The sequence below is a fragment of the Nicotiana sylvestris genome, chromosome 4, assembly GCF_000393655.2.
Source record: "Nicotiana sylvestris chromosome 4, ASM39365v2, whole genome shotgun sequence".
Lineage (NCBI taxonomy): Eukaryota > Viridiplantae > Streptophyta > Magnoliopsida > Solanales > Solanaceae > Nicotiana > Nicotiana sylvestris.
In genome coordinates, this window is record NC_091060.1 from 162,878,189 (window position 1) to 162,950,277 (window position 72,089).

The 72,089-nt window shown below is 36.2% G+C and overlaps 3 protein-coding genes and 1 pseudogene across 3 annotated transcripts; 1 reads left to right on the plus strand and 3 right to left on the minus strand.

The window, feature by feature from the left end:
- Nucleotides 1-8,347: 8,347 nt before the first annotated feature.
- LOC104226798 (probable disease resistance protein At4g33300) lies at nt 8,348-12,244 on the plus strand. Its single transcript, XM_009778875.2, has 6 exons — nt 8,348-8,686; nt 9,044-9,450; nt 9,679-10,088; nt 10,183-10,538; nt 10,649-10,854; nt 11,135-12,244. Exons 1-6 carry the CDS (start codon nt 8,412-8,414, stop codon nt 11,965-11,967), a joined length of 2,487 nt encoding a protein of 828 aa, XP_009777177.1. The 5' UTR covers nt 8,348-8,411; the 3' UTR covers nt 11,968-12,244.
- Nucleotides 12,245-13,734: 1,490 nt separating this feature from the next.
- Nucleotides 13,735-19,583, minus strand: LOC104226799 (nucleobase-ascorbate transporter 3). The gene is made up of 14 exons (XM_009778876.2): nt 19,273-19,583; nt 17,344-17,441; nt 17,079-17,255; nt 16,637-16,737; nt 16,399-16,474; nt 16,252-16,311; nt 15,981-16,165; nt 15,808-15,904; nt 15,587-15,673; nt 15,398-15,456; nt 15,021-15,112; nt 14,839-14,916; nt 14,599-14,759; nt 13,735-14,141 (listed from the first exon to the last, which is right to left on the minus strand). The coding sequence occupies exons 1-14, from the start codon at nt 19,448-19,450 to the stop codon at nt 13,923-13,925; spliced, it is 1,668 nt and encodes a 555-aa protein (XP_009777178.1). The 5' UTR covers nt 19,451-19,583; the 3' UTR covers nt 13,735-13,922.
- A 7,633-nt stretch (nt 19,584-27,216) lies between these two features.
- On the minus strand, nt 27,217-30,199 carry LOC104226800 (serpin-ZX). The gene is made up of 2 exons (XM_009778877.2): nt 29,694-30,199; nt 27,217-28,280 (listed from the first exon to the last, which is right to left on the minus strand). The coding sequence occupies exons 1-2, from the start codon at nt 30,084-30,086 to the stop codon at nt 27,501-27,503; spliced, it is 1,173 nt and encodes a 390-aa protein (XP_009777179.1). The 5' UTR covers nt 30,087-30,199; the 3' UTR covers nt 27,217-27,500.
- Nucleotides 30,200-35,397: 5,198 nt separating this feature from the next.
- Nucleotides 35,398-51,919, minus strand: LOC104226380 (serpin-ZX-like; annotated as a pseudogene).
- Nucleotides 51,920-72,089: the final 20,170 nt, after the last annotated feature.

The window sequence follows — 72,089 nt, forward strand, 5'->3', positions numbered from 1 at the left end:
CTCACCAATGCAATCAAGTAATGAAAATGTGCACGGCATCACCCTTCGTGCTTTATCTCTCTTCATCACCATGTAAATGTTAGAAATGTGCACGGCATCACCCTCCGTGCTTTATCTCTCTTCCTCACCATATGCATCAATATCAATAAAAATGTACACGGCATCACCCTTCGTGCTTTATCACTCTTTCCTCACCAAATGCATAAATATGAATGTGCATGACATCACCCTTAGTGCTTTATCTCTCTTTCCTCACACAAAAATATCAACAACAATATCCCGGCAAGGGAATCAACAACAAGAATAATCATATCCTGGCAAGGGAATCAACAATAAGAAATAAATACTTCACGGCAAGGGAATCAGCTATAACCAAACTTGTACCAATAATTAACTTCACAAATGAAAACTTAACTGGAGTCAATGCTCAACAATAAGCAAATACCACGAAGATAATCATAAGTCTTGCCCAATACGGAGAATCAACAATTTAGGCATTTGTAGTACTTATTAAGAAACACAACAATTACAATTTAAGACTCACGGGCATGATTGACACCGACGTATAGATACTCGTCACCATAACTATACGTCGTACACTACACTAGCATATAGCAAATAAAGCACAATACCTATTCCCTCAAGCTAAGGTTAGACCAAACACTTACCTCGAACTTCCACGGCCAACTCAAGCCTCAAACACCGCTTTTCCTTTAGAATTCGCCTCTAATTTACTTGTATCTAGCCCAAATTAATTTAACAACATCAATAAATGCTAAAGAATTCATACCCAAAGCTTAATTATAGATTTTCTATCATTTCTCCCAAAAAGTCAAAAATCGACCTCGGGCCCGCTTGGTCAAAACTCGAGGTTCGGACCAAAATCCGATTACCGATTCACCCACGAGCCCGAATATGCAATTAGTTTCGAAATACGACCCCAAAACGAGGTCTAAATTCCAATTATTCAAAAAGCCCTAACTCTACCCAAATTCCCAATTTCTACCATTAAGAACAATATTTAAGCCTAGAAATCTAATGGGTGTTGATGAAAAATAAAGGAGATGGGTTTAGGAACACATACCTATGATTTGGTATTGAATTTGCTCTTCAAAAATCGCCTAGGGTCTGATTTTTGGGAAGAAGATATGAAAATATGGCTAAATTTACGTTCTGGTTATGTTTTAAATCGCTGGACAGACCTTCTTCGCGTTCGCGAAGGGTCTGTCACATTCGCGAAGCTTTGGCTAGAAGAGCCTTCGCGTTTGCGAGTTACTGTACACGTTCGCGAAGGTTCAACCCCCTGACCTGCGCGTTCGCGAGCCAATTGCCGCGTTCGCGTAGAGCATTTTCCCTTCTCCCAATTCCCTGCCAAATGGCCTTCGCGTTCGCGATAGCAGGTCCGCGTTCGTGAAGGGTAACACCCCCAAGGCTTCGTGTTCGCAACCTTTGTCTCACGTTCACGTAGAAGGAATTTTCCTTCAGTCCCACTTTGCTCTTCGCGTTCGCGGGAGTTCCTTCGCGAACGCGAAGAAGGAATTACCTGAGCACCTCCAACAGCTATGACAATAGGATTCCTAAGAGTAAAAACATCCTGTGGCCTATCCGAAACATACCCGAGCCCTCGGAGCTCCAAACCAAACATGCACACAACTTTAAAAACATCATACGGACTTAATCATGCGATCAAATCGCCAAAATAACTCCTAGAACTTCATGTTTAGCCTCAAAATCAAAGAAAAATCTCAAGAACTCTTAAGTTTCAAATTTCATAACCGAGGGTCCGATTCACATCATATGAAATCTTTTTCTTACCAAATTTTACAGGCATAACTTAAATACCATATAAGATATATACCGGGCTCTGGAACCAAAATACGGGCCTAATACTATCAAATTCAAACACATTTAAATTTCCAAATACTCTTAAAATTTTAGTTAAACAATTTTCTTCAAAAATTCATTTCTTGGATTGGGACCTCGGAATTCAATTCCGGGCATACGCCCAAGTCTCATATTTTTCTACAGACCCTCTGGGATCGTCAAATTATGGGTCCGTTTACCCAAAACGTTGACCGAAGTCAACTTAAATTCAATTTTTAAAGGCAAATTAGCATTTTTACCAAATTTTCACATAAAAGCGTTCCAGATATACGCCCGGACCGCGCACGCAAATTGAGACAGGATAAAAGGAGGTTTTTAAAGCCTCGAAACGCAGAATTGACTTGTAAATCAAGTGATGATCTTTTGGGTCATCACAATTGTATTTGGAAAAAATAAGAAAAAGAGTGTAAAAATTTATAAGTATTCATACATCCCATAATAATTATTCTGATATTGATAATTTATTAAAAAATTTAATAAAATTATCTTTCTCTTTATATGAAAGAATTTACTTTTCTACTAAAAGTATTTTATTTTTTAAAAAAAATAAATAAATCTATTATTTATACTATATTAAAAGCACGAAGGCCATTAACGAAATGTCGTTTACTTTTTTACCTTTTTAACCTCTAAAAATAGAGTCCGTACTAGAAAAAATAGTCATTTAATTATTTCCCTAAAAATGTGGACTTTGAAATCAACTAAAAATTTATTTATTAAATACTTCCTTATTTTAACTATGTACAAGATCCTAAATATTAGGACTCTTCTTACATCCTTCAAAATTTCCTAGTTTTTCTTCTTAACCATGTTAGGAACCGTTAGGCAACTTTTTTTCCAAGTCTTTGGCCTTTTTATTTTGATAAAAAATAATTTAACCATATTTAGTATCAAACTTAGATAGTTAAATATAATAAAATTCTATCTTTGTCCAAATCCCCGTCAGGCATATTTATTTTTCAAGTCTTTACCTTTTTTGTTTTGTTAAATAATATAAATTATACTTGAACTTAAATAGTTAAATACAATAAAATTTTATCTTTGGTCAAATCTAAATTATACGTAGCTTTTACACCCTTTTAGTCTATTTCTGTTACTCATCGGCTAATTTGGTAACTAAAAGCGAAAAAACAGGCAAAATAAGTTTTTTTTAACAAATTATTCTTTTGAATTTTGGTTTCTACTCTCTCCGTTTATTGAAATATTACGTTAACATTTTGACAGATTTAGTTAGAACCGTCCCGAAATATCATAACTATTTGGTGTAGTTGGAGCAATTGTACATCTTATTAGAGCATTAAAATTTTTATATGTATCAACATAAAAGTCCTTAGCAAAATATCATTCGCCAATTTTTCTCTTTAAAATAGATTTTATACTAGATAAAATAGTTGTTTAATTATTTTTCTAATTTTAGGACTTTAAAATTAGCTAAAATTTTATTATTAAAATTTTCATCATTTAAAGCCCATTAATATTAGAGTTGTATTGAACTATTCCTATAAGATTCTTTATTATGCAAAACGTGAGTTAGCAAAATTCTGTAGGAGTCAAGCACGCGATGAATTTTGAAAACATAAAGATTTAAAACATATGTTTTTTTTACTATTTGTAAATCGAATTCTTATTGGAAAAATTATAATTATTCTTAAATATTTAAAAATTAGAATGAGCAAATATTCAAAATTTGAAATAATAAAAATTAAGTTATTTATTTTAACGTTGAGAACAAATAATTAAGTCGTTGAATTAACTAATTAGTAAACGAATCCAACTCAATTATTTTATAAATTTATCATATAAGAAAATTTTTTCTGTTAAATTGACAAAACACTTAAAGTACATAAATTTATTTTTGTAAGAAGAATATCGACAGTGAAAGAAATCATAAAATATAGCAAAATTAATTATAGTAAAAAAATAAAGATTCAAATCGGTGAAAAAATAAATTTTAAGCAATAAGGTAAAATTGTAGAAGGTAGCTAGATTATAAATGAGTTGTCATTTGTTTCTTTCTTGCATTTAGTCTAACAAATGAAAACGTCTCGCTACAATTTTTATACTAAGTTTTTTCTTGTAAAATATTAGTTCAATATTACTCATTCTTCAAACTTTACATTGTCACTATCAAATTCTTAGAAGGTATAATACCAACTTTTTTCATTCGCACAGTTTTAAGAGACAGAGAGATTTAATTTTTAATTTGTGTTATTTGATAAATCTTTAAAGAATTGTAAATATTAACAATTTTCATAAGTTTCAACATAAGTTCGGACAAAATAACAATAAGGCATCTAAATAAAATTCCTTCATTTGTTAAGCTAACCAAATGAGAATAATATTTATTATTTTTAAAAAATATTAAATTATATTTTATAATTCAAACAAATTATCTAATAACATATATGTAATTTTTAAAATTTGTGTATTCATTAATATAACGCGTACCCTAAGACTAGTTGCTAAAAAAAAATGGGGCCCCAAATTTGGAGGGCCAAAGCAAGTGGCGAAAAAGCCGGCAGTGCTTCCTTTGTTCTATTTTTAGTACATTGACAGGAGTAAAAGAAAAAGTTTCATTGTATTACATTCACCTACAAACAGGGGCGCCTAAAGCCAACTTTAATGTGAGGTCCTTTTTAAAAAATCATATATATTTTTAGTTGAAATAGATTTTTCTAACTTTTTGTGAATGAAATTATTTAAAAAATTTCGCATAATTCATTTAATCTCTCATGTGCGGTATGATCTTAAGTAATACACCATGATTCAAGAAGTTGATACCTTTGTATTAAAAGAATTTGTTGATGTTTCAATATACTTATTGCAATGATGAAAACCTGAGGAAAAAAATAGAGTTTAAAAGTGTATTACATATTTTCTAATGATTAATGTAATCCTTTTTTATATAAAATATTTTACTTTTCTACTTTGAAATACTTAATATTTTCTTTAAAAGATTTGGGGCCTCGCGAGAAGAGTTGCGGTGGGATGGATAGCATATCTCCTTCTTTATTGAGAAGTATTCGATTTCAGTATTTGGAATGAAAACAAAATCCTTATAAGGAACGGTTTCCATTTTAATGGATTTTACACGGTATGAATTTGAATTAATCAATACCCTAAATTAAATATGGGACATCAAATAAAAATTAAGAAACAAAAATTGGGGCCCCCAAAATTTTGTGGCCTAAAGCTGTCGTTTTAGTGGCTTTACCCTCTGGCCGTCCTTGCTGAGAAGCTTTCTTAAGGAAGTTATTTTATTATTGTTTTGCGCTATGCCTATGAACAATAATCAACGTAAGTTCAAAGTTGATTACTTAAGTAGGAGTACTTTTTTTTTCCCGTCAAGAAAGGGACTTACTTAGAAATAAATAACAATGTAAACACAGCTTTTGTTTAAGAAAATAGAAAAAAGTAGAAGAATGTTAGAAGTAATAATAATTTATCGATCCTTCTAATTACAAAAAACAATAATAAATAAGACCTATAAATAGTACCACTATTCCAAATAAAAACAGAACCCATCAAGGTTATACAAATTTCTTTTGGTAATCTACAGTTTATTAAATCTCATCGATATATTTGCTTACACATAAACTCTACGTTTCAACTGTATAGTACAGCTACAGCCAGCTTCATTTCTACACATAGTTTTTCTTGTCGAGGACTGTCATTTAGTTGAAACATGGGTACATGCGAGGCCGGGCTAGAAAGAGAATCGGTTTTTTTCGGGCGAAAAATTATATTATGTAAGAAAAAATTAGTAACAGAAGGAGTTTTCATTTTTTTAATAATAATAATCACCTTACATTAATGAATTGGACGCACCTATGAAAATGGATTTTCAGTTTTTTAATTTTTGCGGATTGGGTAATCACGCCAATATCTTACAGTGTTGGACGTAATAATTAGCGATAGACTTATAGTTGGTGATATGATTACGCTTTTTGCGTCTCAAAATTAGTAAAACTGTCTGATATAAGTATCTCCTCAATATCGAGTTTATTGTGTTGGATTGGAGATTAAAAAGGAGAATCATCCGAAATAATTCAAAATTAGCAGAATTATTGATGAAAAAATTACTGAAAAATATATGGCCTCAGCAATTATCCTATAGTCAGGTTGAAAATTTAATCGCAGGACGACAAAGAGCGCTGTCCTAAATCACTTGGAAAAGTCCCATATATGTGGGACAGGACAAATGCCCTTTACTTGGCCATCGACAATTCGACATTGTTAACCTCAACTAACATGGGACCAAATCAGCGTGTTGTTCGGGTTGCTTCTACTTACAAAGCACTTCTATTAAATTAGCTGAAGATGGTGTAACAAAGTCATTTTTGTTTATTTTGTAATAGAAAAGTTATTAGAATTATTGAAAATGGTACGTTTTGGGGTATATACACAGAGAACAAAAAGAATTTCATTTAAGGGTGTGAACACCACTTTTGGGACTGATTAAGAAAAGATAATAGGATTATTGTTTACTACACCAGAAGTACTTTCCAACGTGATGTCAATGTTGGGTGTAAACTAAGTCTCATATTTAGTTGAAAAAATAGGAATTCTACGGCAAAGGTCTAGGATTTTTTTAATGGTATGAAGCCTTTTGGGAGAAAATCATACAGGTTTGGTCCTAAGCGACAATATCACACTATGTTACCGGGCTGAGATTGTCGTGGAACTTAAAAGTCTCACATTGATCGCTAAATAGATAAGGAGTTCTACATATAAGTTATAGAGATTCCTTAGTAGTGTAAGGCATTTTTTGGGCAATATCACATCATATTAAGAGTATATGCGAGCCTTTTTAGCGCAACAATCACAAGTTTTAATAAATATCATGGTATATGCAAGTTTTTTCACAATGGAAATAAAATTTACATATCACTTAACTATGTAAGCAAAATACAATTTTTTTTTCCAAAGGGAAATAAATGTGTGTGTGTATATATATATATATATTGAAAAAAGAGAGAAAATAGCTTAATATATTTAGTTTTTCATGGGAGAAATTCAAAAATAGTCAGATTTACAAGTGGTTATTCAAAAATAGTCACAGTTTTAAAGTAATCGAAATTTAGCCACTTTTCATGTAAAAATAAATCTGAATGAATATGCTATTCAAAATTCGGAAAATACTCCAGCATAATATACTGGAGTTCCAGCATAATATACTGGAGTTCCAGCATATCATAATGGAGTTCATGCATAAGTATAATATACTGGAGTTCCAGTATAATATACCAGTCCAGTATAATATGCTGGAAATTCATACACATGTGCTCCAATCTCCAGTATATTATGCTGGAACTTTCCGCGTGTTGGAGTACAAGTCATACACAGGGGCACCGATCTCCAGTATATTATGCTGGACCGGTCTCTGTTGCAACAAAATAGTGGCTATTTTTCAATGATTTTACAAATACTGACTATTTTTGAATGATCAGTCCGAAAACTGGTTAGCCCGTGCTATTTTTACATTTTTCACGTGCAGTGAGAATGCAATACTGTTCTTTCGAATAAAAATGGCACCTATCAAGTTTATCAAGAAAATTGTTATTAGTATCTCTCAATATAAGTCTATAGGAACCTTGCCTTCTATTTCTAATGTTTCAACTTTATCTACAAACATCTTCTTTAACAAACATAGTGTCTTTTTTTCTTCTCGTGGACTCCATTTTGTTGAAATATAGGCATATGGAACTATAGAAGAGACAAAAATTGGATATTAACTTTTCAATTTTGCATTTTGACTGTGGACTTAAAAAAATTTCAAGCTCAACCATGGCAATTTACTCTAATCTTGGATGTGATTTTATTTTCCCATAGACTTGCAGTTGTGGTAATCGTGTGACAATAAGTCAGTTAAATATCTCAAGTTCAAATATGATCATAAATGAGCTTATTGTTTTGTTCTAACACATTTTTATAAGTAGCAATCAACAGTTATTTTAATATATCTTTCAAACACATTTTATATCGAGATATAAAGTATAAAATATAATTTCTCAGTTACTTTCTAATTTGTTGAAAGAAAAAATGACACGTCATTCTTTAATAACTTTAAACTTGTTATTTTAACTAAAATATCATGACATAGTTAAGATCACAAGTTTTAAAGGTACTTTTGTTATGTATTAAATTTGTTTTTCTTTCTCAAACTCCAATCAATCAGACGTGACCTTCAAAAATAAAGTGAAAGAAATATAATTTTGAGTTCCATTTGGTATACCCATCTTTATTTCTCATAAGTTGTTTAACTATATTCCTCATATTACCTATTCTTTTTTCCCAAAAATTAACAAAGTAATATTGATTTTTAATTTTTTTGAAAAAGCAACACAACACAATTTTACACTTTTAGTTAACTAAAAATAAAGTTTGAGAGGGTTAAATTTGTCATTTAATAAAACCCCACGAGGTAGTATAGTTAATTACTACTATAACAATCACTCAAATTTCAAGCTCTTCAAAAGAAAATGTGAAAAGATCAAAATAACCACCAGCTCCCAAAGTTCCCAAACATGGCGGTAACGGACTTTTTCGCCGGCGAAATCGCCACCGAACTCCTAAAACACCTCATAGCCATAGTCCGAAAATCCACCTTCTGCCGTTCAACCGCCGAGCAGCTCATCGTCGACATTAACGGTCTCCTTCCAATCATCCAAGAAATTAAACAAACTGGCGTTGAACTTTCACAGACACGTCAGCGTCAGCTCGATGACTTCTCAAAGATTCTCCAAGATGGGTATGAACTCGCCGGAAAAGTTCTCAACTCTGGCCGTTGGAACGTCTACAGGTGTGATTGTCTCGTCTAAAAGTTTAAGCGGTTAAAAGATTACATTTTTAACTATTTAATTTTATTATTTCTCAACACCTTCCCTCTTATATGTATGTGATTCTTGTTTATGAGCCAAATACTGATACCTTTTACATTTTGTGATAATTTTATTTAAAAGTTTAAACTGTTAAAAAAAATACATTTTTAATTACTTAATTATATTACACTCAACACGTCCCTTAATATGTGTTTGATTTTTTTCTCATGAGCCAAATACTAATACCTGCAGAATTGTGTGATCGTCAAGTCTAAAAGTTTAAAGTGTTAAAAATAATGAATTTTTAATTATTTAATTATATTATGTCTCAATAACAGGAACTTGCAGCTGGCAAGGAAGATGGAGAGGCTGGAGAAAAGAGTAGGGAGGTTCATGCAAGTTACAATGCAAGCTCATGTACTAGCTGATGTTCATCATGTTAGGTTTAATATGGAACATAGATTTGATGTTCTTGAACATAGGCTTAAAGCTATAAAGATTGGAGTTGACGACGGTGGTGGAGGTGGAGGGTGTTTAGGGAAAGCTGTGAAAAGAATGGAAGAAGATGAGAAATGGTTTGAGGATAGTTTTGTAAATTTAGGTGCTGGAATTGAGTTGGGGAAGAGGAAAGTGAAGGAGATGTTAATGGGTAAAGAAGATAGGGGTGTGTTTGAAATTTGTGGAATTGGAGGCAGCGGCAAGACCACCTTGGCTAAAGAGATTTGTAAAGATGATCAAGTTAAAAGTAAGTAATTAATCCCAAAAAAAGTTATTCATTTCTATTTGTTTAGTCTTTTGTATTGCTGCTTAAACAGAGTGGAAAAAAAGAAGAAAACTTTATTGGCTATCAAATCTAATTTATCAGTTGAATTCTAATACAAATAAGACATTTTGATTTTGCATGTACATGACTCAATCCAAGAACAGAAGTTATTGATTAGACTATAGTCTAAATTTTGTCATGTTTTTCCAGGTTATTTCAAGGACAAGATTTTCTTTTTCACTGTTTCTCAATCTCCAAATGTGGAGCAATTGAGGAAAACGATTTGGGAAAAGATATCAGGGTGCAATCTTCACGGTTATGGACGTGAGGAGATTTTGCCCCAGTGGAACCTACAGTACCAATGGAACTCGAACTCTACAGTCCCTGTACTCTTGATTCTTGATGATGTTTGGTCCCTCTCTGTGCTAGAGCCGCTAATTCTCAAAATTCCCGGCTGCAAGATCCTAGTTGTGTCGCGCATTAAGTTCCCTCCATCGGTTATTGACTGTGTTTATGATTTAGAGCTATTAAGGGAAGATGAAGCTATATCCTTATTTTGCCATTTTGCTTTTGGACATAATTCCATTCCGCGTGGTTTCAATTATACGCTTGTCAAAAAGGTATTAGTAATATGTTTTTGTCAGCATATCCTCTTTCTTTGTGAAAACTTCGAGTTATACTTGAGCAAAGTAAACTAAATTTTTGGATTTTTAGGTTGTGGAGGAATGTGAAGGGCTTCCGTTGGCGCTTAAGGTCATTGGATCTTCATTAAAGGGAAAGCCTGAGATGTTCTGGACAAGTGCGAAAAACAGATTATCACAGAGCCAACCTGTCTGCGAGTCTCATGAACTGCAGTTGCTTGAGCGAATGAAATTGAGTATTGACTGTTTGCCTGATAAGGTGAGAGAGTGTTTCCTCGACTTGGGTGCTTTCCCAGAAGACAAAAGGATTCCTCTTGATGTTCTAATTAACATGTGGGTGGAGCTTCATGATATTGATGAGGAAGAGGCTTTTCACATTCTTGTTGAACTTTCAGACAAAAATCTTCTAAATCTAGTGAAAGATGCACGGTAAGAGGAAACTTAAATCTTATGAAACAATCATTTAATTTTGTTAGAAGGTGATTTGTTATGGAAAAATCAATATGTTGATAGACTTCAATGTGTTGTTCATGTGGTAGAGCTGGAGATATGTATACCAGTTACTATGAGATATCGGTGTCTCAACATGATGTTTTACGAGACCTAGCTATTCATGTGAGCAACCGTGGGGATGTAAATCAGAGAAGGCAATTGGTCATGCCGAGAAGAGATACAAGGTTGCCAAAAGAATGGGAAAGAAATATGGATGAACCTTTCAATGCACGAGTTATCTCTTTGCATACAGGTATTACTGAACCTCGGCCGCTACTGATAGCATAATAATGACAGTTAGTCCTTGTGTATCCAGATGCGGAGCTAGAAGCCCGTATATGAGTTTAGTTGAACCCAGTAGCTTTTGCTTAAATAATGTATTTGTGTTTAAAAAATTCATTAACTGTAAACTTAGAATCCAGTTATTAGCACGTGAAGTAGTCGTTTTGAAATTCAGAACCCATTAAAGTGAAATCCCGTCTCCTCCTCTGTGTGTAGCAGCAAAATTCTCTAATTCCTTCTCTTTACTGCAGATGAAATGAGAGAAATGGACTGGTTCAGAATGGATTGCCCGAAAGCTGAAGTACTGATTCTCAATTTTTCGTCATCTGAGTACTTTTTGCCTCCTTTCCTGGAAAACATGCCTAAGCTAAGGGCATTGATAGTCATAAACTATAGTGCCTCCAATGCAGTTCTTCATAACATGTCTGTCTTCGGTAATTTAACCAACTTGAGAAGCCTTTGGTTTGAGAAGATATCCATCACTCACTTGTCCGACTCCACAAGTCCTCTCAATAACTTGCGAAAAATATCACTAATACTTTGTGACATGAAAAACAGCCTAGATGAATCATTTGTAGACCTCCCTGGTTTGTTCCCACAGCTCTTGGAGTTCACAATGGATCATTGCATCAACTTCAATAAGCTGCCATCGAGTATTTGCCAGTTGCATAAGCTCAAAACCCTTGGTATCACTAATTGCGATAGTCTTTATGAACTTCCATCTGATTTAGGTGAATTACAAGCTCTACAAGTTTTAAGGATTTATGCATGCCCGCATCTAAAAAAGCTCCCTCCCGGAATTGGTCATCTGGTTAACTTGAAGTATCTTGACATTTCGCAATGTGTTGGTTTGAGATGTCTCCCTGAGGCTATCGGGTGCTGCAGAAACTTGGAGAAAATTGATATGCGGGAGTGCCCTCAAATCGAGAGTTTGCCAAGCTCTCTGGCATTTCTTGAATCGTTGCGTTGTGTAATTTGTGACAATGAAGTTTTTTGTCAGTGGAATGATGTTGAGAAGGCTATCCCAGGTCTCTGTGTACAGGTAGCTGAGGAGTGCTTTACTCTTGATTGGCTTTCTCAGTAGCCAGTTTCCTAATTCGATTTTTCCCCTTGTTGTTTCTTGAGTAAATTTAGTAAGTTTTTTTTTTTTTTTTTTTTGCTTCTTCTAGTAGAAGCACGATGAGGACTGTGTCGGGTGTGTATCTGCAGGTTGCTGAGAAGTGCTCTATTCTTGAGCGACTTCCTCAGTAGTCAGTTTTGCAGTTCATTTTCCAGTCCTGTAATTTTCCCCTTTAATTGGGGGTTCTCTTGTGTAAATACTATATATTGATATGCAAATAAATAGATGGACTACATCTCAATAGTTGATCTTTGCCTATATTATGCTATAACATTGGAAACAAGATAACTACATGTAACCGTCTATAAGAAGTTAGGTTATAAGGCAGGTTACTTTCTATAACAAGTTTTAATACGTGAAGAGTGTAATATCTTTTTTTTTGCTTTATTAGTGTATATAAGTCAAACTCGGTGTAGTAACTAGGTAAGTCCACATTTATGACAGTTATCTTTGTTCGATCCAAAAAGAAGATCTATATAATAGTGCCCTTTACAGTTTTACTACATGGTCATTTCCACTTTCCCGGAAAGCCATAAATTTACTGGTTTTTCTTCTGCCAAAGAAAATGAAATTTTGCTAAGCAGATAAAAGCAAGTGAGAAGCTCATCAACACACACACACATTACATAAGTACTTACATTTAGATAGAGTTAGATATATTAGAATTCACTCTCCCAACTTAGGGATAACGCATAGAGTCTAATTCTGAATAAACGGTCACAGTTTTGTTTATGAGGAAAGAGAGGACTGCAGCAATGAACAAACTGATGGCAAAAAGCTAAACATGAATCAATTGAGTGCTATCAGTGAAAAGTATAGCTAAAAAGATCATTGACGCCAATGAATTCTTGAGAGTCATAATCAACTCTGTACGGATTCATGAACCAAAAAAATGAAAAATGAAGTAAACGTGTGGACCCCTCTACTTATCATTATCACTGAAACTGTGAAAGTAAAAGACAATATTTAATATGAAGTTCGTGGAACCAAACACGGAATTAGTAAGTCACACTTTGCTAGTTTTTCTTCAGCTTCATCCTTCAGATGATTGGGAAAGAAGTGAGATTTGTTCAAAGTATTTGATAATTTTCCACCAAAATTTGGTAGTGTTTACATCCGACATATTGCTTTCAACAAATTTCTCGAATCTTGACCCATAAACATTGAACGCAAATGTCATTTTTGATGACCACTCTTTTGCGACATCCTTTTCTTAAATCGAATTCATAGATTTCCGAGATATTTTTTCACTAAGTTTGTTATAGCATTTATTATCGCTTTTGGTTTATGTGACAATTTGTCAAATATGGAATTAGCTTATCGAGTCTTTGATGGAAGAATTTTTTTAAAATCAATGTTTATTCATAAAATTTCCAATTTCACTTGAAGATACATTTTGGAAATTTTTTTCAAAATTTTCACTGATGTGTGTTAAAACCTTCAAAAACAACCCAAACTGAAATTTATGTCCAAACACAACTCTAAATTTCAAATATCATTTTCACTTGAAAATTTTACAATTCTTATGTCCAAACGCCTACTAAATTGTATTAAAAATGGACAACCTGGCAAGTATAGTAGTATGCATATATAAAAATTAGCTCATCGACTCCCCGAACAGTACTATGAAAATCGAGGTAGGTGATCTACTGCAACAAGTTAAAATACACTGACAGTGCATATATTTTTTAACAACGTTACTTATATAACTTGAGAAATATAAACAGAAGGTGGTGAATGCCATGCCATCCTATTGGCTATATGAATCATCAAAACTTGCAGGACCTCAAAATGTATGATGTTTACAGATTTCATGTGAGAAGAATTGAAACGAAAAGAAAAAGGGCAAAGTTGTGAACTAAAAAGAAAATTTGTCATACACCTTGATACAGTCATATACATGGATGTATAAGTTTATATCACAGAAACCTACTTGGGATGTACTCATTAATTCTAAGAGGGTAACTATAAAACTCATCATTTCTGCTATCTCCCTTTCTCCTCTGGAAAGGAACCAACCAAGGAACACCTCTATCATCAACCGAGTGTCTCGCTTCGAGCGTATTGTCTACGAACGTCCCGACAATTGTTGCGACAGTAGGAGGTGAAGAGAAGATCGTGTTCAATATGTCATTGAACTGCAAGAAACAAGGGAGAAGTTTAAGTTTCCGCCATCAATGAGTTAACGTTCTACACATCGACGGTGTAAGATGTCTATACAATTAGGTTGCTTATAAGGTAATTACAAGTACATCTTTTATAAGCATTAACTCCTAATCTAGTAAAGATAGCCCGGTGAATTAAGCTCCCGTTATGCGCGGGGTCCAGAAAAGAGCCGGACCCCAATGGTCTATTGTACGCTGCCTTACCCTGCATTGCTGCAAGATGCGGTTTCCACGGCTCGAACCCGTGGCCTCCTGGTCACATGGCAACAACTTTACCAGTTACGCCAAGGCTCTTCTTCTAATTCCTGATCTAGTAAAGATGATAATTGAACTGCTATTATAGGCTAAAATGAGTGAACATAACTAAATCCATTTTCAATAGCATATCAACGTATCATAACAAGGGATGGTGTGAAGTTATGTTTCTTACCCAACCAGCTGGAGTTCTAACAGGTCCATGACCAGCAATATCTGTGTTCATAACAAAGTATTGGGGTATAGATATACCAAGGAATAGAGAGATTCCGAGCACGTAAATATTTCGCATGGAGTTTTTGTTAGCGAATTGGATGAAGGAAACACCAATAGCAGCTGCAAAAAAATTTTACTTCTCAAGTTACTGTTAATAAGACTAAAATAGATTAAAAAGCTAAGGGGAAAAAACACTCACCAACTATACCATACAAAATGCAGTAGATAGCTGCAAATATGGGCAAAGGAATTGAAGCAAAGAATGCTCCAAATTTTCCTGGACGGTAATAACTTACGTTAGTATTGTTAGTTGGAAAACATACTTTGGGATGAAGAAAGCAAGGGGCAGGGTGGGGGAAAGAGGGAGAGAAAGAGCCAAACCAAATATAGAGAAGAAGATCATGAAAGCAGTAGAAATCTGAACAACTCTTCTACTCCCAACACGGGTTAGTCCAAGAAGGCCGACATTTTCGCTGCAGTATTGTATCATCCATAAATTAGGCATGAATGCCACAACATTAAACCGAAAAAAGTATCATTGAAGGAAATATCTATCCCTCAGATGGTACTTCTGGACAGATATTTTTACTTCTTTTAATCTTATTAGATCACTTTTTTTGGCTGAATTAATAACAACCACTCAAAATGGTTTTGCAAGGCCCAAGATTAAAATTAGCAAAGGCCAAGAATCTATGAAGAAAATCTATCAAGAACTAGAACGTGCTTTGTGTTAAATCAGGAGAGAAAATAACCCTTACACAGATGCAGTAGTGCCAACAACAGCACCAAAGAACCCATCGAAGAGCTGTCCCAGACCCTGGACAAGAAGCAGAGCACAATGAACCACTCTGATGCTAAAAATTTTATTTGAGGCCTAAAGCAGAAGAAAAACTGTACTAAATTAAATAGTAAAAAGGCATTGCTGAATCACTTAGTGGATGTAGCACCTGTAGGCCGATGCTTCTACTCACTACATGTGCCGGCGGGGGTGTCGCCCCTGCAAGTCTTGATGCAGCATAAAAAGTTCCTGTTGACTGAAAACAAACATCAGCGGTAAGTACCAAAGAATCATAATGACAACTCCTATACTAAAACTCATGCTTCTAAAAGAAAAATTTAATTCAAAGACTTGGCGGGGGATTAAATTTAATCAAAATGGCAAGTGAACCTCTGCTGCTGAGACAAGTGCAGCACCCATCATTCCAAAAACACTGCTAGCTCTGAATATGGGAGTCCCCCACTGGAAAGGGTAAGGGACTTTGATCCTACAGGCAACCAAATATACACGTCAGCAGAAGATAGAAGCTGAAGACATTGTCATTATTGTATCTAGCTGAGTACCATGGAGCCGATTGCAAGAGGAACGAACGGTCAATTCGGCAGCTAAGCTCAGTTCGCTCCTTCACATGGTTGTAAGCACCGGCAACAGTAAGAATAGCAGCAAAAGCCCAGATAAGCCCAATGCACAAGAGCAAAGCAAACCTTTCAAGTATAGATTGGGCAACTGGATGAACACGTTGCATATACTGCAAATGAATTGACAAACATTACAATCTTATAGTAAGTTGAAAGGATTGCCACTAGAAAAACTAGTCAATGAATAATATATTACCTGCTGGGAAATGACAAGTAGAATTAACATGGGTAGGCCAATCTCTATACAATCACCCACCTGATCAAATCATAGGATCACAAATAAAACTGGATGACGTTTATGCAGCTCTCAACCAACGAAGCTTTTAAGAATTCAGGATATTACCTGAGGAAAGCCCCTACCAAACAAACCAAGACCTACTACACAGACAAGTGGTGTAATGACAATAGGACTGAAAAACCTGTAGGCAAAAAGAAGGGCATGTGATTCCTCCATCACAGAAAGTAATAAAATGATGAAACACAACTAGAAGACAATCCAAAGACAGAAAGACAATTCCAAGAATCTAAGACAGAACTAATGGTATTTGTAATAAGCATTTAGAAGCAGAAACACAACTTACCTTGTAAGATTTCCCCAGGCTTGGCCGTATCCAAGTATTATGTTGATAAAGGAAGACACTATCAACGATCCTTGAATAGCTCTCATAGTGTGCTCGAATCTCTACAAGCAGCAATAAAAGGGTAATGCATCAGAAATATCATCAGCAATTGTACTAAACCTCTACAAGATCCAACATTCAATATCAAAGAATTAATATTAGCGTACTAAAGCTAAGGTGACTATGATGTAAATGAAACCTTGTTTCAAGAGTAATCAATGATCTTAAGAGAAATAAACAAGACCAGAGAAGATGAGCAATCACTCTTCTAAGCAAGTGTTTCTTTGTAATCAAGGAAAAGGGGGACAAGCCTACTAAGGGTTGTGAAAAAAAGGAAAAACAGATCCACAAAATATATTATACAAGTAATAGAGATAATACCTACACAGTAAACTTTATTTACCTGATGCTCACTCCTGAAATTACCGTCAGAGAGATCGTTAATGACCGACAGGGCTGATATGATGTAAGCAAATGACGGACCCATCACAGTGGGAAGTCTTGTGCCGAAAAGCGTTTGCAGAAGAGTATTCACTCCTGATGTGAAAAGCAAAGATTGGATAACTCGAGCTTTGTCACCCTACGCACGAAGTTAAAGAGCTCACGATGTCAATATTACATTAAAATGGGAGCTCCAATACTCAACAAGGGAAATGCTAGAGATATACCGGACCCCCACCCATCTGAGGTACCAGCACGGTGGCAATCATTACTGTAGTTCCAAGCATAACTATGTAGTGTTGAAAAGCCAGCAAAACAGTTTGTGCTGCAAAATGTGGAATCGTGCAAATGATTAGAGAAAAAGGACCAATGCTATAATTAGGTTACAGAATCTATAACTCATTTATCGGAGGCGGGAACTTCAAATACTCTACTAAAACCATTCTTTTCCTTTTGGAATTAGTCAGATCTTAAAATAGTTTGGCCACTATTTCCTTGAAATTCTTTTATTTCTTTGTTTATAGCAAAATAAAAAATACAACTTACAGGAACAAGAACTGCGTTCCAAATAATTAGAAGTGAATCAGTGATCCAATGCCACATCAAATTATCCATGCGAGTTTATAAATTCGATCATAAGTCGTCTAATTTCCGGTCAAGTGGGCCATATGCAGCATAAACAAGGAAACTGCAAACTAGATCTTATTTCTCAATACGAGACCTTTGTTCTATCAAAATTATATTACTGTAGATGGTAAAATACAAGAATTGTCCTAACAATCTTGCAATGGTTAGGAGGATTATTCGTCTTCAACATAACCCAATCCACCTAATTTCAGTTATCTCATGGAAACTCTCCAGCTCCTTTTGGTTGGAAATTATTTGTTGTACGAATGCAAAGTATATAGTTATCTTAAAAGGAAGTTCAACCTAACTCAGGTCCCCATTAAACAGTTTGATTCTTAGTCTTCAGATGATATACAGCTTCCCCGAGAAAAAAGAGAAGAACATGCTTCAACTCCATATCAGCAACAAAAGCATTTTTACTCGGAGCAATCTCAACTCCAAACTCTGGAGAAACATGAAGCTTCCTAAAGTAACCATGCTTGATATGATTTTGATTCCTTCACCTGATCGTTGTCATAAAAGCATAACCGTCAAGTACTTCAAATGAGGGGGTCATTGCATTGTCTCGGACACTTGAGAAGTTAGGATGAATATTAAGTGAATAAACTCTGAATTGGCTTTTCCTTTTTACAAGTGACTGAATTAGAATTCGGCTGAACTTATCTTTTTCTCCCCTCTCATCCTTTCAATTACTCACTTTAATCACCTTAGCTTTGATGAATGCACGCAGTATTGAGCTTGTGTCCATTTCGTTATTCTTTCTTTTTGAAAGGTGGTATTTCCGTCTATCTAATCTTTAGCCAATCTTAAGAGCTCTAATTAGACAAGTATTATTCGTTGTGCCACACTATAAACCGGCAACCTACTTGCATCAGCAAGCTTTGACCCAATCACACAATGTTCAATTCCATTCACAAAAACGATCACACATGAAAGAGACTCTTTGTTGAGAACATAGCATTGACTCAGTTAGCAACAATATTGCGCAGAGGAAACCTCCAAGTTATCAAGTACAAGCAACACCAATGAGCTTTTAATTTATATTCTCCAGCTTACTCCACAATCATTTTTGAAACTTCCCTTGGTATTCTATGACTATCTTGGCTAATATTCATTAGGTGATAGTCTAACTTTACCTCTCTTTTTCATAATTATCACTGAATAAGAGCAAACAGTGACTAAACTTGCAGAGAATTAGAATCTAATTTGTACCAATTAGACCCCAAAGAAAAAAGACTACTAAAAGAAAAGCTCAACTTGCTCAGAGAAAACAACACTTAAAACTCCAAAAGTCAGAAAACTAAAACACAGATATAAAAGATCAATACTTTTACAAAATAGATTCTCGTTCTCCAAAAACGTTCCTTTCAGTAGCAATACTTTCAGATTTTAAAATTCACCCCAACCAAAAAATTTACTTAAAAAAAAAAAAAGAAATTTACAAAACGAGTGTGTCAATTTTTCATCTTTATCTTTTTGCTAAGGCACTTTTACTATAAATAGTTAAAATAGAGAATCAGAATACTAACGCCAAGAAGGATTAGAGTGTATGCAGTAGTGAAGCTGAAGGAGTTGCTCCGCAGGGGGGAAAAGTGGTCCTCTAGCAGAACCAAGTGGCATTGCTGGTGGCGCCGCCGCCTGTGGCGGCGGTGGCTGGTGGTTGTGGTTGTGGTTGTGGTTGTGGTCATGATTGTGAGTCTCCCCCATAATTCTTTTTCCTCTTTCTGCTACTCTCTACTTTACAAAAGAAACTACAAAAATGGAGTTTAATTAAAGGACCACCTTTCTAACTTAGATTTCAAGAATCAGCACCGACATGTGACACTATAGAGTATAGACTAGGGAAAAAATAAAGGAAAGTACACTATATATATTATTATAGAACAACTAAAATTGAAAATGAAATCTGAATTTAGTGTGTGACACTTAAAAAATTGTGACTTTAACGAGCATTAATTACTACTACAGTTTAGTAAATGAAATCTGAATAGCCAGATCAGATTGGGATCAACTTCTACAACATGCTAGACACTCAGATTATAGTTATTTTTATTGGTATAATAATACTAATATACAGTACTGTATATATATATATATATATATATATATATTATTATTTTTTTGTGTGTGTGTTTTAATTTTTCTGACAAGGGTGAAAGTGAGAGAAGAGTGTAGAGATAAGAGAAAAAAACAGAGGGCGGAGATAATTTTCAGAAAGGGCCAAAAAGAGGAGGGAAAAAAGATCGTTACATTACGTAAAACGTAAAACGTAAAACTGGTTAAGGTTTTTTGATAGTTTCGAGGAACATAAAACATAGCATGGGAAGAGGGATGGGGGGACATCCCACGTGGGTCCACAAATATCAATGCGCTAATTCATAAATACCCTTTGACTCTTCTGTTAATTACAGCTTTGACATTCCTTTTCTTATTGTACTAGAGGGGTAGTGGTACTAAAGATATACTATAATATATCACCAATTAATTTTATTTATTTAGTACTTAACAAATGAAGGCAAGACATAAATTAGAAATGTTATTGAATAGTAGTAATTTACTATTCAATAACAATTCTAACAAAAGCGTTGCAAAATTTAAGTTAAATTATCTTTTATATGCTAACTTAGTTAAGTTTTCACTTTTTGCTTGTTAATATTGTAAAGAAAATAATGAGTATTTATTTTTTCAATAAAAAATAATTGATACCAAAATTTAAAAATTGACTTATTCAATTTTCAGCATAGAACTCAAGTATTAATTGTTTTAAAAATTTGTTAGAATATATTACAAATTAAAATTGAATAATACATACTATGGATTAAAACTTATACAGCTAAAAACTATTTTAAATGGCTGATAATATCATATTAATAGATATATATACTCTTAAAAAATAAGCGGGTCAAATAATTTAGGATAGTGAGAGTAAGATGAGCTTCTTCCTTTTTAACAAAAATAAATAAATGGGAAGGGAAAAAGAGGTGGGGGGGGGGGGAGGAAGTATGTTTGTTGGTATATAATACATTAATCTCCACTTCACTTTCTTAATAAAAGGATCACGGGTTGCATATTATTATTTTTAAAAAATATAGTTTGATTATGAGGGTGATGGTGTAAGGAGAATATAGGGGGGCAATAATTAAAGCCAAAGAAAATGAGAAGAAAACAAACTAACAGCTTGTTGGTTTCAACTTTTTTCCTATAAAGTGTCTGCCATTAGCAAATAAAGACAAGGCAAAAATGTCTAATTCATAACCTTATCATTTCCTTACCCAACTTTTCCATCAAATTCTCATAATACCAATCTTAACAAAATTAACCCTTCCTTCTCTCTACAACAACAACAACAACAACAACCTTTCTTCTCTCTATTCTCCAATATTTGATATGACACAATCATGATATAAAATGAACGGAGAAAAAAGAGAAATAAATCAAACATGTCTCTTCATGGAAGGGCATGAAAGGCAAAAAAAAATGAATTTTTCTTTTCTTATTATTATGTGACAGCTTACTACTTCATTTTAAAAGATCATCAATACTACAAGAGTAAATTTCATGTAATACCCTTGATATGATGAGTTTGGGAAACAATATCCCATTCATTAGCTTTTAAATAAAAAAATATTTTTAAATTGATAAAAAATGAAGTGGGTCATTCAATAGTAATTTAAGATTATTTATGAGAGACAACGGATCCATACTACATTACTATAGGGAGAGGATAATGTTAAAAAGCATAATTTTCATCAAGGAAATTTATCTTTTATTATATAACTAAAAAAAATTAAATACATATACATTGTAATTTTGCGTCCTAATTGAAGAGGGAGGTTAATTTTCAGTTACAAAACTGAAAAACGAAAAACTGATAACGGACCGTTGGATTTAATATTAATATTTGTTTTAATATTAATATTCATTTAATAAAATAAATATTTAATAATATTTCTGGCTTCTATGAAGAGTAAGGTGGTAAGTGACGGACCTAAAGCATTGAATATGAATTTTCGGGAACACAATAAATTTTGAGATAAACAATATATTTATATTAAAAAATCTATTAAATATATATAAATATTTAACCGTTCACTTAGCTATTATTTTATATTGATTTAAAAAATTACCGTAGGAACTTCACATTTTGAATCCGTAGTGATGGCATGAACCGGTAAATGTGCAACAAACGCAGCTCCAAATTGGGAAAATAGTACGGTTTGACTATTTGAAACTTTGCGTCAGCACGTGGAAGTCGCAGTGTGTATGTGAACATCTGCGGCGAACTGTTTCAAAATTATAGAACTCATTAAATGTTACTATTAGAATTCATTCATTGTACTCGGATCTCATTTTTTGTGTGTGTACATTATTCATATATAATTCATTCTTAATTAATATTGGAGTATATTATACTAGTACTAGTACTATGATTACCCTTTTACTACTTGCTATTTTTGCCAAAAAAGCAGCTTTTGACTCGATAAAGCTTTACGTTTTGTTCAAATATTGAATATTTCAGAGGCTTCTGAAATGGTAATTCATGTAAATAAAGGTTACAAAATCTGAGAGTTGATTATGTCCTGGTCGGCACTCGTGAATAAGGACCAATATTTCAGATGAAAATACAAGAACCTCATACTTGGATGAAAGAGTTTTCTTTAAGAAGGCCCTAATTCAAATATTAATCCAGAATTTAAATCTTAAATTTTTAAAGTTAATAGGTTCTAAATCGATAATTTATATATATCAAATAATTTTTACGGCAAATATAAATTTGTGTTAAAGCTACAGAGTTATTTTTGAATCTGCGTAAACTCTATATCTGCCCTTGGCGCATGTTGCAGATTTTAAAGAAGATTTATAGCTTGAAAATTTTGGTGTTGGGGTTTACATGGTTCACAAACACACTTGTAAATTGTTTTACAATTGTTCTTTTACTGAAACTAGAAAGTAAAAAGTATTACTATATTTCTTTTGTAGTTTAATTATTGAGATTAGGGGTATATAAATGAAACCGACAAACCGCATCAATCCGATAATCCGATTCAAACCGAGAAAAAAAATCCGACTATGATTTGGTTTGATGTTAGAAAAAAAACCCTATCATATTTGGTTTGGTTTGGTTTTAACTAAAAAAAGTCAAACCGAAACCAAACTAACCCGACATTATATGTATAGACGTTTTAAATATATTTAATACATAAAAATATTTACTATAAAGTAGTTTATAAATATTTCCTAAGCTTTTTTATAGTTTTATTTTTCCACGTATTATTTCAAGCTTGGACTTATAATTTTTGGATGATCCAATAAGTTTTATAGTTCGCAAATGTTAGTAACTCAAATAAATCCTAAATCAATATCAAATTAATACTAATGCTAATAAAAGATATTCAATTCAATTGTAATGAAAATAGTGTTGGATATTTATTTTTTAGTTTTTCCATGGTATAGATAAAATGCATAAATTATTTTTCTTTGAGAACGCGTATGACAAGGTTCCTAGAGAAGTTCTCTAGAGATGCTTGGAGGCGAAAGGTATGTCGGTTCCCTACATTATGGCAATTAAGGACATGCATGATGGGGCTAAGACTCGGGTTAGGACAGTAGGAGGCGACTCTAAGCATTTAATTTTCGGTTGTAATAGGGTTACACTAAGGTTCTGCGCTCAGTCTGTTCTTATTCTCCCCGATTATGGACGCGTTAACAGACCATGTTCAAAGGGAGGTGTCATGGCCTATGGTGCATGCTATTCGCCTAGGATATAGTTCTGATTGATGAGTCGCGGGCCAGTGTTAACGAGAGGCTGGAGGTTTGGAGACAGGCTCTTGAGTCTAAGGGTTTCAAGTTTAGCAGGACGAAGACGGAATACCTGGAGTGTAAGTTCATCACTGAGTTGGGGGAAATGGGCGTGGATGTGAGGCTTGAATCACAAGTCATCCCAAGTAGAGCCACTTCAAGTACCTTGGGTCGATTATCCAGGGGGGGGGGAGATCGACGAGGATGTCACACACTGTATTGGGGTAGGATGGATAGAGTGGAGGTTAGCATCTGGAATCCTGTGTGACAATAGAGTACCACCGATACTCAAAGGTAAGTTCTATAAAGCGGTGGTTAGACCGGTCATGATGTATGGGGCTGAGTGTTGGCTTGTTAAGAAACTCACATATCCAGAAGATGAAAGTAGCAGAAATGAGGATGTTGAGGTGGATGTGCAGGCACACTAGGATGGATAAGATTAGGAATAATGATATTCGGGAGAAGGTGCACGTGGCTCCCATTAATGACAAGATGTGGGAAGCGAGGCTCAGATCGTTCGGGCATATTAAGAGGAGAAGTCCAGATGCTCCGGTAAGGATGTGTGAGCAGCTGGTTGTAGAGGGCACGAGAAGAGGTAGAGGGGGACCTAAGAAGTATTGGGGAGAGGTGATCAGGCAGGATATAGCGAGACTTCAAATTTCCGAGGACATGACACTTGATAGGAAGATGTGGAGGTCGAGTATTAGGGTTGTAGGCTAGTAGGTAGTTGAGTCTTGCCTTACTTCGTACCTTTATGAGACTAGTTTGGTAGAGTTTTTGTCTAAGATAGCTAGTGGCAATGTTGTGTCTTACTATTTCGCTTTTCTGTGCAGGACCTATTTACTATCTATCGCTTTTGCTTTGCATCTTTCTTCTGGATTTCATATGGTTACTATTTTTCTTATGATTTTTGTGGTGATATTAATATTGTCTCCTTTTGTCTTTTAGTTTTCTTGAGTCGAGGGTCTTTCAGAAACAACCTCTCTACTCCTTCGGGGTAGGGGTAAGGTGTGTGTACACACTATCCTTCCCAGACCCCACTAGTGAAATTTTACCGGGTTATTCTTGTTGTTTAGCCATGTAAATAATATTACTTATTAGTCGTACTTATTTTAGCAACTTATTAGTAATTTTAAATTATGTTTGTTTTCATTCTGGCTTATTAACAATACTTATTTTATGCGATTCTATTATTTTTATTGTTAGAATATTTTAGTACAATGCCACGACTCATCTCATATTTATGTTATTCTATTGAAAAACACCCTATATAGTTCTATCTTACTAGGATTAAAGAAATATTTGGAGCACAAATTCTATATTTTGTACTATGAAGACTTTATGAAAGAAAACCTGAAAAATTCGAGAAAAGCCGAGATTGAAAAACCTGACTTTTACTGGATTGGTTTGGTCTTTAGATTTAATAACCCAATATAATTAATTTGGTTTGGTAATTATAAAATCCGAACCAACTCGACCCATGTACACCCCCAATTGAAACACATAAAATTCTTGATTACTGTAACATGTACATGGCGGATTTTTTTTTTCCTGAAAATGACTTCTATAGAAATATATGTATTGAAGTTAAGATGATAGTAGCAAAACGAATTGCATTCTGATAAATATTTTGAATATTAAAGATTGATAATAATTACTTAACCATTAGTTTAAGTAGTAGTATGAAGTTTGTGATAATTATAAAAGAAAATGACTTCCGCCCAGAAGTGAGAGAAGTCATTCTCCTTTTTTAGGTGGAAAATAATTTTCCTAAAATATATTTTCTGGCAATCTCGTATTTTTTGGAACAAATTTTCTAGAAATTCTTTTCTTTCAAACCACACGCACCTTATATAATCTTTTGTAACATTATAATTTTATTTTCAATTGGAGGACTTAAATAGTATTAGATGTACGTGTCCACTTTATAATTCATACTCTAATAGACTAATACTAATAGATAGATGTAGTTTTCACTTTGATTTTTGCAAGTTGTTTTACAAGACAAAGAAAGGGAATGAAACGGATACTTGGTAAAGGAATACAGGAATTTTCGAAAATCAATATTGTTTAGTTACTGTTAACTTCCTATAGCTACTATTTACATAATTATTTTCTATAGCTATTATTCAGTTGTTACGGTAGAGTATTCGCTGTATTCACATTGCTGTATTTATGAATACAGTAGCAAAAAGCGTCTAAAAATGAGAGCAACCTAACTGTATGCGCATGTATCCACATGTATTCGCGTCATATATTCATGAATACAGTAGCAAAAAGGGCCTAAAATTAGGACAGTCCAGCTGTACGCGCATGTATTCACATGTATTTGCGTCATGTATCCCTAAATACAGTAACGACAATCACCTTAAATATAGGTACGTCCAGTTGTCTAAGAGAGGGGAAAAACATAAATAGCATATTTCATGCCTCAATGGTAGTATATGCCATAAATACTTATTTTGCTATAAAATATAAAAGATAGCTATAAAAAATAATATTTTAAAATAATTTTAATTTATAATAAATAGGGTGAATAACTTTTGCTATAGGAGATAAAATTTCGATAGAATAGAAATACCCTTTAAAGAATTGGGGTTATAACAGAATATTTGGTTGGATAATAAAAAATTTGTTGAAAATCCAAAAACGAATGTCACTCCCAAAGTTCAAGTACTAGAAGGTCGGCACCGGCCTTGCTCACATACAAAGGCAGACAAATTATATCAATGGTATTTGATTTGCTTTAGAAGGTATTGAGATTAAAAATTTGAAAAAGTAGCCTCTTTGTCATTTAAAACTCGAAATGCAAATGCATAATCTAAAATTATCCCTAATAATTACAAGGAATGGAAAGTTTTTAAGCATAGGGCTTCATATGAAATTCATTACCATAAAGCTTAAGGAAGTGGCAAGCCCTGCAGTGACCTTTCAATAATGACCACATTTCTCCTCTTCGAAGTTATAGAGAAGATAACTTGGTATGTATGGTTTAAAGCAGTGATACATTCTTTTCAGTAAGATATACATAATCAATACGAAGAACTTAAATAAATAAAAAGAGGAAGAAAAATACCTAATTACCTCCTAAACTTGGCTCTTGAAGGTGGGGTAAGGTCGTAGTTACACTGGGCTTGTTGTTGTTGTATCTCCTAAACTTGGCACCGATTATTTGGTGCACAACTATTTGTAGTCCTAATTACCTCGGACTTGGCTAGTTGACAGCCTTTACACCTTGGACGATCTCATCCAACGAAGTGCAGAATCAACTCCAGTAAGGTCAAGGAGCAACAATGAATTGAGCTCTTTTGAATGGACATTTAAGACTGCAATATGTCAATCTGTTCCGTGCTTGGTTAAATTAAGGAATTTATTGATGATTAAATCAATTGCGTAAAGAAGAACAGGAGGCAAAAACCCAAGACTAACAAACAGTAATAATAAAACCCCCAATACTGGAAAGCAGCAATGCTATTCTTAAGAGTCTTTGTTAAAGCTCTTTCCATTTTCAAATGGCTTTTCTTGTAACAACTTTTAAATTGCTTTAGATGAGGCCAGTTTGAAATAAACCTACACATCTATTTCTCTATAGTTAGCATGTTCCTATGTATCCTCTTTTGGACCAGGCAAACAGACAAGAAAACACATGTAGCTACATCAACTATAACTAGAAATTGAAAGTAATAGACAGACCTTTGATGTCAATTATTTCAAAGTACAATGTAAGGCATACAAGCTCTCAATAGTACAAAGAGCAGTTACTAAAATTTTACCCGCAGTACCAGGAGGGAGTAGGATTCTTGAAGTGTACATGAAAAAAATTCTTCAGCAGAAAATATTTCAACCTCAAGATAGAAGGGCGTGAAAGCGGTTTGAACTAACTTTGGGCACCAAATAAGTCCAAGCAATACAAAGAAGATGCAAACACTTATCAACCTCCATATTGTGGGAACACGACTTAGTCTACTAGAGGATTTAGCACGCTACCAACAAACAGTACCACGCCTGTTGCATCTTCTCTAATCAGGAAGAGATATGGATGATCAGCAACAAAGTCTACTTTCTCTTCTACCATCAATGCCCTTAGTTTAATCACACCAGCGGTTGCAGCTGCAGCTTCTGTTCCCTCTTCATTTACCTCAATAAAGGACTTGTGGAAAATGCTAGAAACATAAAGGTTACTGCCAACAGGGGAGTCCACCATCTCAGTTAGGCCATCACCAGAGAAAGGCAATACCAGGCCAAGCCCTTTCAGAATGTTAGAAGCTTCAAATCCAAACGATATTTTAAATTTGGGGATACGAAATTCACCAACTCCAACCTTCTGATATGGGAGGTGACGCTCCAAGAATTGGGATTCAGAACTGACCTTATCTACCAAAGCTGGCAGTCCATCATTGGCATCAGGCAGAAAGAAGTACATGGTAAAACGACGCCTATCTTCACCGTGTTTATAAGGAAGCCCCAAAACCTTGAAACCATCAAAAGCTTTTATGTATTGCTTCTTCTTGCTAGTCATGAAGGGCACTTGAAGAGAGGTCCCATTGAGAAGGTGGAACTTATTGTCCTTAGTCACTGATGCATCGAACTTCTCATCCCAGGCTCCTTTAAAGTACAGTGCATTTGCAAACACAAGTCTTGTTGCACTGTCAACTGAGTCAGCTGGAAGAATTTCTTTGATAAGCCCGCTTGTTTCTTTTTCAGCCCATTGATTCACTTGATTGGCAACCTCAACAGCCTACAAATCATCAAAACTTAATAATAAAACATATGCAAAAGGATTCTTTTTAGTTTTCCTTTACTTTATTTTCTGACTCAGCTGCAGGTGCTGGTTGGTTAAAGTTCATAGGTTAGTAGAACTATCCATGCTAAGATTGCAGGGAAACAGAAATGTTAGAAGAGTATAGCCAGTTTCTTATGCAATGAATGTAGAATTAGAACTACTTCAATCTCCAGTGAAGGCAGCAATACATCAGTATTTGAGATCATAGTGAATGATAAGCATGATGAAAATGTATGAGAAACCATTCATTGGCCTACTGTTTATCAATCATTTAAATGCACAAATTCAACCCCATCTGTTCATCGTTCTATCCCCAGCTAAGAGAAAAAGGTACACACAGAGAAAGCCAAAGGCGCAAAAAAAAATTGTTTTACACCTTTGGCTTTATCGTTGTTTGTACCAGATCCCTAAGTTTTCAATGCCAAAAGATGAAGTGCACAAAGTTTTATGGAGCTAAAAGTAGAAATGCAAATCCCTCGAGCATAAACATTAAGCGCACTGAATTTCATGTGTACCAAAAAGTAAACAGGACAGCTTTGGCTGGTCCTACTCAACAAAAGATATTTGAAGGTCGAGAATTGACAGTAACCAAAACCCTAGCTCCATTGAAGTAGGAAGATTTTATCATCAAATTGTTACTTCCAATGTCCCAGCTCACAATCCATTCACCACATTACTTTACCAAGCTAACTTAACAGTTTACAAAGATCAAAATCGTGATACTGCTACTCAACTTTATAGTATTTCAATCTATATTGTATACAACTCCTAACCGGATATCAGCTGCTAAATAAATCCTAATCTTTGATATGTATGACCAATCCATAAGTTTAAGTATTTCGAAAAAAGAAAGGAAACAGAAAATGGAAAAAAAGAAGTGTTTGGAACTGAATGGCAACGAAATTTGCCTGCAAGAATTCACAAACGCAAATGATACAACAGATTTCCTCGTAGTATAATTATCCCATCAAGCATTTCATAACTGAACCGATCAATTACTCAAATTAGTTACCGTCGGCTTTATGAATCACCTATATCTAATCCTTTTTACTTAGGCTATTTCTATCTGTTACAAAAAAAATTGATTTTTAAGGCAAACTAGGGTTCTATAGAAGTAGAAGTTCTCAAAATGTAGCATTGATCCATAACCGGACCGGGGGGGGGGGGATGCATAGTATAAGCTGTGTGTTCAGTAGAACCCACTAGCTTTGGCCCCCGGTATATGTGTTAACATATCTACTAAATACATACAATATTAAATTTCGAACCCAATAGTAATCTCAGCTCCACAAAACAGGAAAAACTGAAATAATCCTACTCTACTGAAGTAGCTAAGCAATGGTTAAAATCGGGGCTTAAAAATCTTACCTTGTTCTGGAAATCAACAGAAACAGAAGCAGCTTTATAAAAATTGTCCACAATCTGTTTGAAAGAAGGCTTCAAAGGCAAAGTCTGCTCAACCCAGACCCCATTAGCAACGGACAAACGAGGCCCACCACTGGGGCTACCATCAGCAAAGACAACATCAACAAGCTGAGAAGAAAGAGAGTTGAGTTCATCAGTAGATTTGGATTTGAGGAAAGCGAGCAACTGGTCACGGGTCGGACCATTTGAACCCGCAGCGATTAGACCCAACACTACGTGGATCGACAAAGGGGAAAAGACCATGTTGTTGTTCCCTTTAACCTCGGTTGCAAAAACATGTTTCGCTAATGTTAAGGATACACCTGTTTGGTTGCTGATCGATTCTTGAAGGTCCATTGCAATGGAGATTATTTGGGTATTTCTGTGATTGTGTAAACACTTTTAAAGAGTCAAACAAGAAAGAGATGGTGAAGTAGAGACACGTTTAAGTTTGAACAGTGTTTAAAGTCAATACTTAGCATTGAAGTATGGAACTTGTACCTTTCTACGAATCCGGAACCAAAGTGCGGTTTTTTTTTTTTACTCAAAATATGCAAATGAGTGTTAAAAAAAGTTATCAAACTATATATAACGCCACAAATAGTGGCGCTATACGGTAACGTTAACTGCACCGTTACTGTATAGCGTCACTATTTGTGGCGCTATACTGACACACCTTACATAGCGTCATTAATAGTGGCGCTATACCCCTTATTACCTGACCCCACCAATAATTTTTGGGTTCAATAATTTAAAAGCGTATAAAGCCACTTTTTGTGGCGCTATATACAAAAAAAAAAACCCCGGCTAGCCATTTCCTATATAAACATCGTAGAATCGCCACAACTTCATTCAAATTTTTTTTAACTCTTGTTGGTTTCTATTGTTGTTAAATTCATAAGGTTCTTGCCAGGCAGGAAGGTTCTCCACAGAACTTAATATACCCCCGTGCCGATCAGATATTAGACAAATCTGAACGATGTTCAACGTGCTCTTTCAAGTGATTCAAAAACATTGTCCACGTCTCTGTGCTTTCATTTGCACAAATAGCAAAGGCTAGAGGAAATATCTGTCCATTAGCATCCACTGCCACGACTATCAATAGCTTGATATCGTACTTTCCATAGACATGAGTTCCGTCTATGGATATTACGGGCCGGCAATACGGAAAACCATCAATTGCTGGCTTAAACGCCCAAAACACGTAATTGAATATATATTCTGGTTTACCCGGACTCCGCTCAAGCTTCCATTCAATAACTGTTCCGGGGTTAAAGTGCTGCAGTGCAGCCATGTACCTAGGTAGATCTGCAAATGACTTATCCCAGTTACCATAGACTATTTCAAACGCTCTTTTGCGCCCAAGATATGCCTTTCTTTTAGTAATTGTGTGGCCATATTCCTGGTGGACTGCTGTAATGCACTCTTTGATTTTATACCTTATGGACGCTTCGATGTGCGGAATAAGTACAAGAGATATCAAGTCAATATCCAAGTTGAAGTGATTCCCGTTGAAAGTGTCAATTTCGCATGTGTGGGTGGAAATGTATTTACCCACTTTCCACATACCTGTCTTCTTCTTCGACGCACGCAACATCCAATTACATGGCCAAAACCACCTGCGGCAAATAGCCTTGTATACCGTCGGACTTGACTCCGATACCTGCATCTCACGACACTCTTTAACATTGTGCATTTTACAAGCCCTGCTTACGCGTGCTTTATCAGGAAAAAGCATCCCCTTTGCAAGCACCGTTGGTCTAGACTCATCCCACATTGCTGTCCGGATTTCATCAAAATCTCTTGTGAGAGCTTCCACATCCGGCACGGCTGGCAAGTTATCAATATAAGGAATCTCCCTTGAATGAAACGACACTTCAGACTCGTACACTTTTCGTCTATGGGGGCTCTCTTCAAATCGGGTCCTTCCTCCTCGTCCTCTTCATCACCATCCTCACGAGCAAATGCTGTCTCGTCTCCCGATTCATCGGCATTGTTATCGTAATCGCTGTTCTCTTCCTCACTCTGTGCATCTGCCAGATCCTGATGTAATACGTCGTTTTCGGGCAATTGAGTGAGTACGGGTATTTCAACTTGCTCGTTTTCACTGCACATTTCAACAAAAATATAAGCTACTAAATTAATAAATGCTTTATATATGGCTGTAGCTTTTCACTTACAAGTCGTAATGTGATGACATTCCATGATGGACGTTTTCAGTTAGGTGATGACTACCGGATGGGCCACTTGTAAAATTCATATCCGGCCGGTACCCCCTATTAAATAAATGAGCGTTAAAATTAATTCAATACGCAAAAATATACATAATTAACACAAATGAAAATTGAAGTTTACCACTCTTCTTGTGAATTATGGAAAGCAGGGTATAAATTATTTTCTCGCTGCTCATTCGCCGACGGTGATAAATTTAAATCAAGAAAAAATTCTTTCATCTGGAACATGTCCGGCAAAAACTGATCCAGAATAACCACCCGATGACTGGGGGTTATCTCTACTACGCACAACCTCATTTTTTGGAACGTCTTCGACCTTCACGTACATCTCCAACATTGTGATTACAAGAAATTCCCGGCATTCGTCCGGAGTCCTCAAGAAATCACTCAAAGTGTCATCATCGTCGATGTTAAACTCTGAGTAAAAAGCAACCCCTTGCGGCGTAACGGAATACGGATATCTTCCGGTTACTTTGAGTATCACTGAACGTTTTCTCACACTCATTTTTTTGCATAACAACGATATCAATGTTTCGTACTCCATTGAAAGTGGCAATTTAACATTACACTTAGCAGGTAAACTGTAGCCCACAGAGTTATTCTCCATCACAACCTCACCCCCCAATATAATGATACTCTTATTCTACGTTCTTCAGACATAATGAAAAAATGCTGGAGAATTTAACAACAATAGAAACCAACAAGAGTTAAAAAAATTTTTTGAATGAAGTTGTGGCGATTCTACGATGTTTATATAGGAAATGGCTAGCCGGGGTTTTTTTTTTTTTTTTGTATATAGCGCCGCAAAAAGTGGCTTTATACGCTTTTAAATTATTGAACCCAGAAATTATTGGTGGGGTCAGGTAATAAGGGGTATAGCGCCACTATTAATGGCGCTATGTAAGGTGTGTCAGTATAGCGCCACAAATAGTGGCGCTATACAGTAACGGTGCAGTTAACGTTACTGTATAGCGCCACTATTTGTGGCGTTATATATAGTTTGATAACTTTTTTTTTAACACTTATTTCTATATTTTGAGTAAAAAAAAACACATTTTGGTTCCGGATTCCCTTTCTACCGCAATCAGCAAGGTGACCACGTAATCAAAGAAAAAATGAGTAATTGTTTTTTCAAGTGTTGATGTTAACTTGGTTTACAAAAAGAATTTTTGCTTTTTAAATTAGTGCTCGTGCTAGTTTGTCACACACCTTGACTACCGTTTTATTAGTTTGTCACAAATATCATGAAATTTTTGCCTTTAAATAAAACTTAGATATGAGAATAATATTTACTATTATATCAGGTAAGTTTCAACAACAACAACAACAACAACATCCCAGTATAATCCCACAAGTGAGGTCTGAGGAGGGTAGTATGTATGCAGACCTTACCCCTACCCCGAGGGGCAAAGAGGCTGTTTCCAGGAGACCCTCAGCTCAAGAAGGCACCAAGTGACGATATATTAGTACTATTGATAGATTCATAATATAATAACATAAAATACATAACATACATAAAATAAATTAAAATAGCAAAATAACAGCCATATAAGAGAATATAGAAAATACGAGAGAGATGGAAGGTAAACTAATATCCAGCGTATAAAGCCCTGCATCAGTAGCTAACCAGTAGTATCCTAAGCCTAACTCCTAACGGGCCAGTCTTACTCTAGTGCGCTGTATAGATATTCACAACTTCCCCATAACCTTCAACCTTAATGTTCGACCTCCACAATTCCCTGTCTAGGGCCATGTCCTCAGTAATCCTAAGTCGCGTCATGTCCTGCTTGATCACCTCTCCCCAATACTTCTTAGGTCTCCCTCTACCTCTCCTCGTACCCACCACCGCCAATCGCTCACACCTCCTCACAGGTGCATCAGTGCACTTCCTCTGAATGTGCCTGAACCATCTGAGTCGTGCTTCCCGCATCTTGTCCTCTATTGGGGTCATGCCTACCCTCTCTCGAATATCTTCGTTCCTAATCTTATCCATCCTTGTATGCCCGCACATCCACCTCAACATCCTCATCTCTGCTACTTGCATCTTCTGGATGTGTAGGTTCTTAACCGGCCAACACTCGGTACCATACAACATGGCAGGTCTAACTACTGCTCTATAAAACTTACCTTTTAGTAACGGTGTCACTTTCTTGTCACACAGGACTCTCATCGCTAACTTCCACTTCATCCACCCCACCCCTATACGGTGTGTGACATCCTCGTCGATCTCCCCGGTCCCCTGAATAACTGACCCAAGGTACTTGAAACTACCCCTCTTAGGTATGACTTGAGATTCAAGCCTCACTTCTACTCCCTCGTCCGTCGCCTCGTCCCCAAATTTGCACTCGAGGTATTTCGTCTTCGACCTGCTCAATATGAACCCTTTAGACTCAAGGGCCTGTCTCCAAACCTCTAGCCTCTCATTGACGCCGCGCCGGGTCTCGTCAATTAGGACTATGTCATCAGCAAATAGCATGCACCATGACACCTCCCCTTGAATATTGTGCGTTATGGCATCCATCACCAGGGAAAATAGGAAAGGGCTGAACGTCGACCCTTGGTGCAACCCTGTAACAACCGGAAAATGCTCGGAGTCGCCTCCTACTGTTCTAACACGAGTCTTAGCTCCATCATACATGTCTTTAATCACCCTAATATATGCAACCGGGACCCCTTTAGCCTTTAAGCAGCTCCATAAGACCTTCCTAGGTACCCTGTCGTACGCTTTCTCTAGATCGATAAACACCATATGAAGATTCTTCTTCTTATCCCTGTATTGTTCCACCATCCTCCTAATAAGGTGGATAACTTCTGTGGTAGATCGCCCCGGCATGAACCCGAACTGGTTGTCTGAAATAGACACCGTCCTTCGCACTCTCATTTCAACCACTCTCTCCCAGACTTTCATGGTATGACTCAGTAATTTGATACCCCTATAGTTGTTACAGCTCTGGATATCACCTTTGTTCTTATACAACAGAACCATTGTACTCCACCCCCACTCTTCAGGCATCCTATTAGAATTACTAACCATTGTAGCTCTGATTTTGCATTTTTTTTCTCAATGGAAAAAATTTCCAACTAGAAGAGGTTTCTATATCAATTATGATTTTATTTTTATTTGTTTTTCGATGTGTTTTTCCTATTATGCAATAGTATATGTTTTATGTACATTCTTATTCGTTGAATAAACATTAATCTCATCCCTCAAACGGAAGTTTTTCAGTTCATTTTGCCGAATTAACTTGTATACAGCGCATAACATGACAAATACTCATATATTAAGTATAACAAGTGACGAAATTAAAGAACTTGAAGTTGAACTATAAACAAACTGAGACACAACTTCTGTCATTACCATATATTGAAAGCACAACTAAAAATAAACGTAACATCGATATAACTAGCTAAAATTGATTAAGTGGATTTAACATCGATGCAACTAACTAAAATTGATTAAGAGGATTCAACACAGTCCCTATGAACAAAACAACACAAGTAGCATCATCTTTCACCAGGAACAAGAAGGGATGATCAGCAACAAAATCTATCTGCTCCTCTTTAATCATCACACCTGAGCACCCAATCACCATTGTAGCGGCAGTAACTGCCGCAGCTTCTGTACCTTCCTCATTGACTTCAATAAACGACTTGTGAAAAACTTTTGTTACAAACAGAGGGCCATTATCGTCCACTATCTCAGCGAGACCATTGCCATAGAAAGGATGTGTGAGGCCAAGTCCTGTTAGAACCTCTGTAGCTTCAAACCCAAAAGTTATTTTGAATTTGGGGATAAGAAACTTACGCACTATAACTTTTTCTAATGGAATATGTCGATTTAAGAATCCAGGTTCTGAACTGATTTTCTCCAGTAAAGCAGGTAATCCGTCGCGGGCATTTGGGAGGTATATGTACATGTGAGACAGCGCTTGTCGTCGCCTTGTTTATAAGGACGTTTTAGCACTTTAAAACCATTAAAGGCCTTAAACGTATTGCCATTTTCGGCTGGTCATGAAAGGTGCTTGAACTGATTCTCCATTGAGGAGATGAAACTCATCATCTTTTGTATCTGAAGCATTTAACTTCTCATTCCATATTCCTTTGAAATATAATGCATTGGCTAAGATGAGAACTGTATCGCTTTTGACTGAATCTTGAGGAAGAATCTCATTGATTAGACCATTTGTTTCCTCTTTAGCCCACTTATTGACTTCATTACGAACCTCTTCACTCTTCAGCCTTAATAAAATCAGAGAACATAAAATCAGCAGGCTAATATAGTTGAAATTAAAAGAAAAAAATATTCTATATGCACATTATTAAAAGAAAAAAATATTCTATATGCACATTATAGAAGCTGTTGTTGAAAATTGTCAGTAGCATATATGAGAAAGCAACAGACAATGAAAGTACTTAATTGACTCAAGTAATATATCAAGAGTCCATTACTTAAATGGTCACTCAATATATATATATATATATATATATATATATTAAATCAAAAAAGTTACCATATAAAATTGCATTGTGGTTAAACCAAGTGGCAAGCTAATAAATGCAAATAGTATATGGTAACTTTATTGATAGTTTCTATAGCAATTTTCAAGTGTAACAAAAAGTATATTTAAAAAAAAAATGGTATGACATGAAATATTTTTTTTAAAATATAAACAAATTATTTCAAAATGGATTTTTTTAATATAATGTAATTTTAAAAATAAATGGATAAGATATTTTTGAATTTTGTAGAGTTTTTAAATTATTATAATAGAAGTCATATCACAGATAAAATCAAGAAACCGAAATCTTATAGAATATTTATATAAATATCTGGTCAGATTTATTGTTTACGTTTTATAGCTAATATTCATAGATGATATACTGGCAACACACTATTATATATCGATTACATATAATTACACAATCTTTCAAAATTTTAATTTAAGTGGTAAGGCGAGCACATATTTAGATTGATTAGATAAAGCCAAAAGAAAAATATGGAAGAATTTCAACTAAAGACTAAAAATATAAATAAAGTTCTTATGTAGACAATTTCTATTTAAACTAATCCTTTTATAGAGAAATAAATTAATTTTTTGTAAAAAAAAAAGACATAAAAATAAGATAAAAGAAAATAAATATGAAAAATCTAAAAACCAAAAATAAGAGATGACAACGAATTTCTTCTTCTGCTTCATCCATGTTAAGTATAAAAAATTTGGAAGTTGATATCATCGATTTAATAATATTTTTTTCACTCAAATACATAGATTATAAGACAATGATATCTTTGAATATTTTTTTAATTTACATTGTGTGTCATTTTTAAAATCACTATTACCAACAAACTGATATGATATCTGAATTTGAATATAAATGCAATTTGAGTAATTTGCATTGAGGTTAAGCCAAGTATGGTGTCGATAAAAAACTACTTGACAATTTCAAGACAATATATGAAATATTATATAATAACAGTCAACTAATTTAACATTTAATGATTCAAAGAACAAAAAATTTGTACATATATATAGGCGGAGGCAGATGTAGAGTGTTGACAATAGTTTCAATTGTACCCATAACTTTTCATGCTCAACAAAAATTTATATTTGAACAATTCTTAAAATTATAAAAACAGTAGATATGAACCTATAACTCTAAAAATATAATGAATTCAATGCTAAAACCTTAAAAATTGAATCCATAAAGTATAAATCCTAGATCCACCTCTGTATATAAGGTATTCCAAATTCAAAATCTGTGGCTAGAGATATCGATAAACTCAAAATGACGTCATATAGAAATAAAATTTCACCGGCTAAAGAATCATTTAAATTCTTAGATAGCCGACTAAAGCGAATTTTAAATTAAGAATAATATCTTCACTTGCATCATTATAAAGATAATAATTATTGATATATAAAGCTTTAGAAATTGAAACGTCAAAATAGAAATATTTTTTGAAAGATAACAACATACTAAATAAGAGTTCAAGTCGTAGTAAAAGAGTCATATCGTAACCAAAGAATCGTTCATATTGTGTCAACCTTTGTGCTTTGACATAAATACGAGTTATTATTTCACTTTTTGGCTATGTTTAAGTTCCAATGACACCAATATGGTACAAAAATAAAATTATCACTACGAGATTTGAGAAAATGTTAGTCTTTTTTCATGTATTATTTCGTAATTGATATCTAACGATTATCTAGAAGGTTTAAATTTTAAGGTTATTTACATATCATTCAAATAACTCAGATATTTAATATGGTTAATGTCAAATATCAAAATGTAGCCATACTGGAAAAAACAAATTACTGGCTAAACAATTTTTTAAATTTTAGACAGCCGACTAAAATGAATTTTGAATTAAGGATAACATTTTCACTTACATTATTATAAAATAAATTATTATTTAAAAATAATGTTTTAGAAACTGAAATTTTAAAATAGAAATAATTTTTGAAAGATATCAACTCACAAAATAAGAGTTCATACATGTATTAGTAAAAAAGTCAAGTCGTATCCAAAGAGTCCTTCATAGTCTCAACTATTGATTGTTTTGTCATAAATATGAGTTATTATTTTGCTTCCCGCCTAATTTTAGGATCCAATGACACCGGTGAGAATGATATCAAAAAAGAAAAATAGAATTATATATAGGAAATTTGAGAAATGGTTAATCTTTTTCATGTAGTGTTTCTTAATTAAGATCCAATGACTATCTATATCTAATAGAGAAAGTTTAATTTTTAAAATTATTTACATATAATTTAAATAACTCAAATATATTACATGATTAGTGTCCGCGCATTCGCGCGGGTGATAATACTAGTTATCTCCTAAAGTCACTTTTCTTTCATTTGTAACAACAAAGTCACTGAACTATGCCTATTGCACTCAGAAGGTCACTCAACTAGATTTTTCAAATTTTGGAGTGTCAAATACCTATTTTACCCTCTAAATTATAAATATTTATCTTCATTTTATTTTTTTTAACTTTTAATATTATGGGTTTTCCCTTTTTAATTTACATTATAGACTTACCTATAGAATAAATAAATATTATTTATAAATTAAAAAAAATAAAAATTATTTAAGTATATATAATGCCAGAATAACAAAATAATGAGCATAGTAAAAAATATTAATTAGAATAATTTATTAGTAATAATAATTTTAGTATTAACAACAAAAATTCAAAAAGTTATTTACACAATTCAGAATGAAAAAAAATAAAGGTTGTCAAATATATATTCCATGCACGTAATATAAAAATAATTATTTCTTTACGTGCGTGAACTATATATTTTACAACCTTTATTTTCTTTCATTCTGAATGGTGTAAATAAATTTTTGAATTTTTGTTGTTAATACTAAAAAGTTTTTAAAAAAATATAAAGAAGATAAATGTTTATAATTTAGAGGGTAAAATAGATATTTGACAATCCAAAATTTGAAAAATCTAGTTGAGTGACCTTCTGAGTGCAATAGGCATAGTTCAATGACTTTATTGTTACAAACAAAAGAAAAGTGACTTTAGGAGATAATTTGGGATAATTGAATGACCATTTGAGTAATTGACTCAATATATCAAATACACGAGACACTTTAAATAGAAGAAGACTAATAACTGAAGATGTCCATGCCTCCTAAATAGAAGAGGAAATTAACTAACTTGACCATAAACTCCACTAGCAGATGTAGCCTAAAGACTAGGAAACTACTAATTTTACTGTGGCCTACATTACATCAGTAAATAATTAACATGTTAACAAATGAGCTAACCGACCTACAAAGCCAAATTGCCAACAGTTGTAGCTTGTTTTGATTGTTGTTACATGTCGTTTCATAATGTATCGTATTGTATTGTATTGTTTGATGAATATAATATTTGAATAGATTGTATTGTTTGTTGTCGTTTCATGATGTCACGTACCAACAATATGAAGAATAAACTTGTGATATTACTAAGAAAAAATAGGATACGAAATAGAACTATTATATAAAAGAGTAGGGTAAAGGATAAAATATGATTATTTAATAATAAGAAAGGGTAAGATGAGAGAAAAAAATAAGGTAAACGATGTCACCACACCGAATTCTTCGTTGCATAAAGTGGCATTTTCGTCGTTACGTAACAACGGATTTAACGATATGACACAATAAAATTTAAGTAACAATCAAAACAAATATTGTATTTAAAGTAAAAATATGATATAATACAATAGGTAACAAGTAAAAACCATCAAAACAAGTTGTTAGGTGGTGATGTGATTACATAAATAATTTATTGCAATAAATAAAACATACCTTGTTCTGAAAATCAACAGGATTGGAAGCAGCCTTATAAACATTGTCCATAATCTGTTTGAAAGAATGTTTAAAAGACAGAGATTGGTCAATCCAAGCCCCATTAGCAACAGACAAACGAGGACCACCCATGGGGCTGCCATCGACAAGGGAATTAGAGACGATCCAAGAATAAAGAGAATTCACTTCTTCAATGGAGTTGAGCTTGAGGAAAGAAAGAAACTGGTACAATGTTGTATTGGGAAAAAACTGAGTCTGAATATTAAAAATGACGTGTCATGACACGTGGACTGGTCAAAAGGTTAAAACGCAATAAATAGCCAAGAGGCACGGGCGACAACAGATAGGGGAAAAAGAAAGCAACATAGGTGTGGATCGTTACTAAAATAGGTACGAGTCTCGTACCTATTCGAGTCGTTTAAAGATCAAAGATCAGAAGAAGTTGAAGATACGAATCTGATGACGTAAAAGAGTCTAAATACAACATTAAATGTCAAATACGTTAGAGAATCTGAATTAAATAGAAATGATTGTGTAACGTTTCTTTTAAATATCATTTATTGCTCATAATTGCCTCATTAAGACAAAGACATTATATCTTCTCCTAGAATCAACTATAAAAGGGGAAAGGCTCAACATCTGTAAGGACACGAAATACTATTGAGATCTTACTGAAATACAAAACTATTTACTGCTTTACCATCATTCTCAAAAATATTTTATTTTCGTCTCCTGATTATCAGTAACCCGAATTTCTTTTTAGCTTTGACCAAAGACTCAGATTTTTGGTTAAACAAATTGGTTCCATTACCGGGAATCTGATAATCTTTTCTTTTAAGCTACATCTTGTCCATTGTTATCACCATGTCAAACAACAACACCGACAATAACAGTAATAACACATTGGGCAACCATGAAAATCAAATCCATCAAAATCAAGGTGACGTGGTTCCCTCCCCTCCAGATTCACCACGTCAATCTCGTGAAGGCACTCCTGTTACTGAATCCCGTGCTGATCAACAAGAACAATCTGAACACTTTAAAGGAGGTACAAATGAAGCTTTACAAAAGCTAATTGATGCACAGGTCGGCAAAGCTCTTCAGGATCTAGTTAGTCGATTGTCTGCTGCACCACCCACACCAACTCCTAATAATAATACATTAAAGAATCCCCGTTCTGGTCTTGTTAATTCTGGAAATGGAGGAACCACCAGTGAACCACAGGAAGGGGGACCAGGTAATTCAGATAATTCCTATTTGCAAAATTTAGTACTAACCTTGCAGAAACAGATTAAGGAACAAAATGAGCGTATTGAGAAAATCCCTGGAGTTCCGCCTGTAATAAAAGGAGTTGACATGGACAAATACTCACAACAACCTTGGAAGCCAAGTGCTGCTCCCCTTCCAATTCCGAAAAAGTTCAAAATGCCTGACATCCCGAAATATGATGGTACTACAGACCCACGTGACCACGTGACTGCATTTACAACAGGCGTGAAAGGCAACGACTTGACCAAACAAGAAATTGAATCAGTACTGGTCAAGAAATTTGGAGAAACACTCACCAAGGGTGCATTAACCTGGTATTCTCTTTTATCTGAAAATTCTATAAATTATTTTGCTGAGCTTGCAGATTCTTTTATTAAAGCACATTCGGAAGCACAAAAGGTTGAGAAAAGAATGGAAGATATTTTCAAAATCAAACAAGGGGATTTGGAGTTGCTTAGAGATTTTGTTGATAGATTCCAGCGTGAAAGAATGACTCTACCCCGTGTGCCTGACAACTGGGCTGCAATAGCTTTTGCAAGTAATTTAAATGACAAAAGTTCTGAAGCCACGAGAAGACTCAAAAAGAGCCTTCGAGAATTCCTTGTAACCACGTGGAATGATGTTTACAACAGGTATAGTACGAAGCTGTGAATTGAAGAAGATACCATGCCTAAGTTTCATCATGAAGAAATGGGTGGTTCCAGAAGATCAGAAACAGAAAAAAGATAAGGTAAAAACAGGTACGATCCATATATGGGACCTGCAGGAAAAGACCCACGGTCAAAACAAGATAGCCAACAATATGATCAAAAATCGAGGAACATGGACTCTGGTTCTTCTTCGAAATTCAGAAATGATCGGAACAGACAAGAGTCACGAGATGATGACAGAAGTTTAAAGGCACGGTTCAGCGGATATAACTTTAATGTCACTACCTCCGAGCTCGTGGCTGTTTTGAGAAGCATGGGAGATAAGGTACGGTGGCCAAAAAAGATGCGGTCAAATCCAAATAGATGCAATCCAAATCATTGGTGCGAATTCCACAATGATCACGGGCACAAAACTTCAGAATGTAGATTCTTGCAGAGTGAAGTGGATCATCTATTGAAGCAAGGGTACCTCACTGAGTTATTTAGTGAAAAAGGTAAACAAGCCTATATAAAAAATAGGCAAGAGCCACCAAAGCCTCCTTCACCCAAGAGAACAGTGAATGTGATAAGTGGGGGAGAAGATATTCACGGCATAACCTACATAACCTCCAACAAGGTTTCTAAGGTAACAATTACACACGGGAAACGGGTACGACAGGTTTTAGAAAATGAAAGTATTTCATTCGATGATGCAGATACCGAAGGAGTGATAACTCCACATAATGACGCACTGGTAATATCTTTACTTGTACATGATACTAATGTAAAACGAGTTTTGATTGATCTAGGGAGTTTCGTAAATATTATACTACTAAGGGTATTACGTGAAATGCAAGCTAAAGACAAAATGATACCTAAGGCACACACCTTGTCAGGCTTCAACAATTCAAGTGTGGTAACAAAAGGAGAGGTAATTCTAACAACTTTCCTGCAGGTGTTGTTAAAGAAACTAAATTTCAGGTAGTTGATATGGAAATGACCTACAATATGATCATGAGGAGGCCTTGGATCCATGATATGGATGTTGTTCCATCAACTCTACATCAAGTTATTAAATTTCCATCATCGTGGGGGAATTGTCAAATTCGAGGGGATCAACAAACAACCAGGAGTATCAACGCTGTAACAGATATGAGCACTGTAAACAAAGAAAAATAGCAATTACAGGAAACAGTTGAAGGTGCCAGCAATCAAACCTCAACTGAGCAAGAGAAAACAGATTTAGACTCGAGACCTGATACAATTCAAGAACCGGAGGAGAATGAAAATATCAAAATAACCATCGAAGAACTCGAGGCTGTAATATTATTTGAGCATTGGCCTGAACGGAAAGTTTATGTTGGAGCTAATTTAAACTCAAACATGCGAGGTATGTTAATTGAATTTCTAAAATCTAACGTGGACAGTTTTGCTTAGTCCCATGCTGACATGACAGGGATACCACCGGATGTGTTGACTCACAAATTAAACGAATACCCATCCTTTACACCAATAAAGCAAAAGAAAAGGAAACAAGAGGCTTTCAAAAACCAGGTGATTCAAGATGAGGTCCAAAAGCTATTAAAAATTGGGTCAATCTGCGAGGTAAAGTACCCTAATTGGTTAGCCAACACAGTTGTTGTACCTAAGAAAAATGGTAAGTGGCGAGTATGTGTAGATTATACAGATCTTAATAAAGCTTGTCCAAAAGATTCTTTTCCTCTACCACATATAGATCAATTAATTGATGCAACTGCAGGACATGAACTTTTAAGTTTTTAGATGCATATTCAGGGTACAACCAAATTAAAATGGACCCTAGTGATGAAGAAAAAACTTCTTTCATCACAGACAGGGGGACTTACTGTTATAAAGTAATACCCTTTGGTCTCAAAAATGCTGGGGCAACCTATCAAAGGTTGATCACCAAAATGTTCCAAGAACATTTAGGGAAGACAATAGAGGTATATATAGATGATATGCTCGTCAAAACCCACCAGTCTCATGATCATATTTCTCATCTATCTGTTACATTTGAAATTTTGCGAAAATTTAATATGAAACTCAACCCAGTAAAATGTGCATTTGGAGTTGCATCAGGTAAGTTTTTGGGTTTTCTTGTTTCTAACCGTGGTATTGAGGTAAATCCTTCTCAGATCAAAACAATAGAAGAAATCCCTAATATCCTTACTAATAAAAAGGAAGTTCAAAGATTAACGGGAAGAATTGCAGCTTTGGGGAGATTTATTTCCAAATCCTCAGAAAAGTGTTTTAAGTTTTTCTCTGCACTTAAAAAGCAAGATCATATTGAATGGAATGAAGATTATCAACAAACCCTTAGAAATTTGAAAGCTTATTTGTCAAAACCACCGTTATTGGCAAAACCAAAGGTGGGAGAAAAGCTTCTCATCTATCTGGTTGTATCTGAAGTTGCGGTAAGTGCTGTTTTAGTCCGTGAGGACCAAGGTAAACAATCTCCTATTTATTATGTAAGTAAGTCCTTATTAGATGCTGATACATGATACCCACAGCTAGAAAAGTTAGCATTAGCTTTGATCATGGCATCTAGAAAATTAAGACCTTATTTTCAATGTCATCCCATTATTGTAGTTACTGATTTTCTGCTTCGAAATATTTTGCATAAACACGAACTGTCAGGAAGATTAGCAAAATGGGCTATAGAACTAAGTGAATACGAAATCATTTATCAACCCAGGACCGCTATAAATCTCAAGTACTAGCTGATTTCGTGGCTGATTTTAGTCAGGGGATGCATTTAGAAGCAGAAAAAGAATTATAAGTTTTTAATGGTGCAAACCCGGGGACTTGGGTTTTATTCGCTGATGGTTCATCTAATATAAAAGGAGCAGGTCTAGGTATAGTTCTCATACCACCTACGGGTGAAATTATTAGGCAAGCTATAAAATGTCATTCTATAACTAACAATGAAGCAGAGTACGAAGCTGTAATTGCAGGTTTGGAATTGGCAAGAGAACTCGGCATAACACAAATTATAATCAAGAGTGATTCTCAACTCGTGGTCAATCAAATGCTGGGGACTTATACAGCCAGGGAAACTCGAATGCAAGAATATCTCGAAAAGGTACGGGAACTAATTAAGCAATTCCAAACTTGGAAGGTAATGCAGATCCCAAGAGATGAGAATGTGGAGGCAGATGCTTTAACTAATCTCGCATCTGAAGCTGACGTAGCAAACGACGCAAATGCTTCAGTCATACATTTATTTCATTCCGTTCTCGAACCTGATAAGAATGAGGTAAATTTTAATCATCTAACATGGGATTGGAGAAACGAAATTATTGCTTTTTTACAGCACGGAACCGTGCCTATTGACAAAGGGAAGGCTCATGCGCTTCACAAAAAAGTCGCTTGATATTGTTTTTATCAAGGAAATCTTTATCGAAAGATGTTCGGTGGACCACTAGCACGATGTCTCGGACCCTCTCAAACAGAATATGTGATGAGAGAAGTGCACGAAGGACATTGTGGAAATCACGCAGGGAAAGGTCGTTGGTAAGAACATTGATTCGAGCAGGATATTATTGGCCTAAAATGGAAGAAGAGGCAAACAGTTTCGTGTCCAAATGTGATAAATGTCAAAGATACGGCAATAATATGCACAGACCAGCTGAGTTACTACACCCTGTTATAGCCCCGTGGCCCTTTATGAAATGGGGAATGGATATCGTAGGTCCACTTCCACAAGCAAAAGGTCAGGTAAAGTTTCTACTTGTACTCACAGATTATTTCACTAAATGGGTAGAAGCAGGAGCATTTAAACAGGTACGAGAGAAGGAAGTTAAAGACTTCATATGGCGAAATATAATATGCCGCTTTTGGAGCACCAAAGGAGATCGTGTGTGACAATGGACCACAATTCATAGGATCTCAAATCACAGAATTTCTTCAAAGTTGGCAGATTAAAAGGATAACGTCTACGCCATACCATCCAGTGGGTAATGGACAAGCGGAATCCACTAACAAAGTCATTATCAACAACTTGAAGAAGAGGTTACAAGAGTCAAAAGGTAATTGGCCTGAGGTATTACTTGGAGTATTATGGGCTTATCGTACAACGACAAAAACAAGCACTGGAGAAACACCATTTTCAATAGTTTATGGTGTGGAAGCCTTAATTCCAGTTGAAATAGGTGAACCAAGCACACGGTACGTTCGGGCAACGGAGGAATCTAATAATGAAGAGATGCGGGTCAACCTTGATTTGCTTGAAGGAAAAAGAGAAGCTGCATTGATAAGAATGACAGCACAAAAGCAGGTAATTGAACGATATTACAATAGGAAAGCATGCCTCAGATTTTTCAAAATTGGGGACTTCGTGCTTAAAAAGGTGTTCCAATCTGCAAAGGCTGCTAATTCAGTAAAGCTAAGTCCAACGTGGGAAGGACCATAAAAAATTCGTGACATTGCGGGAAAAAGAGCATACGAGTTGGAGACAATGGACGACAAAGTTTTACCCTCACATTGGAATGCCGTCCATTTAAAGAGGTATTACTTCTGAGAAAGTACCCACGGTCAGGTATCGTCATGTTAATTTTTTTTTTTGAATTATTAATGTTTTACTAACGATTTTAGATGCTAGGCAAAAACCCTAACTCGTTCCAAATGATGAGTTACGACCTGCAAGTCAAAATGGAGTATTCTAAAATTCCCAGCCCAGGGTTACAATTAATCTGATGGAAATACACACGAGTTAGGAAGTCTTCATCTACAATCGCACCTCCGAGTCCCGTATATTTTTCTGTTTCAGGAAAAGGACCAAATTGAAAGAAATAAACAAGTGCTCGATGCTTTCTACTTCACCGCTCAAACACTTGGGGGACTACATATTATACACAGATATGTGTAGAAAAATAGATACGAATATCGAACAAAAGTCGGCCATAAAGAGACAAGTGTTGAGAAAAAGTTACGAAGTCTTCAGCATTCATGAGAACAACAGAGTCATTTCTCAAGCTCATAAACGAAGTCACCTCTCAAACCCTTACTAATATATAAAGATAGGGTCATGACTATGTACTGAAACAGGTTATGAAGAAAAACCTTGTTTATTTTATGTTATGAAAAAAATCTGTTACAAGAAAAACAGTTACGAGAAAGTTATAGATGTATTTTAATACATGTAATAGTCAAAAAACTTGTTAAAGTTCATGAATAAAAACTTGTCAAAGTTGTTTCATACAAAACATGTGTATTCCTATTTCTTTCATCGTATTATAACACCATTATGAAGTTGAGACGTCTTCTTCATTAAGTGTCGATAAAATAAAAGGGTCCTCTTTTATAAACCTCATGTTAATAAGTCATGAGAAGAATCATAAAGCATTTTCAAAGGATAAAAATGCTAAACTATTCTATAAGTCCTAAATAAGTAAGGAAAAGGCAAGAATAGAACACATTGAAGTACTAACAAAACTTCTTAATATAATTAAAAAGACTAAGTAGAAACTTAGTCAATAAAAGTTTATACAAGTGCCCCATTATGATAACTGGGGACTTTCACCAAAAAATCCCTTAAAAACTAAGGGATAAAACCATCATCCAATTGAAGGGGTTAGCACATCAGAAGTTGCAATATTAATTTCACTTTCAGCCACAGGCACGGTGGCAACTTCTGAAGAAGCAGCAACAGGAACGGTTTCAGCTGATCTTGAAATGTTAGGATCAACGAGGGAAGCAAGAGTCACAGAAGCTTCAACTTCCACAGACTGAGTCATAGAAGTTTCACCCTCTGAAGCTGGAATTGCAACATTTTCAACTTCAACTGCCATAGCAACGGCTTCTTCATTTAAGGGTTCTTCAGCCACGAGAGCTTCAATTGACGGAGAGAGAAAGTCAAGTGGTTGTTGGGTTCTCTCAATGGTCTCTAAAACTTTGGCCAACTCTGAGTTTAAATCAAAGTTTTCTTGACTGGCCTCTATTAAAGCATCACGACGAGAGTTTAGAAAAGCCCAACTCACCTCTATGTTAAAATTCTCCTCAAGAAGTTCATACTCCCTTTCCCACATAGCAAGATCATTCTTTAACACTTGATTTTCAGCTAAAGAGGATTCAAAGGATGCTTCAAGGGAGGCATGAGAACTCTCTAAGGTACGTACCTTATCAGAAGAGATTTTTAAATCAGCTTGAGCTTGAGTCAAGCTTTGCACTAACTCCCCTGCATACTCTTCTTTCTTGGCCAAGAGTACCTTAAGTTCTCTGATCTCTTCACTACAATTTGATAGTTGTTCTGAAAATGAACACTCAAGGCGCTCTTTATCTTTCTCAAATTGGCTTGAAGAAGCCTTGGCAACTGCTAGCTCAGAAGTCAGACCTCGCTTTTGTTGCTCCAGGAGATTTCTACTCTCTAGCAATTCTTCTATAGTTCCCTGAGCATTCTCAAACTGCTCTTTTCAATTAGTTGCTTCTAGCTGTGCTCCCCTGGCTATTTCCTCAGCCTCGTGGATAGACTTTTCAGACTCACGGGCTTTCTTTTCTAGAAGGGAAATTCTTCCCATCAATTCTGTACCAATGAGGTTAGCCTGTAGTGACAATTCATAGAAATAAGATTTTTTTTAAAAAAACTTGTTAGTAAGTGAAGGAATAATACCTTCAAAGTAGAATGAACGATGTCATTCATCAAAGTTAAGCAACTATGGCTGTCCATCTTCTTCTTCTCAATATCTCCAATCAAAGGCCTAAGCCAGTCATCTGCTCCACCAGACTTCCTTAAAAGACTGTTGTTAGCAGGAACTTCAAGCGTAACGCTCCTCATAGCCAAGCTTCTGCTACTAGAACTCTCCTCTGCATGTTGAACAGAGGAAGGGGGAGCTATAGAAGGAAGAGTGATAGAAGAAGTGAAAATAACAGGAGTCAAAAGACTCGAAGCAGGTAAGGGAGCAGAAGCAGGTAAAGAAGCAGGAGATGAAGGAATGGGAACAGAGGAAGAAAGAGGAACTTCATCTAAAACTGGACCTAGTTCTCCACTTTCAAAACCACCAACGAAGAGACGATGAATAGATTCGTTGGTGTCCCTCGGAGTGGTTTCATCTTCAGAGGGAATGTGAACAGGTTCAGTAAGAGAGGCACAGACAGGGGTTACTTCAGCTTCATTCTCGGAAACTATGTGTCTCCTGGCTCTTGGTCTAGCTATCAAAGAGGTGTCTTCGTCTTCATCATCCTCAGAATCTTCTTCTACAACTTTTCTCTTTGACAGCCTAGCTTGAGTTCTCTCCACAGAAAGAGAAGTACCATAAGAGGCTCGAAGGGCAGTAGCCACTTCGGTTGTCATTCCTCGAATAGCAAATCCTGACAAAAAGAAGGATTTTTTTTTAAAAAGAAGGACTTGTCATACGAAAAATGATAAAGAGACGCATACCGTGAGTTTTCACTCTCCAACCATGTAAATTGGAAATGGATTTCCACGTTCTCGTCTCCATAGGCACGACTTTCATGATTAAATCTACCCAACAACGGAAATTAGGAACGGGTTCCACATCTCCCATGGTTGCTATAGAAAAGCAAAGAAGGATGAAATTAGAAAAGAAGTTGAAATTCTTAAGAGGTAAGAACGGTAAGTAAAAAAAAGCTTACGTGCAAAGTTCCACTTCTCAGGGAATGGGATATTTGTTTCACCCACCAAATCAACTGTGCATACCGCAACATAACGAGTGTATCACCCGCGGTCCTTGTCATCTTCAGGGCTTACTAAGACCCTTTTACTTCTTGCAGTTAGAGTAAAAACTCCATTGCGAAATAACATAGGGTGGTAAAGATGAATAAGGTGGGGAAAGGAAAAATCAACACCGGCTTTAACAGATAAATACCTCAAATAAGCTACTGTTCTCCATACAAGGGGACTAATTTGTCCCAAACAAATTTTGAAAAAACGACAGAAATCAAGTATGACTGGGTCAATAGCAGGAATAAATCCCAAAGTGAAGGGGTAAGTATAAACAAAAGAAAATCCAATCCTAAAAGAAGATATTCTTTGATTTGGATTAGGGATTACTATACGAAAATCACTTCTCCAGTTGCAATCTTTTCGAACAATAGAAACCAAAGGTTCAGTGATTAAAGAAGGGAAAGTGTCAGCTTTCTCTAAATTGACAACTTGCTCACGAAGAGATTTCCGATCATTCTCAAAAGATAGGTCGTTGGGTACTATTTCCTCAACTAAAGGCTCTTGAAGAAGCTTAGGAAGTTCTTTACCTTTAGAGGAAGATTTCTTAGTGATAGAACCTCTAGAAATAGTACCGGAGCTAGAAGAAGGCATGACAGAACCAGAGGCACCACCACGAACGAATCCTAGGCTACGAAGCCTGCTACCTCTTCCTCTTCTATGTCTTTCAGGGGCATTGGGGAAGCTATCAAGAATTGGGATTCTTTTAGGGTTAGGATTCGGAGATGCCATTGCAGAGAAAAGGATGAACTCAAGGAGAAAGGAGTAGAAATAAAGAGTAAAGGATTTGTTAAGGGTTTATGAAGAAAAGGACAAAGGGAGAAAGGATATATATATGTATATAATAGCAACCGTCAAGCAAAGAAGTGTAATGATGGAAAGCCTATAATAAAGGCAACTATCGCTTCGTGAATATAAGAGATGAATAAACCTTGGAAAAAGGCTGCAGAATTACAAAACCAATCGGAAGGTGACACGTGTGCAGAGCATTAAATAGAAAAGACAACTGGGGCGTCAATACTGTCATAGTATTGATTACAACAAAAAATTCCCTTTTTGTGAAGGTCCACTTCCCAAATATTTAATGAATAAATAAATGGAAAGTGGGGGGACAATCTGTATTGGGAAAAAACTGAGTCCGAATATTGAAGATGACGTGTCATGACACGTGGACTGGTCAAAAGGTCAAAACGCAATAAATAGCCAAGAGGCACGAGCGACAACAGATAGGGGAAAAAGAAAGCAACATAGGTGTGGACCGTTACTAAAATAGGTACGAGTCTCGTACCTATTCGAGTCGTTTAAAGATCAAAGATCAGAAGAAGTTGAAAATACGAATCTGATGACGTAAAAGAGTCTAAATACAACATTAAATGTCAAATACGTTAGAGAATCTGAATTAAATAGAAATGATTGTGTAACGTTTCTTTTAAATATCATTTATTGCTCATAATTGCCTCATTAAGACAAAGACATTATATCTTCTCCTAGAATCAACTATAAAAGGGGAAAGGCTCAACATCTGTAAGGACACGAAATACTATTGAGATCTTACTGAAATACAAAACTATTTACTGCTTTACCATCATTCTCAAAAATATTTTATTTTCGTCTCCTGATTATCAGTAACCCGAATTTCTTTTTAGCTTTGACCAAAGACTCAGATTTTTAGGTAAACAAATGTGGCACCATTGGAGCCAGCAGCAATAAGGCCAAGAACTAATTGAATGGAGAGCGGTGAAAATACCATATTTGTGTTTTTGGACTCGTTGTCTTCTTTAAACTTGCTGAAGAATACGTGTTTAGCAAGAATCAATGAAACATCGCTCTGCTTTTGAATTGAGTTCCACAGATCCATACTACAAACAGATTTGTCCATTAGTAACGGGATCTGGTCGAGTTCATACTGAGAAAATAAGAAGGGAAATCCATGGAGAAGATGGCTATATTTCTGAGGAGTGACAACTTGAGATTGGAGACTCTCGTTATATATAGAGGTTAAGTTGTTAGCCTACGTTTCTGTTCATTTCGTGTTTCTGATTATATAATAGGAGATTTTTTCCTTTTCTCGCCAAGGAAATCTAAGTATAGAACTTACATTAGCATGATTAATTTTTCTTACTCTAATTAAAAGAGTTATGTGTTACTTGCGTTTACCAGACGCAGCCTTGATTAATTGCCGCCTCTAAATTTCCCGACTTAATTGTTTATTCATGGAATAATATTTTTCATGATTTAATTCATGTTATTGCTGTTTTTTCCCCTTTGTACCTCGTAATAGTACTGATTTGTCACGTGTGTTATTGCTGTTTTTTTATGATTTAATTCATGTTATTGGGAGAAAACAGTGTAAACATCATTCAATCTTCATAATCTATCTCTGTACATATCTATATATCTATATATCTATCTATATCTATCTATACTATAATAAAAGCACGCAAGTCATTAACGAAATGTCGTTCGCCTTTTTTGCCCTTTAAATCTAGATTTCACATTGGATACAATTGTAATTTAATTACTTTTCTAATATTTATTTTAAATTAAATAAAGTAAATATTTCCTTATTAACTAGGTAGCTAGGTAAGAACTCCTAATATTTAGGAATTTAAATCGAGTAACAACAACCTACCCAGTATTATCCCACACCGTAGGGTCTGGGGAGGATAGTGTGTATGCAGACTTACCCCTACCTTGTGAGGATAAAGATGTTGTTTCCAATAGACCCTAGGCTCAGGAAACATCAGCACCACATTAACAAAAATATAGACAAGAAGGGACAGTACCAAACAACCATATAAAAGCAGAATAAAAATAACAAGATAGTAAGGTGATCAACAATGAAAGAAAACAACAATTAGTCATAAAAACCTACTACCAACAGAAAGCGAGACTACGTGCCAATACTACTGTTATGAACACTCTAGACTACCTACTCTACTACCCTAATCTTCGACCTCCATACCTTCCTATCAAGGGTCATGTCCTCGATCAACTGAAGTTGCATCATGTCTTGCCTAATCACCTCTCCCCACCTCTTTTTTGGCCTACCTCTAGCTCTCCGCAGGCCCTTCAATATCAACCTCTCACACCTCCTCACTGGGGCATCTGTGCTCCTCCTCCTCACATGTCCAAACCACCTAAGTCACGCTTCACGAATTTTGTCCTCAATAGAGGCCACACCCACCTTGTCGCGAATAACCTCATTTCTGATCCTATCTAACCTGGTGTGTCCGCACATCCATCTCAATATCCTCATCTCTGCTACCTTCATCTTTTGGACATGAGCGATCTTGACTGGCCAACACTCAGCCCCATATAACATCATTGGTCTGACCACCACTCTGTAGAACTTACCCTCAAGTTTCGATGTCACCTTCTTGTCACACAAAACACTGGAAGTGAGTTTCCATTTTATCCATCCAGCTCCAATACGATGTGTGAAATCTTCATCACTCGCCCCATCCCCCATGAATAATAGGCCCAAGGTACTTAAAACTCCCTCTCCTAGGAATGACCTGCGAGTCCAGCCTCACCTCCCCTTCCCCTCCTTGAGTCTCGCCACTGAACTTACACTTCAAGTATTCTGTCTTGGTCCTGCTCAACTTGAAACCTTTAGATTCCAAGGTCTGCCTCCATACCTCTAATTGCTCGTTCATACCGTCTCGCGTCTCGTCAATCAATACTATATCATCTGCAAATAATATGCACCATGACATCTCCCACTGGATGTGGCATGTCAGTACGTCCATCACCAGAGCAAACAAAAAAAGGCTGAGTGCCGACCCCTGATGCAACCCCATCATAATCAGAAAATGATCCGAATCCCCACCTACCGTCCTCACTCGGGTCTTTACTCCATCATATATGTCCTTAATCAACCTAATGTAGGCAACATGTACACCTCTAGCCTCCAAACCTCTCCACAAAACCTCTCTCGGAACTTTATCGTACGCCTTTTCTAAGTCGATGAACATTATATGCAAGTCTTTCTTTCTCTCCCTATACTGCTCCATCAATTTTCTAACAAGGTGGGTGACTTCTGTAGTCGAAGGCCCGGCATAAATTAACTTCCCACAGTGTCTTAATTTAAATAGGACAAGACGGTATACACACATAAACTAAAACACTTACAACGGTAGAATTAACTAAAAGATCACTTTTAAAGTTAATTTTTAATATGAATTTCATAATACTACTTCTAAGATTGTATTACTGTAGTGATTGTGAACGAATCTTAAAAATAAACACTAGACTTAATTTTTAAAGTCTGAGTAAGTCATGAACTCATTCCTGCTCATTAATCATTATGAAGCAAAATTGTTCTAGTTTGAATGAAATTTTCAAAACCTATTTGCTCATCTATAAAAGAGCTTCACGGCTATTTTGTGTAAACGTATAATAAAGCTTTGACTATTTGCATTGTTTACGATAAGGTTTGAGCTTTTCTTGCCTCTCTAATCTTTTTAACATTAACTTATTCTTCATGGGGTGTAAATTGATGTATTGGTAGTTTGGTACTTATTTACTTTGAAGTATTGGATTGCTTGGATGTACTTCTTTAAGCGTATACTTGTATTTGTGTAGATTAGTGGATTTTGTTGGATGGTTTGTCACTATGATGCTTTGATTTTAATTTTAGCTAATAAATTTACCAATTTTTATTATGCAATATTAAATGTATTGACTTCAACTTAAAAGGACATCATGAGTATCGTGTATTTCTTCAAGCTCCTATTCCTAGGGTGTCAAGTGCGATTCACGACAACCAGCTGAAAATAATTGCATGTGATAGTATCCAGTCAACTATAAACTCTTCATTTTGTTTATTACTTTAAGTGACTTTATCAAAGTAATTTTATTTCTTAGCAAATTGAGCAAAAGATAGGGGTTGGAAATATTCGTGGATATTCTAAAGGGGGTTTTGGGGGGGGGGGGGTATAAAGGGTGCTGGAAAATCAAAATTGATGTTTTGGTTAGACATTCTGTTGTGTAGCAGTTAGTCAAATATGTTTTTTCATAATGGTAAAATGTTAGCCTATTAACACTATTAACTCTTAACAATTACCATATCCACTAACTCAACATCTTATTCTATACTAGACAAAATAGTCATTTAATTATTTTCCTAATTCTTTGAACTTAAAAATCAACTAAATTTTATTTAATGATCCTTTCTAATTGAATTAGATAGGAAGTCCTATTATTTAAAACTTTAAATTCTATTTAGATTCTACCACTTCATTGGAAGAAACATATTGAATTAAACACTAATGTAAATATTTCAATTGGAATAAACACATAATATTGAAACGATAAAATAATCATTAAATGACACTTAATTCTTATATGATTAAGATAAGTAATATATATATATATATATATATATATATATATATATATATATATATGTAATATATGAGTCCTAAAATAAAACCCCACTCATAATACCACATATTTAAAGAAAAATACGTAGGGTAGCGTTTTTTTTTCTCTATTGATTAATTTGATAAATAAGATACAATTATCATTATTTTGATTTTTTTTTTAACTTTGTTTTATAATAACTCAAACACAATCTTCAACTTAAAAATTACTTATTTTTTATACAAGCGCAATGTGATACTCTAAAAACTACTAGTACTGAATTGTCACGTGTGTTATTGCTGTTTTTTCATGATTTAATTCATGTCATTGTTGCTTTCCCCCTTTGTACCTTCTCAATTCTCTCTAGAACTAGAACTAGAACAATAGAGACAGAAAACACAGCAAACATCAATCAACCACACAATGGAAAGCAGACTATAAGCAAGCTACCGAGGCACAGTAACCCAAAATCAAACTTTTTCTGCGATGGATTTTGATTGTACACTTTTTAACAATATGTCAATGGAGGAGGAAAAAGATAACCTAACAAACCACCAAAACTTCATACCTATAACATCATCAAACAAAAATAGACTATATAAACCTTGAAAACAATCCCTAATCATCAAGCTACAGGGCAAACGCATGAGCAACAATTTGCTGCGCACAAAAATACACAAAAATTGGAGCTCAACAGAACTACTGAACCTCGTAGATCTAGGCAACGATTTTATATGATACGATTCACCTCCATTGACCTATATAACAAGGCCTTAAACCACAGACCATGGTTAATTGGCTCACAATTCCTTTCAACAGAAAATGATCACCAAAATTCAACCCAAACGCAAATCACATCACCTTTTCCACCATTTGGATATGTCTTAATCAAGAACAACCTATTGAATGCTATGACCTAGAAATATTGAAAAAAATAGGCCAAATGATTGGGGAGGTAATAAAGATTGATAGCTGCACTGCCCACACGACAAGGGAACACTATGCACGTTTGTGTATTCTAGATCCCTTAGGGAAACCTCTACCAAGAAAAGTTATGATCGAAAAACACCTACAAAAATCCACTATGAAGACAAAAACCCAATTTGTATGATGTGTGGATGCCTTGGCCACAACCTATATCAACGTCCTACAACGAATCCACCACCAACAAAAATTAATGAGCAACTGATAATAGGCTAAATTGTTTAATATAGCCTATGTTTTAGCTCAACTTAAGGATGATTTACTATTGTAAATGTTCAAATAATGCAAAAATTGGCTCTAATCATGACTTTAATGTCTCACAGGAGTTCAATAAACAAATGAGGATTTATGATGGTAATCAAGTGAAAAATGGAGTCAAATGACGAAAAGTTGAGCAACAACATCTCAACAAGAGAAAACCCCACTAGCGCGGGTCATGCGCTCCCGCACTAGTTTAGTGATTTGGACAGAAAGAAACTCGATATGCACGGGATGTGCGCTGGTCATGCGCTCCTGCGCTAGTCCTGTCCGGAAAATCAATTATTTGGGGGCAAAATGGGAAATCTGAGAGGATCCACTCAACTTACATAAAGTAAAGCTCCATTATTAAGAGAGGAGATCAGATTTTAGAGGAAGAAATAATTTTAGAGAGAGAAATAGAAGAAGGAGGAGCTTCATCTTGGAGCTAAGAAAGGAGAAGAAGAACAACATCTTGGAGCAAGGATTCAAAGAGTTCTTCTAAACTTTCTTCTATTTATTTGTTTATATTATGTTTAAAACTTTTATTGTTGATTTTTGTATGATTATGAGTAGCTAAAAACTCTAGTATTCTTGGGTCATGGATGTTAGATAATTATGTTATTTGAAGCTTAGATTGAAGATATTGAATTTATTGTTATGAGTTGTTTATTTGATTCTGCTTCTAATTATTTTACTGCGTAGCTAACAGTGAAATATTATTTACGAATCTTGAATTAAACTTGACAAAGAAAATTCTTGGTTGCATATAGAATCAAATAGAACAAGTTTTGAATCTCGGGCATCGGGTGAAGAATTCGCAATTAAGATAGACATATACTTAATTGCCTTGTTTGGTTGAAAAATAGGAGTTGTAAATGCATTCTTGCTAATATTAATACCATAGACATATAGGTATTAGTTTAACTTGAATAGATGCATAAGAACTCGAAAGATTCTTATGAATATTATTAACCCTATAATCAATAACCCGGATAATTCAATAAATCCATTTTAAGCTAAAATAGTAGCATAATTTCTAGCAAGTCCATGACCCGGGAATATATTTATCCAAATTGTTATAAACATATTGTGAAATTGGTGTAGTAATTTTGTGTTGAATTATTGTGCAATTATTAAGTAAGTTGTAAATTGGTTCTTTAAATATTTTGTAATGAATTAGCTTAAATCGATAATTGTTTGAGTTTGCATCAGTTGATAAGTTAATCACAAGTCCTTGTGGGAACGATACTTTACTTGTTACTGTATTACTTGTCGATCGCGTACACTTGCGTGAGTGTTTTGGTCGCAACAAGTTTTTGGCGCCGTTGCCGGGGAATTAGACATTAACTATTCTTCTGGGTTAGACTTTTATTATTATCTTTACAAGTTTATTTTCTTTTCTTTTTGTAAATATGTTATTTTTATAACTATTTGATTTTTCTCTTAGTATGTTTCTAGTTCTCTCAGGATGATATCTGAGGATGAAATATACAGAGGTAAGGTTAATGATGAAGACGCTTGGTTAATCAAAGATTTTTATGGCCTGTATTTTTTGGCTAGTCATGACCTCTCCTCTTGGACATCCGAATTTGAATATGGGAGTAAAGGTTGGTATTGGGACGGATATTCACGATTAGTGGATTCTGCGAAACGACGTTGTTTACTAACAACCGTGATGAAAGATTGGTCTAAGGAGAGAGATGAACTTGCACAAAAAAGTGATAATTTTGGCTTGGTTGTGCATTACTTGGATTCAGATTTGAGTGCAAAGGTTGATGCGTGTAACTCCCAACAATTTAATGATGAGTTGTATGAAGCTGAAAAAAAATCTTCTAGACCAAATAGAGGAGCTAAAACAAGAATACCAATCATTAGATCATATTTTTCTTGAGGATGTCCATGTTAAGAAGAGTGCTCTAGAGTCATGTGAGGGAGTAGATAACATTACTTTAGAAGAATTGAGTGTTTGTATAAATGGGGATGTAAATAGTAGTAAAATTCATGAGTTATGGCGCATTAGACCTCATTCCAATCATTTTTCCACATTGTGTTTAGATAGTAAGATAGTAATCGAGCCACCTGACCCTATGGGGAAGTCAAAGAGTGAGGATGAAAGTGTCTATATTCTTGAATTTATTGTGCCAAAAAGCAAAAATTACATTCCTCATCCAAAGGCCGAGAAGTGTCGAGTGAAAAATTTATTACTTGGCCTGGTTATCTTTGTAGCCCCACCAAAGAAGCATAGCGACAGACTTGATGCCTTGTTAGGGGTACAATTCATAAGTTCAAGGTGGAAGCAAAAAATGGTTCACATTGTATATTGTCTATGTAGGATTTGTATATACGCCTGTGTAGTATATTTTGGATAATAATTTTGAATTTTGTAAAATAGACTAATTTCTTTTTATGTTTATTGTTTATATTTTCAGCTTAGTTTGTAATTTTTATTTTTATGTACAATTGTAGTAAGTATCTCTAATATTAGGTAGACCGATAAACATTATATCATTCTAATTGAAGAACAGGGTAGTCTGAATCCCTGTTATACATACTAAGTGTCAACATGATATTAACAAAAGTGTGGGGTATTTACTCCACCTGCTCTTAAAATAATTTTTTTAGCTAATATATCATGTTGTGCAGATAAAATGTCTAGGCGTCCAAGCAAAAGATCAAACATTGGACTACCTGAGGTTGCATCTAGTAGCCGACAAGGATGGGGATGGGGACAATGTTCCCTCAGAAGACGAGGAATATCTGCGCACATTTGAAGAAGAAGATGCTTAAGCCAATGGCCTCAGGGAGTATTTTTTCTGATATATTTTGTTTTTATTTTGCATTAGGGACAATGCAAGTTTTTAAGTGTGGGGTGGTTTGCCCCTATTATAATGTATTTACTTTGTCAAATTGCTCTTTGTTTGATTGAGTTTAATTTTTTTTTTGATTTTATTTAGTGTGTTAAAGTTGCTTTTAGTTTATTTTTTTAAATTACAATATTGATAGATAGTAGTCCTAATTTCGAAATATTGCTACTAGATTTTCTTGATTTAGTAAAAAAAAAAACGAAAAAAAATCAGAATTAATTCGAAAAAAATAATAATATATTTTTGTTTATTTTATTTTTCAGTTTAATGTACGCTAGTTTTGGTTTAATTTAAATAATTCCCCTTGGTTTTTCTTTATGCCATGTTTCTTTTCCAAGGGTGTATTTGAACCGGGTATAGTAATTGTTTTCTCCTTTATGTCAATTGAATAAAAGGTTCCTAAATTAAAGAGTTAATTCTTCTCAAATGCACATGCTTGAAAAGTGATATATGCCTTATTTGTGATGTTCAAATCTCAATTCTTGATTCTAAAGTAAGTGCCTTAAATTGTATAATTATGACTATGCTTAACTGCTTTGACTAGAGAGTCGAGAAAGATCCAAGCTTGAGTGAATTGTGTGCCAATGTGTGAGTAAGGATTGCTGGAATATTCCGTGTATAATAGTTGATGTCTAGAACTTGCCCCCAAGTGTTTTGCAAAGCGAAATAATAGCATTATTCAGTTTAGGAGATGATATAGGCATTTCTTTGTTGAACCAGTTTGATAATTATTTCCACCTAATTGTATATATCTTAGTCAAACCTTTTGAGCCGTTAATCCTATTTCTTTGGCACCCACGTTATAAACCTTACCAATTTATGTAATATATTAGTTGTTTGCACCTCTATCTCTCATGAGCACTTAATGTTGTTTTAATGTTGAAGAAGTTGAGAAGAGATTGGTTGGTTTAATTGAAAAAAAAAGAGTGAAGAATAATTCATATATGTATATATGTATATATATAGGGGATGAATTTTCAGTAGTAACATTCCCTAACCTAAGGTGCTTGAAGAGAATGGAATTTGTTGTTAGTATGTAAAATCTCAAAAAGGTTGGAGATGGTTTAACATAGGAATGATGCTGAAATTTTGAAATATGTTGTATGTATGGAAGTGTTCAAAGAGGTGTAGTTACTACATTCTATATTTTTCACACCCTTTTTTTTCTAGCCTACATTACAATCAATAAAAGTCCTACTAGATCCTTGACTGAATAAGTTCAATTAGTAGAGTATTACACTAGGGGCAAGCATATGGTATGTCATCTGTTGCACATGAATTTCTATTCTGAGAGTGAGTTAATTCTTCCTATTTTGAGTTCCTGAATATTCTTGATTATTATTTTGAGAGGAACTAGTCTATATTATTTGTGGGAGGGCACATGATTTTTAAAGGCAAAGAGAATTTTTGACCTTTGTGTTAGAGCAAGTAAGCAAGTTATGAAAATGCGTGGCACTTGTGAGTCATGTCTTGAGGTTGAATTATTATGAATTGGTACCTAAGTGTCAACATGTGTTATTACAAGAAATTGTTTGATAAAAAGATCGTCCTTATGTGAAGTGTATGTTAATTGCTCGAGGACGAGCAATGGTTTAAGTGTGGGGTGTTGATAATAGGCTAAATTGTTTAATATAGCCTATGTTTTAGCTCAACTTAAGGATGATTTACTATTGTAAATGTTCAAATAATGCAAAAAATTGGCTATAATCATGACTTTAATGTCTCACAGGAGTTCAATAAACAAATGAGGATTTATGATGGTAATCAAGTGAAAAATGGAGTCAAATGACGAAAAGTTGAGCAGCAACATCTCAACAAGAGAAAACCCCACTAGCGCGGGTCATGCGCTGGTCATGCGCTCCCGCGCTAGTTCAGTGATTTGGACAAAAAGAAACTCGATATGCGCAGGATGTGCTCTGGTCATGCGCTCCCGCGCTAGTCCTGTCCGAGAAATCAATTATTTGGGGGCAAAATGGGAAATCTGAGAGGGTTCACTCAACTTACATAAAGTAAAGCTCCATTATTGAGAGAGGAAATCAGATTTTAGAGGAAGAAATAATTTTAGAGAGAGAAATAGAAGAAGGAGGAGCTTCATCTTGGAGCTAAGAAAGGAGAAGACGAACAACATCTTGGAGCAAGGATTCAAAGAGTTCTTTTAAACTTTCTTCTATTTGTTTGTTTATATTATGTTTAAAACTTTTATTGTTGATTTTTGTATGATTATGAGTAGCTAAAAACTCTAGTATTCTTGGGTCATGGATGTTAGATAATTATGTTATTTGAAGCTTAGATTGAAGATATTGAATTTATTGTTATGGATTGTTTATTTGATTCTGCTTCTAATTATTTTACTGCGTAGCTAACAGTGAAATATTATTTACGAATCTTGAATTAAACTTGACAAAGAAAATTCTTGGTTGCATATAGAATCAAATAGAACAAGTTTTGAATCTCGGGCATCGGGTGAAGAATTCGCAATTAAGATAGACATATACTTAATTGCCTTGTTTGGTTGAAAAATAGGAGTTGTAAATGCTTTCTTGCTAATATTAATACCTTAGACATATAGGTATTAGTTTAACTTGAATAGATGCATAAGAACTCGAAAGATTCTTATGAATATTATTAACCCTATAATCAATAACCCGGATAATTCAATAAATCCATTTTAAGCTAAAATAATAGCATAATTTCTAGCAAGTCCATGACCCGGGAATATATTTATCCAAATTGTTATAAACATATTGTGAAATTGGTGTAGTAATTTTATGTTGAATTATTGTGCAATTATTAAGTAAGTTGTAAATTGGTTCTTTAAATATTTTGTAATGAATTAGCTTAAATCGATAATTGTTTGAATTTGCATCAGTTGATAAGTTAATCACAAGTCCTCGTGGGAACGATACTTTACTTATTACTATATTACTTGTCGATCGCATACACTTGCGTGAGTGTTTAGGTCGCAACAACAACCTTCCGCAAACGCAACTGTCGGACAGTGAAAAACTGTTTCCTATGCCCAGAAAGGGTACTCCTCTACAAGTCTTGATCCACAAAAAACTGTGAAAGAAAAAACGAAGAAAAAAAGGATGGAAAATAAAAAGGAAAAGAGATAAAAACATTTACAAATAGTATACATAGTACAATAGACTATGACTTCTACAAGCACCCGTACTACGTACACTACCTAGTACACCCTCAAACTTGGGGGAAAGAATGATAAAAAGTCAAACTACTATCCAAACATCCTTTTTCTGTTTTCTTTCCATAGATGAAGGAAAGAACCGCCAAGCCAACAAGAAAGCAGAAAATGCATGAGGTAAGAAAATCCATGAAGGGTCAACTAATATCACTCAACAAAATATGTTTGGTATCCTAACTCAACTAGATTTGGAAAACAAATTACAAAGGAAAAAACCGACTAGAAAAAATACGACTAGTCTGACAGCCTCCACATCATCAATCATACATCAGCAAGAAGAAACCTGCTGTAATAACCCAGCATTTTTTTTACATTCTGTGACGACCCGGCCAGTCGTCTCATGAGTTGCCACTCTGTTTCTTCTATTTCTGCTTCTTATTGCTTTATCTATCAGTTCTATATGTGATCGGGTTGGTCGGCTCGGGTTCAGAAAAGATTTGGTAAGGTTTGAGACACTTAGTTTCTTTTGAGGAAGCTTAAGTTGGAAAAGTCAATCGGATGTTGACTTATGTATTAGAGGGCTCAGATGTGGATTCCAATGGTTCTGATAGCTTCGGGAGGTGATTTTGGACTTAGGATCATGATCAGAATGTGTTTTGGAGGTCTGAGGTAGATTTAGGCTTGAATTGACGAAATTGGATTTTTGGCGTTTTCCGGTTGAGAGGTGAGATTTTGATATATGGGTCGGAATGGAATTCCGAGGGTTGCAATAGTTCCGTTGTGTCATTTAGGTTGTGTGTGTAAAATTTCAGGTCATTCAAACGTGGTTTGGTTGAGTTTTTAATCAAAAGTGTAATTTAGAAGATTTTGGAATTCTTAGGCTTGAATTCAATGCGAATTCGGTATTTTGATGTTGTTTTGAGCATTCCGAAGGTTGGAACTAGTTTGAATAATGTTATGTGATATGTTGGCATGTTTGGTTGAGGTCCTGGGGGCCTCAGGTGAGTTTTGGGTGGTCAATCAGACCATTTCTTGTTGTTGTGAATTGCAGAAAAACTGTTGAGTGTTGCAGAGAAATTAGATCTTCGCGTTCGCGAGTAGGTCCTCACGTTCGCGAAGGGTTATCTAGTGAAGGATGAGATTTTAGCCTTCGCGTTCGCGAGGAAGGTTCCGCATTCGCGAAGGGCCGGATGATTATACATCGCGTTCGCGAGAAGGGGAGCGCGTTCGCGTAGAGGAAATTGGGCAGCTGGTTTCAAGGTGTTTTGTTCATCGCATTCGCGAGAGAGGTAACGCGATCGCGAAGGGTCAAGCTGAGGAGCCATCACGTTCGCGAGTGGCTGGTCACGTTCACATAGAGGATTGTTTTGGTCAAAGTTGGTTTGTGCTTCGCGAACACGAGGCGTTGACCGCGTTCGCGAAGAAGGAATTGAGGCCTGGACAAAATGTTTAAATAGTCGTCTTGTCCGCGATTTTGGGGTTTATTTCCACCAGTTTGAGCAATTTTGGAGATTTTTGAAGAGTATTGAAGAGGGATTCAAGGGTAAACATTTGGAGGTAAAATTCATGGACTTAATACTTGATTCTAATGTGAAATCTACCTATTTAATCATGGAAATTAAGCTTAAAATTGAAGAACTAGGGCTTGAAATTAGAGACCTAGAACTTGGAATTTGAGAGGTTGTTTGTGGTTGGATTTTGATGCTTTTGATATGAATGAACTCGGGGAGTGATAAAGAATCTATTGATGTGAATTTTATCGAATTCTGAGACGTGGGCCCGGGGGGCGAGTTTTGGTAATTTCGGGATTTGTGTTGTAAATTGATTATTTTCGCTTGGGCTTCATTCCCTTAGCATATTTTGACGTCGTGATTCTGATTTTGGATAGATTTGACGTGAGTAGAGGCCGATTCGAGAGGCAAAGGCGTCGGGGGCTAGAGTTTGGACCGGATTGAGTGAGTAATAATTGTAAATGATGTCATGAGGGTATGAAACCCCGGATTGCACATCGTGGTGCTATATTGAGGTGACGCACACGCTAGATGACGAGCGTGGGGTCGTTCACTGTTAGAGATTGTGACTTAGTCCGTCCCGAATGACTATTTTACCGCGTATTTGACTGAAAACTATTTGCTATCATCATGTTTTGAGCTGAATGCCATATTTGGGCCTCGTGCCAACTATTTGAACCCTTAGGGGATTTTTATTGATATTTCCTCACTGTTTTGACTTTATACTTGAACTCAGTCATGCTATATTCTACTGTTTTCATAACTCAGCCATGTTTACTCTGCTTTAACACTTAAATGATATTTTCAATGATATTTTGGGTTGAGCACCATGTTTTATTGTTGCCCGAGTGGCTATGAGATTCTGACTGAGTAAGGCCGAGGGCCTATGTTGTGAGAGAACACTGATTGTGATTATGAGGCCGAGGGCCTGAGATTTGTACGTCACGAGGTGGCTTATTGATATGAGGCCGAGAGCCTAGTGATGATACCACGAGATGGATTGATATTGCACTCGGGCCGTAAGGGGCCCCTCCAGTAGTCTGCACACCCCCAGTGAGTGCGGGTACCCATTGTGATGTGAGATATAGCCCGAAGGGCTGGTATTGTTTTGAGATATTGCCTGAGGGACGGATTAGTTGACATTGTGCCCGAGGGGCGATGCTTTATGTCTTTATCTTTCCTATTTGCTTGTCATTTACTTACTTAATTGTTAAAAAGGCATTTTATGAAGTTTAAAACTGAACTTAGTGACTTTACACATCTTTACTACTTCACTGTTTTTACTGGCTTTTACCGCTTCCTTATAGCTTGTTATGTGTCTTACGTGATTTCTTACTTCTCAACCTTTATTTATGATTATTATTCACTGAGTTGGAGTACTCACTTTACTCCCTGCACCCCGTGTGCAAATTCAGGAACTGCTGATCCTACTCGCGAGGGTTGAGAGCTCCCGGCAGATTTCGGAGTTCACAAGGTAGCTGCTCGGCGTTCGCAGCCCCATTCTTCTCCCTCTTTATCTCATTTCTTTTCTTTTATTAGTGATTCTGTAATAACTTTGTAGACTCTTCAAACTTTTAGTGTATTAATAGATGCTCATGACTAGTGACACCTTGGTATCGGGCTGTGTTGGGTTTGTTTTCCACAAATTGTATTGTTCACTGCTTATTTTGGAATTTATCATGTTTAAGACTAAATGCTTATTTGTTAATTGCTTAAAAACAAATTGGAAATGTGTCGGCTGGCCTTGTCTTCACGAGAGGCGCCATCATGACCGGGTCCAGCTTTAGGGTCGTGACAAGTTGATATCAGAGCCTAGGTTACATAGGTCTCACGAGTCATGAGCAGGTTTAGTAGAGTCTCGCGAATCGGTACAAAGACGTCTGTATTTATCCTCAAGAGGCTTCAGAACCTTTAAGAAAACTTTATATTCTTGGAATTCTTGTCGTGCGAACTTTTTGATCCGAGTACTAAACTTATGTTATTCTATACTCTCACAGATGGTGAGGATACACGCTACCGGTCAGGATGGACAACCACCAGTACCACCAGCTATGACCACCAGAGGCCGAGGACGCAGTTGTGGTCGCGATAGGGGCAGAGGCATGGCCCGCTTAGCAGCTAGGGCAGCACCTGCAGATCCACCAGCCACCCCAGTTCAGGATCAGGCCCCCGTTGAGGACGCTCCAGCAGCACCAGCTCAGGTGCCGGCTGTGCCCATTGTGATTCCGGGTCTTCAGGAGGCCTTGGCTCAGATTCTATTAGTTTGCAGTGGCCTAGCTCAGGCGGTCTCAATTACTACAGCCACAACTACTTATGAGGTCGGGGGAGCACTTAGACTCCCACCGCTCGCACACCTGAGCAGGTCATGCAGGGACTTCAGACATTGGGGGCACATCCAGCCTATTCGGTTGTAGCTGCTCAGTACTATGTAGTTCCTGCCATGACAGAGGATGAGCAACGTAGTTTGGAGAAGTTCGGTAGACTTCAGCCTCCGACCTTCAGTGGTGTAGAGGGCGATGATGCCAAGGGTTTCTTGGATAAGTATTAGAAGATGCTTCGTACAACAGGTATTCTAGAGACCAATGGGGTCGCTTTCACTACTTATCAGTTTTCTGGAGCTGCCTTCACTTGGTGGGAGGCTTTTGAGAGGCGTAGGCCTGTTGTTGCAACAACCCCTTACCTGACAGTAGTTCTCCATTCTCTTTCTAAAGAAGTATGTGCCACAGTCTCGCAGAGAGGAGCTGTGCAGGCAGTTTGAGTGGTTGCGTCAGGGAGAGATGAGTGTGATGCAGTATGAGATGAGAGGGGTTAGTCATCGTCTTCAGCACCAGTTACTTCACCACCACCCGCCTAGCCATCCAGGGGTGGCAGTCAGTTAGTTAGGGGTCGCCCCAGAGGGGGAGGTCTATCTGGTGGCGATCAGGCCCATTTCTATGCACTTCCAGGTAGACCCGATGCTATTGCTTCCGATGTTGTCATTACAAGTATTGTTTCAGTCTGCCAAAAAGATGCCTCTGTATTATTTGATTCCAGTTCTACCTTTTTTTATGTGTAATCATACTTTGCTCGTTATTTGAGTATGCCCCGTGAGTTTCTTGCTTCACCTATTCATGTATCTACCCTAGTAGGTGATACTGTTGTTGTAGACTGTGTGTACCGATCGTGTGTGGTGACTGTTGGGGGTCTGGAGACCCATGTGGATATTTTATTATTGTGTATGGTGGATTTCGATGTCATTTTGGGCATGGATTGGCTATCTCCGTGTCGTGCTATTCTGGATTGGCATGCCAAGACAATCACATTGGCTATACCGGGAGTGCCACGAATTGGGTGGCAAGGTGTGACTGACTATGTTCCCAGTAGGGTAATCTCATTCTTGAAGGCCCAACATATGGTTGGGAAGGGTTGTCTTTCGTATCTAGCCTTTGTGAGGGATGTCGGTGTAGAGACTCCTAGTATTGATTTTGTTCCAGTTGGGAGGGATTTTCCCGATGTGTTTCCTGCAGACCTATCAGACATGCCACCAGATAGTGATATTGATTTTGGTATTGACCTGGTGCCGGGCACTCAACCCATTTCTATTCCGCCGTATCGTATGGCACCAGCAGAGTTGAAGGAGTTAAAAGAGCAGTTTTAGGAACTCCTGGATAAGGGGTTCATTCGACCTAGTGTGTCACCTTGGGGTGCGCCGGTTCTATTTGTGAATAAGAAGGATGGAAATATGAGGATGTACATTTATTATAGGTAATTGAACAAAGTGACAGTTAAGAACAAGTATCCTTTGCCTCATATTGATGATTTATTCGACCAGCTTCAGGGAGCAACAATATTCTCCAAGATTGATCTCCGTTCGGGTTATCACCAGTTGAAGATCATAGACTCGGATATTCTTAAGATGGCTTTCAGGACCTGATATGGTCATTATGAGTTCTTGGTAATGTCTTTTGGGCTGACCAATGCCCCAACAACATTCATGCATTTGATGAACAACGTATTCCAGCCTTATCTCGACTCGTTTGTCATAGTCTTCATTAATGATATTCTAGTGTATTCACGTAGTCAGGAGGAGCAAGCGGAGCATTTGAGAGTTATGTTGCAGAGATTGAGGGAGGAGAAACTTTATGCAAAATTCTCCAAGTGTGAGTTTTGTCTCAGTTTAGTGGCTTTCTTGGGGCTCGTGGTGTCCAGCGAGGGTATTCAGGTTGATCCGAAGAAGATAGAGGCGGTTCAGAGTTGGTCCAGACCATCCTCAGCCACAGAGATTCGCAACTTTCTTGGTTTGGTAGGCTATTATCGTCGGTTTGTTCAGGTATTCTCATCTATCACATCGCCCTTGACCAAGTTGACTCAGAAGGATGCTTCATTTGTATGGTCGGATGAGTGTGAGGAGAGCTTTTAGAAGCTCAAGATAGCCTTGACCACAACTCCAGTGTTAGTTTTGCCATCAGCTTCAGGTTCATATACCGTGTATTGTGATGCTTCGAGAGTTGGTATTGGTTGTGTATTGATGCAAGAGGGTAGAGTTATTGCTTATGCTTCTCGTCAGTTGAAGCCCCATGAGAAGAACTACCCCGTTCATGATTTGGAGTTAGCTTCCATAGTTCACGCGTTGAAGATTTGGAGGCATTACTTGTATGGTGTGTCTTGTGAGATGTTTACTGATCATCATAGTCTCTAGCACATGTTCAAGCAGAAGGATCTTAATTTGAGGCAGCGGAGGTGTTTGGAGTTGCTAAAGGATTATGATATCATTATATTGTATCATCCGGGAAAGTCCAATGTGGTGGCCGATGCTTTGATCCGAAAGACGGTGAGTATGAGAAGTTTGGCATATATTCCAGTTGGGGAGAGACCTCTTGCAGTTGATGTTCAGGCCTTGGCCAATCGACTCGTGAGGTTGGATATTTTGGAGCCCAGTCGAGTATTAGCTTGTTTGGTTTCTCGATCTTCCTTATATGATCGCATCAAAGAGCGCTAGCATGATGATCCGCATTTGCTTGTCCTCAAGGACAAAGTTCGGTATAATGATGCCAGAGATGTGACCTTTGGTGATGATGGGGTGTTGAGGATGCAGGGCCGGATATGTGTGCCTAATGTGGATTGGCTTTGGGAGTTGATTCTGGAGGAGGCCTATAGTTAGTGGTATTCCATTCATCCAGGTGCCGCGAAGATGTATCAGGATTTGAGGCAACATTATTGGTGGAGAATAATGAAGAAGGATATTGTGGGATTTGTAGCTCGGTGTCTCAATTTTCAACAGGTGAAATTTGAGCATCAGAGACTGGTGGCTTGCTTCAGCGGATGGATATTCCAGAGCGGAAGTGGGAGCGGATCACCATGGACTTTATAGTTGGGCTCCCATAGACTTTGAAGAAGTTCAATGCTATTTGGGTAATTGGGGATCGGCTGACTAAGCCGCACACTTCATTCCTGTGTGTACTACCTATTCTTCAGAGCGGTTGGCAGAGATCTATATCCGGGAGATTGTTCGTTTGTATGGTGTCCCAGTTTCCATCATTTTAGATAGGGGCACTTGGTTTACTTCGCAGTTTTGGAGGTCTGTGCAGCGAGAGTTGGGTACTCAGGTTGATTTGAGCACAACTTTTCACCCTCAGACGGACGGGCAATACGAGTGCACTATTCAGATATTGGAGGACATGTGGCGTGCTTGTGTCATTGATTTCGGAGGGTCATGGAATCAGTTTCTACCACTTGCAGAGTTTGGTTATAAAAACAGCTACCAGTCGAGTATTCAGATGGCTCCATATGAGGCTTTGTATGAGAGGCGGTGTAGATCTCTAGTTGGTTGGTTCGAGTCGGGTGAGGCTAGGCTATTGGGGACAGACTTGGTGCAGGATGCTTTAGAAAAGGTGAAGGTAATTCAGGAGAGGTTTCGTATAGCGCAGTCGAGGCAAAAGAGTTATGCTGACAGGAAGGTTTGGGATGTGTCTTACATGGTTGGCGAGAGGGTTCTGTTGAAGGTTTCACCCATGAAGGGTGTTATGAGATTTGGGAAGAAAGGTAAATTGAATCCTCGATTCATTGGGCCTTTTGAGGTGCTTCGGAGGATTGAGGAGGTGGCTTATGAGCTTGCTTTTCCACCCAACTTGTCGAGTGTGCATCCGGTATTTCATGTTTCTATGCTCTAGAAGTATATTGAGGATCCGTCTCATGTTCTGGATTTCAGCATGGTTCAGTTAGATGATGATTTGACCTATGATGTGGAGCCAGTAGCTATTTTGGGTCATCAGGTTTGAAAGTTGAGGTCAAAGGATATAGCTTCAATGAAAGTGCAGTGGAGAGGTCGGCCCGTGGAGGAGGCTACCTGGGAGACCGAGCGGGAGATGCAGAGCAGATATCATCACCTGTTTGAGGCTTCGGATATGTTTCTTGACTCGTTCGAGGACGGACATTTATTTAAGAGGGGGAGGATGTGACGACCCGACCAGTCGTATCACGAGTTGCCGCTCCATTTCCCCCATTTATGCTTCTTATTGCTTTGTCTATTGGTTCTATATGTGATAGGGTTAGTCGGCTCGGGTTTGGAAATGATTTGGTAAGGTTTGAGACACTTAGTCTCTTTTGAGGAAGCTTAAGTTAAAAAAGACAACCGAATGTTGACTTATGTGTTAAAGGGCTTGGATGTGGATTCCGATGGTTTGGATAGCTTTGGGAGGTGATTTGGGACATAGGAGCGTGATCGGAATGTGTTTTTGAGGTCCGAGGTAGATTTTGGTATGAATTGGCGAAATTGGATTTTTGGCATTTTCCGATTGATAGGTGAGATATAAATATAGGGGTCGAAATGGAATTTCGAGAGTCGCAGTAGTTCCGTTGTATCATTGGGATGTGTGTGCAAAATTTTAGGTCATTCGGACGTGGTTTGGTTGGGTTTTTGATCAAAAGCGTAATTTAGAAGATTTTAGAATTCTTAGGCTTGAATCCGATGCGAATTCGGTGTTTTGATGTTGTTTTGAGCGTTCCGAAAGTTGGAACAAGTTTGAATGATGTTATGGGATATGTTGACATGTTTGTTTGAGGTCCCGGGGGCCTCAGATGAGTTTCGGGTGCTCAATCCGACCATTTCTTGTTGTTGTGAATTGCAGAAAAACTGCTGAGTGTTGCAGAGAAATTAGACCTTCGAGTTCGCGAGTAGGTCCTCGCGTTCGCGAAGGGTTAGCTGGTGAAGGTTGAGATTTTAGCCTTCACGTTCACGAGGAAGGCTCCGCGTTCGCGAAGGGCTGGATGATTGTGCAACGCATTCGTGATAAGGGGAGAACGTTCGCGTAGAGGAAATTGGGCAGCTGGGTTCAAGGTGTTTTGTTCATTGCGTTCGCGAGAGAGGTAACACTATCGCGAAGGGTCAAGCTGAGGAGCCATTGCATTCACGAGTGGCTGGTCGCGTTCGCATAGAGGAACTTTTTGGTCAAAGTTTGTTTGTGCTTCGCAAACGCGAAGGGTTGACCGCGTTCGCGAAGAAGGAATTGAGGCCTGGGCAGAATGCTTAAATAGTCGTCTTGTCCGCGATTTTGGGGGTTTCCATCATTTTTGAGCAATTTTGGAGATTTTTAAAGATGATTGAAGAGGGATTCAAGGGGAAACATTTGGAGGTAAGATTCATGGACTTAATACTTGATTCTAATGTGAAATCTACCTAATTAATCATGAAAATTGAGCCTAAAATTGAAGAACTAGGGCTTGAAATTAGAGACCTAGAACTTGGAATTTGAGGGGTCGTTTGTGGTTGGATTTTAATGCTTTTGGTATGAATGAACTCGGGGAGTGATAAGAAATTCATTAATGTGAATTTTATCAAATTCTGAGACGTGGGCCCGAGGGTAGGGTTTTGGTAATTTCGGGATTTGTGTTGTAAGTTGATTATTTTTGCTTGGGCTTCATTCCCTTAGCATATTTTGATGCCGTGATTCTGATTTTGGATAGATTCAACGCGAGTGGTGGCCGATTCGAGGGGCAAAGGAATCGCGGGCTAGAGTTTGGACCGGATTGAGGTGAGTAATGATTGTAAATGATGTTCTGAGGGTATGAAACCCTAGATTGCACATCGTGGTGCTATATTGAGGTGACTCACACGCTAGATAACGAGCGTG

Bases quoted from the DNA above. Each gene is read 5' to 3' on its own strand.
- LOC104226798 (XM_009778875.2), top strand. From the start codon at position 8,412: ATGGCGGTAACGGACTTTTTCGCCGGCGAAATCGCCACCGAACTCCTA. The intron at 8,687-9,043 runs GTGTGATTGTCT...TCTCAATAACAG, and splicing joins GGCCGTTGGAACGTCTACAG to GAACTTGCAGCTGGCAAGGA. The intron at 10,539-10,648 runs GTAAGAGGAAAC...TTCATGTGGTAG, and splicing joins AATCTAGTGAAAGATGCACG to AGCTGGAGATATGTATACCA.
- LOC104226799 (XM_009778876.2), bottom strand. From the start codon at position 19,450: ATGGGGGAGACTCACAATCATGACCACAACCACAACCACAACCACAAC. The intron at 17,442-19,272 runs GTTAGTATTCTG...CACATTTTGCAG, and splicing joins ACACTCTAATCCTTCTTGGC to CACAAACTGTTTTGCTGGCT. The intron at 15,457-15,586 runs GTGCTACATCCA...CTTCTTGTCCAG, and splicing joins GTAGAAGCATCGGCCTACAG to GGTCTGGGACAGCTCTTCGA.
- LOC104226800 (XM_009778877.2), bottom strand. From the start codon at position 30,086: ATGGACCTTCAAGAATCGATCAGCAACCAAACAGGTGTATCCTTAACA. The intron at 28,281-29,693 runs GTAAGATTTTTA...GATGATTTGTAG, and splicing joins CTGTTGATTTCCAGAACAAG to GCTGTTGAGGTTGCCAATCA.